Genomic DNA, 72,089 nt, shown 5'->3' with positions numbered 1-72,089 from the left:
AATTTATTTTCCCAAATCAAAACTATATTTTTCCTTGTTTTACTATACAAACTTGTTATACATTTTATTTATTTATTATCATAATTTTTTAAATATTAATTAAGATTAAAAGAATATATGGTATATTTACTCTTTTAACCTACCATTTATCTTTTAAATTTTGTAAAAAATTATATAAATTTTATGAATTTAAATTTAATAAAAAAATATATAAATTGAAAATAATAAAATAATATATTTTCTATGAATTTTTATATAAATATTTTCATTTGAATATTTGGAATTCAACTTGTTAAAAAATATCATAAGGACAATTTAGTAAAATATGCATTACAGTAATCTTTTTATTCCTTTAATCAAACAATATAATCATACATTCTTGTCAAACAAACCAAACACAATAATATAACATTCTCAGTAATGTGTAAAGTAATGTTACATTCCAGTAATCTTATTCCCGGAGGTAATGTTACATTCCATGAACCAAACGCCCCCTTTTTAAAGAAAGTCTAGGTTCGATTTCAAACTTCTTCATTTTATCAAAAAAATAATAAAAGAATAATTAAGTGAAAATTAAAAAAATAATTTAAAAATACTACATCAATATTGCGGTTAATTTTTTAATGATGGATAACTTAAAAAGAAACAAAATATAACGTTAAACATGATTTTTAAAAAATAATAATAATAAGATGATCGAAACAAAAATAAAAATAATAGGTGAGTGACTACATATATAATTTATCATTTTTTTAATCATATAATTTATACTTTTTGGCCCTAAACAAGTGCCCATCCTATCTAGTCTCAGCTACAGGCTGCACGTGTATTTGTCTCGTTTTGAATCGCTCAATAGATGTATGTTTAAGAAACTCAATGTTAAACATACAAATTTTTGAGTTGTCAAATACAATTTTTGAACTTAATTATACTATATTAATATTATAGTCAAAGATACATATTTACAAATACAAAATTAATAAAATTGACGACACGCGGGTATCAATCTCATCTCTAATTATCCAATAAGCATATGTTTAAAAAATTATATTTAAATACCTAAAAAACCTCATATCTACACAATACAATATTTGATAAATTCAAGTTTAAACATGTTGTCAACACACTTTTTGTCTGGGTACAACAAGCCTTCCTCACGCCGCACGCTTCTCACTCACTCGCGTAACCGTCGCTAGTTCTCTTGGCACCAAACAGTCATCCGAATTTTTCGATGCAAGCACACCAACAAACAATCACAACACAAGTTCAGTCCAAGTGGGACTCCAAACTCCCTAAAATAGGGCCTTATAATTGCTATAAATACAGGGGAAAATGGAGAAATATGGAGAGTATTCGGGGGCAAAAAAACATGGGGAAATCGAAGGGAAAATCAGTGAGAATTAGAAGAAACTCGAAATTATTTTGCACACATCAAGATCGGGAAAGGAGTACGAAGAAAGCTTGTTGTTCATCGCTGGCCACACCGCCAATTTTTTTGGAATCTTGGATTGAAGGAATCAAGAAGAAGAGAGGAAGAGCATAGAGGCGCAAAAAAGGAAAAGAAGGGAGGTAACTCTCAGAATTTCACACGTGAACTAAGGATTTTATGCTTTTGGGGAATTATGGGATTAATTGTTACATGGGTCATTGGAGAATAACTTGTTTACATATTTTGTCCTCATATTTGTTTTCTTTCATTTTTGTCCTTATCTTTAATTTGTTGTTTAGTGCTTCGGGTTTAATACTCATTTGATCATTTAAGTTTATGCAGTTACTGTGTTGAGACTTTAATTTTCTGTTTTTTCCATTTTAGTCCTTTAACCTTTTTTTATTATTTTGATCCTTGACATTTTTATTTATTTATTATATATATATATATATTATTTTTATTTGTTTTATTTTTCCTTATTTCTTTTAACATTATTTTATATATATATAGTGTGTTATTTACACTCTTTTATTTTCTTAAAGACTGAATATTTTATTTTTATTTTTACCTTATTTTTTATTTTCTCATTTTTTTTCTTTCTTCGATTTATTTAATATTTATTTTTCAATTTAACATTCTTTTGACATTTTAGAGGTAATTTCAATCGATCAAAGGTAATTATTCAAATCGAATATTTCAAATTTCAATTTAATTTTTTTAATTTTCGTAATTAAAGACAATCAGCAAATTAATTGGTACCAAAAGGGCGGTTCAAGGGTGCTAATCCTTCCTTTACCGTAACCGACTCCTGAACCCGACATATTTCTGGTAAATCGTAGATCAGGTAAGATGGTGTCCGATCCACCTAAATGTTTTTAAAGTGATCGGTGGCGACTCCAAGTCACTTAATTTAATTCGAAGCCCAATTCCGGGGCCCAACCGAAAGACGGTTCCGAAAGCTTGGAGACTCCGCTGGGGACAGGTAAGTGAGTCAGGCCGAAATTAATTTTCGGTTATCTTTTTTAGCGAAAGTTATAAATTTAAATTTAAATTTATTTATTCGATTCTAATTATTTACATTTGATTATTTCTCAAGTAAATAGTTGTACTGACGTTTTTTAATGATTTCAGATTTTTCAAAATTGTCATCTCTAGCTCTATACCCGAGCTCCGAACCCTTTTAAGTGGGGGTGAAAGCGACGCATTCGCGTGAATCTATTCTCCGTATGGGCATAAGAGAATGTTTCCTCTCGAGTTTAACTTAGTCCACATAAGCTTGTAATAGGCTTAGGACTAAGGGACTGGCAAGCCCATGGGGGCACCGACAAGGAGAACTCGAGTACCCTTTTTTTTAGAACCTAAACCGAGAGAGTACATGGAATTAGAGCCTACCCCAAAACCTCATTCCAAACCCTAGGCTATTTTGTTTCCTGCTTTATTTTATGTTCAAAGCATGCGAACTAGACAAATATGCGGTTAGGATTTTGTTTGAAGTTAGCATGCGGGATAGAAATCATATCCGGGTAGGAATATTAAGCATGTGGGGTAAATATCATGTGGGCTAGGATTTTTCATTTTTATTATTGTTTTGATTTACCTCACTAACTCTTTTTTTGTTTTCCTTTATTTTGTTTTCATCATTCGTATCATTTGAAACGAGGTGTTGATCCACCAAAAATGTGTTTGTTAAACATGAATAATCTGCATTAATGGACAAAGGGGTTGTAATACAAGAGATGAAAATGCAGAGGACAGTCTGCAAGGAGACTATGTGTCACATTTAATCCAGAGAAGACGTGGTGCCCACAATTGAAGAGTATGTCACTATACTTCATTATAAAGGACTCAATGAACTGAGTCTACATCAAGCACAATGAAAGTCTATATTTGAAGAACTGTCTGGCATAAGACGAGGAAAATGTTGCTGACCCAGGCGCTCCTTTTGAAAACTACGATAACAAGTGGCGAAACCCTAGCTAAGCTGAAGACCATTATTGACGAATTCCAGAAACAAGTCGATAAACTTCGGATAGAGGGCTCCAATGGCGCTTTCGTTTGGATCAAGCTCGACATAGAGTGAAAGCCAAAGTTGCAGTCATTCGAGACCCCTTTTAGGGCAAACAGCCCATCACCTGCACAAGTTTAGCCAAAGGAGCCGGAATGGTTCGACAGGATATTCAACCAGTGAAAAAGACGAATCAACTTGTCAGAAGCTGTGCGGGATCTATACCATCAAAAAAGTTTTCTGTCTCTTCAGACGTAACACTTTTGTCACCAATAAGGGTTATTCAGAATAACAGGCACATTTTTTTGGATCAATGCCCCGGACATTTCATGCATCATGCATCATGCATTTAGACATTTTGCATTTTGTTATTTTCTTTGCATTCACATTAACTAACATATACATGTCTCATCAAAAGGAGAAAAATACTGGATACACCACCTCAAGCATTGGACACACCCAATCTGCACAATACCCGCCTGAAAAAGAAGAAGATGGAAGCAAGAATAGAGAAAAACGAGGAGAACATGGCAAAATTGCAGAAAGAACTTGAAGACAAGATAAACTAGAGTAGTCTGAGTACTCTGAATGCAATCATGAAAAACCAAGAGTCCTTGGTTGATCAGATCATTGCCAAGTTAGTTGGCCTACAACCCTAAGAACAATCTGGGTTATTACCATGTACCGGATTTGGACGAAGAGGAAAAAGCAAGGAAGATGGAGGAAAAAATCAAACAATTGGAGGACCAAATGAAAGTAGTCAAAGGAGACCATGACTACCATGAAATCGATGCCGCAGAACTCAGTCTAGTCCCGGACTTGGTTCTTCATCCGAAATTTAAGTCCCCAGAATTCGAGAAGTTTGAAGGGAACAGTTGTCCATCCGCTCACATCAACATGTTCTGCCGAAAGATGACAGGATATGGAGGAAACGACCAACTCCTGATCCACTGCTTCCAGGAGAGTCATCGGGCTCAGCCATTCGGTGGTACAACCAGCTAAGCCAATCAAATATCAAGACCTGGAAGGACCTGGCCAAGTCATTTATGGAACAATACAAGCATATCAATGACATAAAGCCAGATCAAGTTATGTTACAAAGCATGGAAAATAAGCATAATGAAAGTTTCAGGCAATACACACAAAAATGGAGGGACTTGGCTGTGCAAGTTCATCCACCGTTTGATGAAAAGGAAACCCGAAAGCTCTTCGTACATACCCTGAAGGCTCCATACTTCGGGCACCTGGTTGCGATCATATCAGGAAGCTTTTCAGACTTGGTTATGGCCGGGGAAATGATTGAGTCGGCCATAAATCAAGGCAAAATTAAGGATGGGGAGGCCAGTAAGAAACCTCCTATGCGAGAGCGGGATGGAGAGATTAACAACATCAACCATGCCAATAAAGGTGTTACGATCTCCAAACCGAAATCAACTGCAACTGTACCGTCAGGTACTTCTAAACAAGATTCCAGAGAACCCATGAAGGAAAGTGAGCATTTCGACCCCATTTCGATGACCTACAAAGAGCTTTATCAGCAACTACTTGACACCCATGTAGTGTCACCATATCCGGTGGAACCCATGAAGCCCCCATACCCCAAGTGGTATGATGAGAATACACATTGTGAATATCACGGCGGTGTCCCAGGGAACACTATTGAGAACTGTTACGCATTCAAGAGAGTCGTACAGAAGATGGTAACCAGAACTGGATCGACTTCAACAACTTGAGGGCATCCAAGTGAGGAAGATCAATTCATCATTTGAGGCATTCTGTTTGAACTTTTTTTTTTCTTCACTTTTTCAAGTTTTTGTAAGAATATTTGAATAAATTTATGTTACTTTAATGATGACGAGCAATGAATCACATTTGTAAACTTACAATTCTTTGAATATCATTTGAATTAAGAAACTCTGTAAATAATTTAAGTTACAGATCTTTGACGAAGTAACATGATTTAAAACAAGGACTTTGACCTTACCCAAAACATACACTCAAACATCATACCCTGTTCTTGTAATTAACCAATATAACATTTTCCTTTCATAAGGTGCGGACAACATGGGGCATTATTTGCATATGACAATTACTATACTTTTCGTTTAAGACGTTCAGTAATGATCATGATCTTTACAGATGAAATAGTAGAGTAGGTGGATCTAGTTTAGGTCAGTTGCTTGAAAATTGAACTCTAAAGATGAATTTTTTTACTTTTAACAACACCTAGACTATAACAGGTTCTTCTTGAGCTATTCCACTAAGGCAATTGGTTATAGAGGAAACTTGAAATCCATAGCCTTATGAATAGATTACGTTCAAACCATGACATTGCTCGAACACTTGGTAATTCGGTGTTTGCTCCACTGCTATTGTCCGGTCGAAGACCCTGTGATGAGATAAACCCTTCAGTGAACTTGATAAAACTGATTATAATGTTAAGTTGTCCCTTTAAAGCAATTGGTTAAATGCCCCGGCTTTATGAATTTAGCTAACCAGATAACGGTAAATTAAATCAAATTTATCTAAGCAAGAAATTTTCGGTAGTAATGAGCTAAGAGAGTTAAGGAACACCTGTTATAGTCAACTACACACGAGCACTCAAGAATTTCATTTTTAGATCGATATTTTTGCACTACCTTTGTTAGAGGAGCCTACAAAGCTTAAACAAATGGAAGATTTCAGAGGACTGAAATAAAAGGTCTAGTAATTTATCATGCTAGTTGCGTTATTTTGTCCGCACCCAATTGAAATGCCAAGGCATATTGCGATATTTAAAAAAAATGACATTTTGGGTTACCGAAACCTTATAAAGGAGGCCAACCTAAAGCCGACTCATCCATTTGAACATTTGTCAAAGAGCTGTAACTCTGAAAGCATTAAAGGATCTCTTGATTCCTTTGAACTCACAATTTGATTCAATTGCGAATAATATTTTTCAGCATTTTTATCATTTTCTCTTTTAAAACAAGAAAAAGGAAAAAACGTTTTCAAACAAAACAGTCTCAAATATGAAAGGTCTATAAAGCCAAAGCTCGAGAAGCAAATGGGGCACATTCGATTCCAAGGACCAGACTGGCAGACAAAGCACGAGACTCCATCCAAGAGATAACACATAATTCATTCATGTTGCATGCATCTTAGACATACTTAAGTGCACCACATTCATCATTTTGGCATACATGATTTTTTGCAGCTTTTAGAATCAAGTTTTCAACTTCAAGATGAATGATACTCGATTAACAAGCGCTTTTGAAGAACGATGGTGGTTGCTTAACTCAGCAATGAGAAGCTACACCTCAACCGACTTGACATATCTATAGATCTCATAACCAAATTCAGATAGGTTCGAGAACCAATTCAGATCAAATCCAGTTCAGCTCAACTCAACAAAGAGCAGCATGTTTCCAGTTAACAGTTTCAAGCCAGATTTCAATTCCATGACGGAAGATTTCCAGCGGACAGAATTTATCAGTGGACTTTCCCGTGAAGATGAGTCATTCAAAAAATCATATTTCTTGGTTCAGACCCGTTAGGAGGAACCACCTGAAGAACTATGACCGGCTTAGACCTGTGAAGGGAAACCATTTTTTTAAGACAACATTTGCAATATAGCTCAAGACAAGAAGGGTTATTTGCCAACAAAAGACCTTCGAGTTCGACTACGCTCATCTCCAAGGCACATCATTTGCAGCATAGCTTAAGTCGAGAAGGGCTATCTGCCAAAGACCCCCAAGTTCGATTACACTCAGCTTCGAGGGCATATCATTTACAGTATAACTCAAGGCTAGAAGGGTTATCTATCACCAAAGACCTTCGAGTTCGACTACGCTCAGCTCTCAGGCATATCATTTGCAGCACAACTTAAGTCTAGAAAGGTTGTCTGCCAACAAAAGACCTTTGAGTTTGACTACGCTCAGCTCAACGACATATCATTTGCGATTACACTCAGCTTCGAGGGCATATCATTTACAGTATAACTCAAGGATAGAAGGGTTATCTGTCACCAAAGACCTTTGAGTTCGACTACGCTCAGCTCAACGGCACATCATTTGTAGCATAGCTTAAGTCGAGAAGGGTTATCTGCCAACCAAAGACCTTTGAGTTCGACTACGCTAAGCTCCAAGGCACATCATTTGCAACATAGATTAAGTCGAGAAGGGCTATATGCCAAAGACCTTTGAGTTCGACTACGCTCAGCTCAACGGCACATCATTTGCAGCATAGCTTAAGTCGAGAAGGGCTATCTGCCAAAGACCCCCGAGTTCGATTACACTCAGCTTCGAGGGCATATCATTTACAGCATAACTCAAGGCTAGAAGGGTTATCTGTCAACAAAGACCTTCGAGTTCGACTACGCTCAGCTCTAAGGCATATCATTTGCAGCACAACTTAAGTCTAGAAGGGTTATCTGCCAACAAAAGATCTTTGAGTTCGACTACGCTCAGCTCAACGACACATCATTTGCAGCATAGCTTAAGTCGAGAAGGGCTATCTGTCAAAGACCCCCGAGTTCAATTACACTCAGCTTCGAGGGCATATCATTTACAGCATGACTCAAGGCTAGAAGGGTTATCTGTCAACAAAGACCTTCGAGTTCGACTACGCTCAGCTCCAAGGCATATCATTTGCAGCACAACTTAAGTCTAGAAGGGTTGTATGCCAACAAAAGACCTTTGAGTTAGACTACGCTCAGCTCAATGGCACATCATTTGCAGCATAACTTAAGTCTAGAAGGGCTATCTGCCAAATACCCCCGAGTTCGATTACACTCAGCTTCGAGGGCATATCATTTACAGCATAACTCAAGGCTAGAAGGGTTATCTGTCACCAAAGACCTTCGAGTTCGACTACGCTCAGCTCCAAGGCATATCATTTGCAGCACAACTTAAGTCTAGAAGGGTTGTCTGCCAACAAAAGACCTTTGAGTTCAACTACGCTCAGCTCAACGTCACATCATTTGCAGCATAACTTAAGTCAAGAAGGGCTATCTGCCAAAGACCTTCGAGTTCGACTATGTTCAGCTCCAAGGCACATCATTTACAGCATAGCTTAAGTCGATAAGGGTTATCTGCCAACCAAAGACCTTCAAGTTCGATTACACTCATCTCCAAGCCATATCATTTACAGTATAGCCTAAGTCTAGAAGGGCTATCTGCCAACCGAAGACCTCCGAGTTCAATTACATTCACCTTAGAGGCAAACCAAATTTACAGCATAACTCAAAGTAAGAAGGGTTATCTGTCAATAAAATTGTCGAGTTCGGTTCCATGACACCTCAATCACACTACTGTTCGGCTGCAATTGAGGTTTTCAAGTCGATAAGAATACCTAGGTTAACTGTGCCTTAGTGACAAAAAACCGTTTTTCGACAGCATAGCGTAAGTTGAGAAAAACTATCTGTCAATGAAGGCCTTTTGAGTTCGATTTCATTCGGCTCAAGGGGCCTATCAATCACAGGGTGAAATTAAAGAATTATATTCCACTCGAATTTCCAACTAAGGTCTTTAAGCCGAGAAGAAGACTGAGGCTGACTATAGTTTGGAAACGAGAAGCCATATCCCGGTTTCGAATTTCGAACTATGGCTTCAATACCATGTCATTTCAAGATGCACTCGACTTCTCGACGGAGGAGCCATCCGCAACTCAATTCGACAGGGAGTTATTGAAACATCAAAGTCAATTTTCAACTCCACCGAACAAAAAGCGTGTCTTTTAATCTTTACCCTATCCTCGTTACACGACTATGGGCAAATAGGGGCAGCTGTCAACAAACTTTTTGTCCGGGTACAACAAGCCTTCCTCACGCCGCACGCTTCTCACCCACTCGCGTAACCGTCGCTAGTTCTCTCGGCACCAACCAGTCATCCAAATTTTTCGACGCAAGCACACCAACAAACAACCACAACACAAGTTCAGTCCAAGTGGGACTCTAAACTCCCTAAAATAGGGCCTTGTAATTGCTATAAATACAGGGGAAAATGGAGAGATATGGAGAGTATTCGGGGGCAAAAAAAACACGGGGAAATCGAAGGGAAAATCAGTGAGAATTAGAAGAAACTCGAAATTATTTTGCACACATCAAGATCGGGAAAGGAGTACGAAGAAAGCTTGTTGTTCACCGCTGGCCACACCGCCATTTTTTTTGGAATCTTGGATCGAAGAAATCAAGAAGAAGAGAGGAAGAGCATAGAGGCGTAAAAAAGGAAAAGAAGGGAGGTAACTCTCAGAATTTCACACGTGAACTAAGGATTTTATGCCTTTGGGGAATTATGGGGTTAATTGTTACATGGGTCATTGGAGAATAACTTGTTTACATATTTTATCCTCATATTTGTTTTCTTCTATTTTTGTCCTTATCTTTAATTTGTTGTTTAGTGCTTCGGGTTTAATACTCATTTGATCATTTAAGTTTCTGTAGTTACTGTGTTGAGACTTTAATTTTCTGTTTTTTCCATTTTAGTCCTTTAACCTTTTTTTATTATTTTGATCCTTGACATTTTTATTTATTTATTATATATATATATATTATTTTTATTTGTTTTATTTTTCCTTATTTCTTTTAACATTATTATTTTTATATATATAGTGTGTTATTTACACTCTTTTATTTTCTTAAAGACTGAATATTTTATTTTTATTTTTTTTCCTTATTTTTTATTTTCTCAATTTTTTTCTTTCTTCAATTTATTTAATATTTATTTTTTAATTTAACATTTTTGACATTTTAGAGGTAATTTCAATCGATCAAAGGTAATTATTCGAATCGAATATTTCAATTTTCAATTTTTTTTTTAATTTTCGCAATTAATGACAATCGATAAATTAATTAGTACCGAAAGGGCGGTTCAAGGGTGCTAATCATTCCTTGACCGTAACCGACTCTCGAACCCGACATATTTCTGGTAAATCGAAGATCAGGTAAGATGGTGTCCGATCCACCTAAATATTTTTAAAGTGATCGGTGGCGACTCCAATTCTCTTAATTTAAGTCGAAGCCCAATTCCGGAGCCCAACCGAAAGACGGTTCCGACACATGTTAATTTTTGAGTTGTCAAAGACAACTTCTAAATTTAATTAGATTCACACTAATATGACAGTCAAAGATAATTTTTGATGTTGTGGTCTCGAATATTTTAGATGACAATAACTAACAAAATTTTGGACATAATACGATCAATTTCAAAACATTTTTTTGATAGCTTAAAATTGACATGTTTGTCCACGTGCTTCTCAAATCGTACATTGTTTAGGTAGGTTTTTTTTTTTACAAGTATTTAAATATAACATTTTAAATATACACTAATTGTTTGATTAAAAATTGTGTTGTCATCGTCATGTTGGTACAAATACATGTCTTTGACATTTATCGTGCGTGTTTATGTTTTCTGAATATAATTTGTATAGTTTCCATTTTTTGACTAATCTTTTTATTTTCTCTCATTTTAAGTCGACTTTTAAAATTTATGTTCTACTTCTTTCATGTCAGCAAAAAAGTGTTTCTAAAAAGCGTTTTTTCACATAATCATTTATGACACAAAAGATGTCAATTCAAAATATAATTCGATAACGCATTTTGGAGTGATATTTGAATAAAAATACTGAATAATTTTATTTAATTAAATTAATCGATCTAATTAATTTGATTTAATTAATTAATCTATCATCGACAATTATTCCGGACTACTTCTTCATTGAACTTGGATTTTTCTTTCTTTCTTTTCTCAATCGTTGAACTTAAACAACCCTATAACCAGTAAATGAATCCTCAACCCTCTTTAGTTAATTTAGGGACTAACTTTGAAACCTCTATTTGAATCAAAAAGAAAAAAAAAGTTAAAATTTAAATTAATTTGAAAATTTATCGAATTAATATTTTAATTTAGGAGACTTTTTTTTGGCAACGATGGTGGTGAGTGGCAACCAATGGCAAGAGTCTGCGGTTGTATTAAGAGATTAAAATGATATTTCAATTTCAGAAATAAATTTAATATTCTATCTAAAGTCTAGGGGTCAAATTAAAAATTAGTTTCTTTTATTAACAAATCATGTCATCAAACTAACAATAATTAATGATACTGAGATCAAAATATAACAACCGATAATATAAATAAATAAAATGTAATAAATTGATAATAGAAATAGTCAAAACATAATTTTTCCAATTTAATAGAAAATGTACATTTTTAAAAGAATTACCAATCCGACAATTAACTCTAAATAAAATAAAGGTGGTTGAGTAATCTATAATCAAACTAATTAACCTAACTATGTAAAAAAACTAATTAACCTAAACTTTAAAAAATATTAAAGTGATTAAATAAGGCTTTAAGACAATAATAATGGTCAAGAAAGCCTTAATAATTAATTAGTGGATATTATATAATCTATTTTAAAAAATTGAAAGCTGAGGCAAAAACTTAGGGTTTAATTGATTTTTAGAATATATATATATGTAACTTTCATATTTATTAGTTTATTATTTTTTTACAAAAATAAATTTAAAACCAATTTTTTTAACAATTGATAAATTGATTTCATTAATAATAATAATAGAAATAATCATAATTACAACACACCCTAACGAGAAAAATAGAAAAAATAATCCCAAAAAGCCCATACAAAAATAAAAAATTAAACTAAAAATTACGAAGAAAAAGAAAATATTTCATTAATAACCTTTATAAAAGTTCGTTATCTCTGTTAAACGAAACATTTTAGTAAGTGATAAATGAGTGGTGAGTCAACCAAACCTTTATAAAGGAGAGCATTTGTACGAGTATCAAAGCTACCATAAACGTATGTAAAAATGAACCAAGATCCATAAAAATTATGCCACAAGAAGAGAAAGAGCACGTACCACTAGAGCATAAAAATATGTCACAAACACATAAATTTTTATTTAAAATTAAAAAATTTTAAAAAATAAAATAAATAGTATGAAAAAATAAGATAACTAATACTCAATAAATTAATAAAATTTTAAATTAAATATAAGTGATATAGAAAATATCAAAAAAAAAATTGAAAAAAATCTGAGATATTTTTACAGGGTGTGTCGCTCTCTTTTTGTTGGATATTTTGATCTGCAATGTCCCACCACAATAGGAAGAAAATATCTCAAACCCAGATTTTTTTTATCAACTCAAAACACAGAATCCAAGCTTAAAAGACTTGAAATTTATCGAATCTGCAAAGCCATCCGTCTTTCAGGAAAACCCAAAATGGAAAACGAAGCAGCAAGACGCAGAATCAGCAACATTGCAGCCCATTTTTCACCCAATGACGACATTTTATCTGTTGCTCACCTTCTCCCCATGGTAAAACTCTTTTTTCTTCTCCATCTCTTTCCCCCAGATAATATTGCAGAAAACTCATCGTCAGTTTCTCTTTGCTGATATTTACTGGAAAAAGCTTATTTGGGTTGTAGCTATTTACTGCTTTTCGCTCATTTTAGCTCTTCATATACAAGAAATTAACCTTGGTTGTATTTTTGTTCAACTATTCAAGTAATTATATAAAAGGGAAAACTACTCATAGCTTAACTATGGAGTTTGTATCGATATGATCATCGTAATTTCAATTTTATGACCACATAACTATTTAAGTGTAGGCGTAGCTGACGTGGCCCTTTGACTCGCCGTTAGTCAATAACATCCGTATTAGCTACTCCGCTTGTTTTGTATAGTTAGATGGCTACATTGAAATCATTTAAATAGTTTTGTGGTCGTATTGCTAAAATTGAAAGTATAATGGCCTCATAGTTAATTGGTCATTTGAGTAGTTTACTCTTATATAAATTGTTGAACTATTGATGGTAATGTCTGAGAGTGTTGCTGAATTACTAGTAAAATCACTCTTAAATGGTGAAATTCAGCATTAAGCATGTTGATTTCTTATTCATGTTTTCCTGGATTTTGCATCACAGAACTGCAGTGGGAGTTTGAACTATGTGGTCCGTAGATGTGATAATAGAATGCATTTTGCACGTCAAGGGTCAGCATATCAAGCTTGTTTCATGAGACAAGTTTCAAGAGCAGAGGTACTTACCTTCGTGGACGGATATGTTAGGGGATGAATTTATAAAATTTTAGGAACGAAAACAGATTATCAATATAAAATACAATCAAAATACCTCAATTATATGAGAATTTGAAATTTTCAGGGAGCGATCGTCCCGCCAGCCCCATCTGTCCATCCTTGCTTACCTTTGCAATCAGACATAAACTTTTGATTCTATAGTTTAGCAGTAACTGATTGAACAATTCTATGATGGTTTGCCCTAGAGAACTGCTCCTCAGCCTGCTGCACCCTCCAAATCCTCTTGCTCTCCGAGTTCCGGTGCTTCTGAAGGACCATTGTTTTCTAGACCTAAGATGATGGATCCGAACTTCTCGAATTTGGCTGCAAACCAACCTTTGAGTCTAGATTGGAGATTATCCATGCCTGACCCTCCTATGTTTGCTAGACCAAATAAAAGTACAAATGAAGAGATGCCGTTGCAATCTATGGAGAAAACATGTTGGCCCAGATCTAATGGTAACTAATTTTGGTCTCTGAACAGGATGATCTTGATGTAGTTGTTTGACTTGTTTCTATATATTTTCCCTTTAACTTGTTGATTTGAGTATATAATTCTTAATGCCAAGTTTTGCAGGGAGCCGATAATTCAATTTCACTTTTTGTATTTTCAATGGTGAATAAGAATCTGGTTTCGTTTTTATATTTGATGCAGGCACTGAATGGTCCCCCAGGATGGATGTTGCAGAATCCGGACGCGATTATGTGATCATGGTTGAAATTCCGGGTGTCGGCATCAGTGATATTAGAGTGGAGGTTGATGACCACAAGTAAGACTAATACGCTCTTAGACTATTCTGAGGTCTTTCAGTTTTATGTGACTGGTGAACGCTCTAGCCATTGTGATAAGAAACATTGTTTTCCTGACAGATTAACGGTGACCGGTGAACGCTCTAGCCGTTGTTGGAAAGTAGCATCTGATAGCTTGAATGACTCGACCGCTGAGTATCACAAGAGGGAGATATTGCAAGGGCCTTATAAGGTTGTGTGGCCACTTCCTGCTAACGCGAACAGGGACAGCGTCTCGGCTGAGTTTCTGTAAGTGCTAGGCATCGTATATCTTGATTGCTTCTCAAGTACAGGCTTCTTCTTCGAATGTACCATCTAACATTTCTTCCTACGAGTTATGGCATGTTTGAGTCTGCTGAAATTTTAATTCCGGAAGATACTGATGCGGATGGCTTCGTTGCTTCTTCTGATGCAGGGACGGAATCTTACGTGTCGTTATTCCTAAACTTTGAGATCAAACTGGTCACATACGTGGAGACGATCGAACACCTTACAGATTTTACACCAGTATATGTACTATATTGATATGAATGGAGCTAGCCATTAATGCTCGATGCCTACTTATATGATCCATCTGTTGTTATTAAATTGTTGGTAAGGATTTTGTTACTCAAAGATGTGCAGCAAGCAAGGTTTTACAGAATAAAGCATCAGCATTATGAGCTATCATTAACATCTAAATATTCTACGACTGTTATGTTCATCAGAATCTCTGTATATGCAGGGATGAATGTAATATTTTATGCTATGTAATATTTTATGCTATGGGGGCGAATTTATAAAATTTTAAGGGACGAAAATAAATTATCAATTAAAAATATATGGAAATAAAATTTTAATATATGATAATTTAAAATTTCAAGGGATGATTATTCTTATTGCTCTCTCAATCCACCCATATCTATATAAACGTGTTATGCATATGTATCTATGGTAAAAATACATTGGATTGTTTTACAATTATGCTGAATTGGTGGTTGGATGATGTATTATGGCAATATATACATCCCTCGAGATTATACGATCGAAAATACATGTATAAAATAGATTATGATAACTTATATAATTAAATTTTAACATGTTGAATTAGATATGATAGTCGTTTGAGACGATAAGATCAGATTTTATTATATCTTAATCAACATATTAATGTTCAACTCGGATTATCGTTAATTTTTTAACATAAAATGACGAGTTTTGAATACAATGAATAGTCAAACGATTATTTTGTAACTTTTAATAATTAAGAGATTCAACAAAATAACTTTTTATAATTAAGGAATTATTTTATAAATTTTAATTGTCAGATGATTCAACAAAACAATATCTTATAATCAGTGAATTATTTGTGTCATTCATCTAATAAATAACTCAACTCATAAAATAACTTTCCATCGAGTTCTATTTATAACATCTATGTAACGCTTCTTAGAGGATGATTTAATACAAAGTTGCAACATGCAAAGGTTGCATATAAGGATGTTTTTTTTTTTTTTTTGAACATACATATAAGGATGTTCGGACGTTTAATATAGTTAATTGACCGAATTCAATTGTTCAAAATCAAAATTCATTAATTGTTAATTGAATCAATTTCTTTTTAATTTTTTTAAATGAACCAAAGAAAATTCGGTTAACTTGGAATACGAGTAGCAGCACATCACATACGTAGCGCCTGAGGAATGTCCCATCGTCCTTCTTGCTAATCAAAATTCAAAAATTAAACTCAAAAGCGGGAAAAGGCACTCACGACCTTCAATTATTTTATATATAAGCTTACAATCTTCCCCCAAAATTGGGATTTTAGAGATACAATACCTTTTCATTTCCCAGAGAACCCAGAGAAGAAAATGGCGGATAAAGAGAACAGTACTCGAAAGGCAGTAAGCTTGAACGACAGACACTACCGTTTAATCCAAGACCTCTCTGCTCCTCCCAAACCCAGTACAATCTCTTCCTTTTTAGGTATTTGGTTTGGGGTTCAGTTCCTAAATAGGTTTTTTTTTTGGGGGGAGGTATGTATTGATTACCGATTCGATTGCTATGGCTTTTGCAGAAGAAGAGTCTGAAGAGGAGGCATTTCAGGTTCCACGTCGTCTTTGCAAGCAATCCCATAGAGACGAATCTATTCCTCACTTCTCTGGAATCACCGATTTTGATTCTCCTATTGGTATAAGAAATCTTTTATTTACAACTGCTTAGAGGCTATGTTTTTTTATTTTTAATTTTAGGGTTAATATATTTGGCGGGTTTTGGTTTCTTTATTAAAAAGCATGGCATGGTTTGATGTTTACATCTCTTCATTCTGTTAAATGGGTTCCATTGTCCATCAAATTCAAAAATTTTTGTACGGAGATTGGAACCCATCTCTTTGAGTAGGGATAAATTTACGTATGATTAAGATGGAGCGTGGGTTTTGATTTCTTTTCTACAATATAGTATTTTTCTTTTTTCAGGTTAAATGCTTTTGTTTTCTGCTTTATCCAATCAGTTCTGTTTTTGTTTATTTATTTACTGTGTTTTTGTCTGCTTTTTGTTTGGTAAGTTTTAATGTTCTTATCTGAAAGTTACTATCCTTTCTACATTTAGATGTTTTTCACTGCCCATTTTTTCTCATTTGTTTTTCCTTCTCAAAGGATGGTCTATTTGTTTCGTTTCCCCCCTGAAATTAATGACCTGTTCTTTTTCGTTTGAATGAATGGATTTTCAGAAGAGGAAGAAGCAAAGACTTTGAAGGTGAAGATAGAGGGTAGACGTCGTTTGTGTAAAGTTTCATCTCGGGATGCAGATAAAACATTGATTAGTAATGAACCTAATTTTTCTGGAATATGTGATTTTGGTTCACCTTTGCAAACAAAGAATGTTTGTGAGGATGGAGGTCAAATTATAGATATTTTACATGACTTGAGCTCCAAGCTTGAGCTTTTGTCTATACAGAAAAAGGCAGCCCCAAAAATGAAATCTCCAGAATATTCTAGTGCTGATTCTTCATTTTCTAATACATCTGATCCCTTATCAGGTTCAAATAAGAAAATTGGAGGAGGTGTTCAGGATGTAATTAATTTGTGTGAACAGAAGGTTTGTGAAGAAGAATCAAGAAAGATTAAGGAGAAATTGGTGTCAGTGTCTAGGGTACATGAACCTAAGAAAAATTTTCAAAGGCTAAAGAAGAATGAACCCAAAAATGCATATGAGCGGTTGTTGTCTGTGGGTGGGTCTTATGCATCGGAACACGAAGAAGAGGTTGATGATGATTGTTTAATATTAAGCAAGAAACAAGGAATTAAAAAAGCTGGTGGATATGGTAATAACATGAAGAAGTATGATCAGTCTGAGGAAGTCAATGAGCTTGATGATTATGATGATGATTCCTTATCAGAAAGTGATCAGCCTATTATTTTGAATGGACCAAATTCAACCTTTAATCTGCCAACAAAAGTTGCAAAAATGTTATATCTGCATCAGCGTGAAGGGTTGAAATGGCTTTGGTCTTTGCATTGCCAGGTTAAGGGTGGAATCTTAGGGGATGATATGGGCCTGGGAAAAACAATGCAGGTAAGTAAAGGTGTGTGTGTCTTATATATATTTATATATTTGTATATTTTCATGTGGAATCTTTCTTATCTGTTATTTTGGTAGATTTGTGGCTTTCTAGCAGGATTGTTTCATTCAAAGTTGATTAAAAGAGCTTTAATAGTTGCCCCCAAAACATTGCTCTCTCATTGGATCAAAGAACTCTCTGTTGTAGGGCTTTCTAGGAAGACTAGAGAGTGAGTCTACTTGACTTCAAAAGTTCACTGTATTTCTGATGTTAAAATTGATATTGAATTAGTATGAATAATCATTTATTTCTGCTATTTTACAGGTACTTTGCGACTTCTGCTAAAACTCGACAATATGAGCTTGATGATGTACTTCAGGTGATACTTGTTGATTTATTATCCATAATGATGCTATATATAAAAATACGTCAAATTTTTACAAGCAAATAAGAGACAATTATTGCAACTTTAGGATCCATTTGAATTTTCTGGAAGTTAGCTTTTGCTAGTTTTGAAGGTTTCAAGCTATTTCAACTTTGACTAACCTTAAATTCTAATTGATTTTACAAGATTTTGAATATTTGATGTTATTTATTCTATGGTGTTGCTTTCTGTTTAATTTGTGCGTATAGCATTCATACAATAATGGTTGTAGTTCCTCTTTTGTTTGTTACTTTGTTCAGTCTGTTCCATATTAGTGCTTTCATGTTTGGTGAATTTTCTTGTTTCTTGTAGAACCAAGGGATTCTTCTGACAACGTATGATATTGTACGGAACAACTCTAAAGCTTTGAAAGGAGAAAGCTACTACAGTGATGATGAGGATGATATCATATGGGACTATATGATTCTTGATGAGGTAGATGTTGTTGCAATATGGCTTGTAATTCAACGTTTTTTTGGCTTTGGTTACCTAATGAATTTATGCAATTTCTAATTTTATCTAATGGCATTTTCTTGTTTTATAATTTTTTGGGGTTCATATTCAAAAATTGTTGAATCTGCAGAATAGGATAAATCCAATGTATTTGCATAAAGTACGTTTTGTTTAGCTCCATCAAAGCATCCTATCACCAGATCTTAGAATGAATGGAAGGGTGCATATAGGATATAGTTTATATTTGTTGGCTATAATTTGCTACCCAACAATGTGCCAGATTAGCCATCTTGCTTGTTGAAAAGCCATAATATTGAGAGGTCCATTGTCTAGTGCTTGTTTAGAAAAGCTGTTATTGTTTAGATACAAACATATTGTTGTTATGACCTTTTAGTGATCCTTTTTCTTGTACATTGATTGGAGTTCATGTTTTAGTTGTAGACTTAGAATCTTGTCTTATGTAGATGGTTTACAAAATATTGATAAAAAGAGCAGTGGTATATAACATTTTCAATTTTTCTTGATCCTGCATTAGGTATATATATGTTTTTTTTTGCCTTTGTTTCTTCTAGATTCTTTTGGAATAGTAAAGTATTTTGTAAAGTTGGTACTCAAATGTTGTGAGGGACAAAAGATGGCCTAAGATTTAAGCTTTTAGCATAGTTATTTAGAGCAGAAATTTTAAATTTTTTGTTTTTGTTGGAAATGTTCAGATAGCTTCTAAATGATATTTTGTTGAAGCATGATGAACTTCAAAATTAAATTGGGGCCATTAAATAATTGAGTTTTAGGATTATCAAATGATATATGATTTACTATTGATGTATTTTCTTCAGCTAATGGTTGCCTGCTGATGTTGACAGCATTAGGATGCACTCACTCAACATATCTCTTTCAGTTTGCAGTTGCTTAAAATCTTGTTTCCTTTTGAATGTATTGTCTTTCCTGCAAGTGCTTAATGTTCCTTGATTTTCTTTCTGCTTACTGTTCCAGGGCCATCTCATAAAAAACCCTAGCACACAAAGGGCAAAAAGTTTGCTTGATATACCAAGTGCTCATCGGATAATCATAAGTGGCACGCCAATTCAGAACAATCTAAAGGTACATCTTTTACTTTATCTTCATTTTTCTTTGACTCCATAGATGTACTGTATTTTATTTTATGTTGAAAGTAACTTTATATTACCATGTTCTACTTAGTTTTTTCCTTATTGCTTTGTATTAGGAACTGTGGGCCTTATTCAACTTCTGTTGTCCTGAGCTACTTGGTGATAATAAATGGTAATTGTTTTGTTCTACTGGAGTCGTTATGTTTCTGTTTCATGTCTCCGAGTCTTTGATATTTTCTCAGGTTTAAGGAAAGATATGAGCATGCTATTTTACGTGGAAACGACAAAAATGCAACTGAGAGGGAAAAGCGTATCGGCTCAACAATTGCCAAGGTGTGGATAGCTTTGATGGCTCAATCTTGGGCATCCTTTTGTTATTCAGATGTTAAAGTCAAATTGCTTTCTGTGAATATCCAATGTTGCAGAAACTATTGTCATCTATCTTTATATTCCTTACCATTCATTGACATTGTTACCTGCTCATTTGCTTTGGTACTCAAATCTTTTTCACCTCCACTCTCACAGGATTACTCTGTAAATTTGATTTAAATCTCAAATCGCTTTTCATTGTTTTATAAAATATTCAATCTATATAATCTATATAGATAGATCATCACTATCCATGGCTATAGTTATTTTAATTTGTTTTAGACTTAGTACACTTCAATCTTTGCTGCATCCAGTTTCACATGACTGACTTTGTAAAAAGTTAATTTAAAAGGTACTATCATATGTCAATGTTTAATGCTCTGAACAAAAAGTATAGAGTCAGTATTCAAGTTCATCATGTAAGATCTTGGTAAAACCTGACAGCATATAAATGCCGAGGTTTTTGAAGTTACAAGTAAATGCATTCTGGTGAAATTTATTAGTGAAAAATTGCATTTTAGGGAAGCCTATTTTTTATATTTTAATGTTTAATTATATATGTTTTACTATCTATTCTAAATAATATTTTATTAATGTCCATGTTTTGAATCCATTATGTTGCTTATTCATTTTTTTCTTATCTCTGTTATGGCCATTGAAAGTTTTTTGAAATGAAAGAACACATTTTTAATCTTTTTGCCCTTGCCCTCTATGCAGGAGCTAAGAGAACGTATTCAACCTTACTTTTTACGCCGGTTAAAGAAAAGAGGTATTTGGTGAAGATAATGACTCGAGTGCCAAGCTTTCCAAGAAAAATGAGATCATTGTATGGCTAAAGTTGACTGGTTGCCAGGTGCAAATTCACGAACTTGGCATTATTTTTCGGAATGTTACTCTTTGTGGTGGATTATTATTATTATTACCACTTACGGTTATTCACATCTTCCATTTAGCGACGACTGTACGAGGCTTTTTTGAATAGCGAGATAGTTCTTTCAGCTTTTGATGGCTCGCCTCTAGCTGCTTTGACGGTACCATTTTTCTATTCATTTTTCCCATCTTTTTTTGTTCCAGTTTCTTTTAATGTTTATCATAATGTGCTGATGTGCATGCCTGTCAAATGTTTTTTAAGATTTTGAGGTTTTAGCTATAAGGAATATTTTCAGAGATTTTGGTTGTCAATCACTGCTAGAGTTGTAAGCTTCCAGTCTTTTTAGAAGTCTTAGGGATATTTGGCGAAAGAAAGCCCAAGGATGTCACCAGCTTTTTTTGTTGATATACTGAAAATTTAGTTTTGAGAACATGTTCAGGTGTCATTTGTGAAACCCAAAAGGAATTGTTTTTCTTCTCTGAATCTGTTTAAGATGTGCAAGAAAACTTAGAATCTCCTTTTTAACGAGTACGGTTCTTGTGCAATGCTTTCAATCGGAGGAATCATCTTTCAGTTGCTTGCCTAGAATATTTATATTAGGTTATGTAGGTGGTTAGAATTTATCAGCTCTCGGATTCTGACAAGATTAAAGTATCTTCTCTAGAGTAATTTGTCTCTTTCGTCTATCTGTAATATCTGAAATATTCTGCATATATTCAACTTATATAAGATTTGTTTTTCTTCATAATTAGCTGTTAATTTATGTGGTCTAGCTGAAACAGTTTGTGAGGTGGTGTGTACAGTTTTGATGTAGTTAGCTATTATTTCCTTTAATTCTTTAAAACTTTTTATAATGTAATACGAACATGTGGCCATTTATCGAACCAGATTCTTAAGAAAATATGTGATCATCCACTTCTCTTGACAAAGAGAGCTGCTGAGGATGTACTAGAAGGGATGGAATCGATGCTGAATCCAGAAGATGTTAGCGTCGCTGAAAAATTGGCCATGCATGTTGCTGATGTTGCTGAAACAAATGACTTTCAAGATAACCATGACAATCTCTCATGCAAAATATCCTTTATACTCTCACTTTTGGTAAGGGGCTCTGTTTATGTATAAACGTCAAGGTATAAATTATTTTCTTAAATCTAATACATTCGATGCTATTTTTTAGGACACTTTAATTCCAGAGGGTCATCATGTTCTTATCTTTTCTCAAACTCGCAAAATGCTTAATCTTATTCAGGTTTGTTTTAGACCTTGACTTTCTAGCTCATTTACCTTTCAAGGCAGCATGCTGTCTAATTTTTCAAGCTTCTGAATTCTTATAGGTCTAGTTAGTATGGGCAAATTGATAGGAATTTCTTGACTAAGTTTTACTTCAATGGATGAACTTTTCTTTTTCCATTTCTAGAATTTGACCCCTAGGTGCTACAGAGAATTGCTACTTTTATATTTGCTTGTTTATTGCTTATCCTTTTCCCTGCATCCTTTCCTTTCTCCTTTTCTACGGGGTACTACTTCATGCTTTTTGTTATGAGTGCATTAGCAGAATTATTGCTTAGACTGCGACATTGCTCCATGACATTTGCCAATTTGGTGAGGCAATTATACCATATATTTATATAATTTTATTCCAATAATTAAGCATTTAGAGCTTTATTTATCACTCATTATGCCGGAAGAGAAGAAAGTGAAGCTTCTTAATAGTGATAGGTGATAAATTGTGTAACATAGGGTCTTATTGGTTGCTAGATATTTGTAGTTAGCTAAAATCCTAGCTCCATCTGTAGTCACATCTTATAATTTGCTTTGCTAATTTTCCTGAACCCATTTTGACACGAGGTATGAAACAAATTTCTTTATCATACTATGTATCGTGGTACAGTGTGATTATCATAAAATATTACATCAAACTTTTTAATTATTATATGAATTCAAAACTTTAATTTTAAAGGGTTTCACTTTTTTGTTCATGCACAATTAAGAAAACATAAATCCTGTTTTTACCTTATATTCTCCTTGAATACATCAAAGGCCTGACATTTATTTCCTTTTAAATCCTTTTCTGTATGGTGAAACAATGTTCTTAACTTGTTTGCAATAATATTCTTGAACAGAATCATCTGTTTTGCAACATAATTGTCAAAGAATTTCAAATAGGGTGAATTTTCCATATTTGGTATTTAAAATACAATTGTCTTTGACTTGGTTTTAAATGCTTGAAATTGCAAACTTGAGAAATAAGTTGAAGATTTCTTTGAATGAGAAATTATCTAATGGATTACCATTGAAACGTTTTAGTTTCTGCAATCAAGGTTAAGAGGGTAACATATAGGTTTTAGGGTATAGCAAAAGGAAGGAAAGTTGAACGAAAAAAAGAAATAGGTGTGTGATAGTTTTTTAACTCTTGGAGTTTTAAAACCCTACCATCTATGTATCAAAGGCATTTTTCTTCGATTTGTTTTGTCCTTTTGATTTGGAATTTCTCATTCATTACACTTTTTATCCAATGCAATCTTTGATTATGTTTAGTTGTTCACAGGAGTCTCTAGCATCAAACAACTACAGGTTTTTACGTATTGATGGTACTACAAAAGCAACTGACAGAGTGAAGATTGTTAATGTAAGTTGAAAACTAGATTGATTTAAAATTTCTCTCTGTGTTCACATGATTTTTATCTCTTTTATTTTCAGGATTTTCAAGAAGGTATTGGGGCTCCTATATTTCTTCTGACATCCCAAGTTGGTGGTCTAGGCCTTACACTTACAAAAGCAGATCGAGTCATTGTGGTTGATCCTGCTTGGAACCCGAGGTATGTTTGTTTTTCCCCTCTTCAGTTTGTGAGTATACTTTGATTCATACATCCTTTTAAGAAATAAATAATTTGGTAAAATAGTTAGCTTTTCATTTATCTATTATCTAATATAATGTAAGGGTGAATTTTTCTCCTTCTCTAATTGAATACCCTAAACCACCCCCTGGAATTTTTAAATTTTCATATCATTTAGTTATTTTTTTTTATTTTTAAATGATCTAATTTCCTCCCTTCCCCCTAAAATTTTATAACCCCCCCCCCCCACAAAACATAAAATCACGCGTCTGTCCCTGGTTGAGAACAATTGTCAAAATGATGCAAAGTTCATCTGATTTTAATAAACTGGTTACCCCCCCCCCCCCAATTTCTGCCATTATATTTTCCTTCTATTTTTATGCTACGAACAAACTAGCTTCTATGCTTTTCCAAAGTGTGTTTTCTTCACCAAAACTAATTTTACTTTTTCTGTAAGGTTACATTGTGTTTAAGGGTTATAAACTAATTAATATGTTCACAGCACGGATAACCAAAGTGTTGATCGGGCATATCGAATTGGGCAAAAGAAGGATGTCGTGGTATACAGGTTGATGACCTGTGGAACTGTTGAAGAGAAGATTTACAGAAAGCAGGTTGAAGAAATATTGAAAATTTCTTGTTATTTACTGCCATGTTACATTAGTTTTATGTTAAGCTGATGGGACTCTCAGTTACCTGACATTGCATAATCATTGTAACTGTGCATCAAGCGATCGACAATAAATTTATCTGGCAACAATGACTATTTCCTGATAACATTTATAAGCTTAAGATTTTGGTTTACATGTAGGATTCCCATACTCCCAGCCTTATAGCTGTGGTTCCATTTTTCCTTATAGCTAGAAGTCTGATTATTTTCACTAATTTACTTGTTTGCCAAAAAAATTGTGATTTAGATATACAAGGGGGGATTATTTAAGACTGCAACTGAGCACAAAGAACAGATCCGCTACTTCAGTCAACAGGTACTCTTTTATTAAAACATCATGTCCTGTTTAATTTTAAGCATTTAGTATTTACTTTTTTTTTAATATCTTTCAGGATCTTCGAGAACTTTTTAGCCTTCCAAAACAGGGGTTTGACATTTCACTTACTCAAAAGCAATTACACGAAGAGCATGATAGACAACATAAAATGTACTGAACTTGTTCTATCTAGTAGTATGATTTACTTTTACCACATTGCTTATTTGCAGAAAATCTTTTCCTACTATTATAGCACTGTGCTCTTTGTATCATGTTTTAATGGCAGTGAAGTAAGTTGAAATTTAACTATTTCTTTGGGAGTATTAACAAAAACTAATATCTGCTTGAATTTGTTTATTTTCAAGTTCCTATAATATATTGTTCCTTTTTGCCTAAGTTCCTACTCTTTTTGTCTAGTTCTCTTCATTCTTTCTGTGATTGATGGGAATGGTCTGAGATCCACATCTACGAATTCAAAGGTCAACAGATAACCTTTGCAACCAGTTGTTAGTTAGAAACACCAAGTCTACAAATAATTTATTTGGAATAATTGAAACCTTTTATTTTTTACGAGTGTACTTCTCAAAAATTGAAATGGACTAGTAATATCACCATGTTTGTTCAATAGATGCATTCTTATGAAGCAACATAACACCTGCATGTTTGCAGGAGGGCATTGAAAGTTTTTGACTTTATCCAGATCAGTTTGTGACATTCATCTATTATGAATTCTTTTTTTCTTTTCCTTGTTTTGATATTTGCAATTGGGCCTACAGGGACGAATCATTGGAAAACCACATAAAATTCCTGGAAACATTGGGAATAGCTGGAGTTAGTCATCACAGTCTGCTTTTCTCTAAAGCAGCTCCGTTACAAGTTGTAGAGGAAGAAGATGAAGAAGACATAAGGTGAAAACTCTGCCTTTTTCTTGCTCCCTAATGTCTTTTAAATCAAGTCATGTACTTAGGATTCATGGACTTTTCGTTCTATCCATTTTGCACATGAATGGAAACAGGAGAAAAGGAAATATGGCCGTGAGATATTCATCTTCAAGTTCTGCAGTTGAACGGAGTCCTGATGGGTATTTCTTATGATAATCCTTTATTTTCATGATATAATCTTTTACACATCTGTGTGGAACTTGATAATTATATTTAACATATTTGACAGAGCTGAATATGCTTTCAAGCCAAAGGATGTAATGCTGAACAGGAAAAGCGCATCCCCTGAAGACATAGCCAAATTAACTGAGAGTGAAATTAAACTGAGAATCAATCGCTTGTCCCAAATATTTGCAAACAAGGTACGGTTTCAAATCAAACTTCGTCAATAATACAATATTGTGCACAACAATCGAGTGGACATTTGTTTATTGAAAGGCATATAGTCAAGTAATGAAATCAATTATGGTTCTTCCATTTTAGTGTCCTTTAGTTTTAAACCAAATTTCTCCAACAGCAATCTGTTTTAACATAACCTCAAGCTCTTTTTTAAGCATACTTGTTTGAATCTTCTGAATTTATCGGGGCAGGTTACGGTGTCGAGGTTGCCTGATAAGGGAGCAAAGATAGAAAAGCAGATTGCAGAACTGAATGCAGAGCTCCACAAGATGAAGACTGCAAAAGAAGCTCAAACTGAAACTGCAGATGGTGTAGATGATATAACTGGAAAACTGCAAAATGTGTTGAATGTATAGATGATGGGGTAAATGCCAATTGTTTTGTGAACTATCTAGCACTTGGAGTGGAATTTGTGGATATGTTTAGGACTGCCCTCTATATTTTTGTGGTGAAAATTTAGTTATATATGTTTTGTGTGGGTGGCTAAGCACATCTTTTTTGTACACAAGAAATCTAGAATATCTGAATTGTCTGTTGAATTATCAGAATATCAATTTTTTAGTCTTATTACGTTGAATTACTGATTTAATTCCTCTATATTAACTCGGTATAATTTGGCCGTTAACTTTTACTCCATCCATTAATTTTGTCTCATGTAGACTATGCATATAGTTTTAGGAGATAAATCGACTATATGCCAAGTTATATAAAATGAGGAAAATGATAAAATTATCTCTAAAAAGTGTTGATAAATTTATTTTGATAGATGTAAATGAATTGGATGTATAGAAGTAGGGGTGTACAAAAAATCCGAATATCCGATTTTGCGAAAAAAATATCCGAAACCGGATTTGGGAAAAACCGGTTTTTTTTAACCGGATCGGATTTTTTTTAACCGGTTATTTTAACCGGTTTGGAGAAAAAAACCTAGACCGGTTTTTTTACCGGATAAAAAACCGGTTTGAAAAAAGCCGGTTAAAAAATCGGTTTTTATCCTGAAAAAAAAACGGTATGGGTTTAAAAAACTAGCCGTTAATATAGCCGTTGGGGGGGTTTTGTGACCGTTTTTGACCGTTTTTTTCTTTAAAAAATTACCATTTTACCACCCTAAACATGTATATCGAAATATCAAAATATTTTCAACAAATTATCGTAAACATTGTTGCAATTGATGATGATGTAATTTTAATAATATTAAAATCGGTTTTTTTATAACCGGTTTTTTAAAAAAACCATTTTTTTTAAAACCGAAACCGGTTACACCGGTTAGGATATCCGGCCCTCCAAACCGGTTAGAAACCGAACCGGTTATTTTATAAACCGGTTTTTTTTTCTATGGGAAAAAACCGAATCGGATAAAAACCGATCCGGATCGGATTAAAATCCGACAAATGTGCAACCCTATATAGAAGGAATATTTTTAGTAGCCCAATCAATATTGTTAATTGGGGTTAAGTAAGCTATTTATTTTATTGTTATTTTATCACATAACCAATAGTTATGTTTAAGATTTTAAATGACATTTCATATCATCATTGTAGTGGCTGTAATACTGATTAATTTTAACCAATAATTAGTTAGTTTAACAAGATGAGATATTAGATTCCTCAAGTAAAGTAAGAGATTTGATTCATATTGTTGTGAATGAAGTAGATTGAATTGGAATGGTCATCCCTTTAATGTGCTTATGAAATATTTGGTTTAGATTAATCGATTAATAGATTGAATATTAATTGTTAAATAAAAGAAAATGAAGAGATTAAATATCAAATTTATGCATAGTAGAGGGACTAAAGTAGGAGTTAAGACTTATTTTAATGTTAAAATGTTAGATTTTGGTTATATATTTTGAATTTTAAGCTTTTATTACACGGGTATTATTTCAATGCCGTGTTTATAGTTAAACTTGTAAAATTTTATTTTGGTTTTACATTATTATATTTCTAAAAATCTAATTTTTTTTTAAATTTATGTATTTTTATTAAGTTAATCTTAATTATAAAAAATTTAACGATTTTATCCTTTAAATTTATAAATTATTGGATCTTAGTTATAAATATGCTAAAAAATAATAGTTTCATAATTTTAAATCTCTTCATTTTCTTAAAACAATCTAAAAGTAACAGTTTAAATTGAAAAAAATATGACAATAATGCAAAACCCTAATAGAATGATGTCGTGTGGCAGCTTTTAAAGCAGTGGCTAGACTCTACTAGAAGAATTAATAGAATGATTACAACGAGCTGCCATTGTCATCGTCATTATCAGCGGCGTTTGGAGCGACTACCAAGGAAGACATTAGCTAGAACAAGACTAGAAATTGCAGCATCTAAGTTTGATGTTAATGCATCAAGTTATGTAAAGGAGTTTCTATATTTTTCATGCGGCATACTGTTCATGTAATATTGTTGCTTCCTTTAATAATATTGATATTGTTTACTTCGAAGCATTATTTGATACCGATACCATTATTTAGTTTCAATACTAATAACTTAGTATCGATATTATTGAGAGAGTATTGATACTCCCAATACATGTACTCCACATGGAATACATATGCTACCTAATGAAGTATCCATACTCTCCAACATTAAAGGTTAGAAACATTTCTCGTTACACCCGAATATCTATAGATTATTGTGAAATGTGCAACTAAACTTGGAAAATGGTACTAATTTATGAAATGGCCAAAATACTCCTTAAGTGACATAAATTACCCAAGTACCCTTGATGGGTAAGGAACTCCAAAGCGCACCTAAATGAACCTGTAGTGAGCAAGTGTAAACGACAGATCGTTGTGAATGATACATATGCAAGTGGGATTATGTACAATGTGAATATCAATAGATCAATGGCGTACAAGGTGTCCTTTCCGTTCAAGAGTGAATTGAGGGAAAATGTAATAAGAGTGACTAGAGAGTCACTAACAAATAATTAACCCCAAGTCGATTATCAGACTTGCAAATAATATATAACATGAGTAGTGATGATATTAATTGCCTTAAGGACATTAAACACTAAAAAGACCCATTTAGAGGTGAAAATGACCAAAATGTCTTTATACATTAAAATGACTAGAATAGTACAGTCTATAGATTAAATAGATGTAAAAAGATTAATGAACTCTTGTATAACATTCTAGATGAGAGAACACGTGAGGGGACGAGCTCACCTGATTGTAATGAATTGTGATAGTGTGTAGTCGAGCTACCTTGCTTTGCTCTTGTGTGACATTGATTGATGTGTGTGGCCTATCGACACCTATGCATGTTGTAATTGTATTGATGATGATTGCTAGATATCCATGATGCTTGGCTTGACGGTTATAGTGACACCAAACCAATGATTTGTTATTGATTGGGAATTATACCGAGGCTATGTTTAGACCGAGTTTCCTCCATGATCTATACTTGTTGGCTATGTTGAGCTCGGGAGATCATCTTATTGATTGGTGAAAATTTCATCGAGGCATGTGTGACACCGGGTTCTTCCATTTGTGATCAATACCCGACGATTATGGTGACACCAGGTGCTATAATTGTGTTTGTGTGATGATTGTGTATTGCATATGATGATGCATAGTTGTATGTATCGTGGTTAGAGACCCAATATATTTATATTCATGGTGAGACTATATATGTCAAAGCTAAAATGAAAGTGGAAGCATGTTAACTTTAGTGATATGTTGATATATGTTAAATAGATATTTGATATGCGAAAGATATCATAAATTGAGCTAATTGATATTGTAACTCTTACAAATATAGTCGACATGCTATAAGATTGATTTAGCACTTGTGATACGAGTTAGATAGTGTTAGGGAGCCTTAGTATGATGTGATATTTCTTTGGTTGTGTTAAATTGATTCGGTGTTACCTTTCGAGGTGATGTAGTTCCGTTTATCCGTCTAAAGTATTTAATAACAAATGTGAACCACGTAATAATTAAGCATGAAATGTGTACATGGACCAAAGTGATGATCACATCTGTAGTTTGTTTCTCGTTATATATTAATTAAATGTATGGTTCTTTTATTGCATGTTTGATTACCTCAACGTGCTTCTCGAAGCTTACTTTGTATATTGTATTTCTTATGAGTTTGTTTGGAATCTCTCGATAGACTTGAAAAAAGATCAATTTCGATTTGTATTTCAAAAGTCAAAAGCCTATCTCCATCGATGTAGATTTTTTTCCCAAACTCCTAGGAAGGGGACCAACGTTTGAGGCCTTTGTCACTATTTGATAATGTGTTTTCATGTCTTTGTATGTTTATGGTATAATTTTTCATGTTTATGCTATATTGTGACGCAAAGTCTTGTAAATTTGATGAGTATTTTATGTGCATGTATTGACATATTTCATAGTCTTATGCTAGGTGAGAAGCATGGTACGGAGGATTCTAATGCTTGAAGCATGTTGAGAGTATGTCTATTGTGTGTAGGTGGTGATATGGATCAATTGTTTGATGTTTGAAAGTTTAACAATCTATACTAATAGGTAATAACATGCAAGCTTGGTAATTTTTTTTAAACTGATCTTTAATTTTAGGATTTATGTGATAAAAAGAATTTATTTTGTAAACTCATTTTGATGATTTGAAATGCCATAAAACCCTCATATTTGATATGATTAACAATTTAGTTCCGAAATAGATATTTGACAATTATCGAAATATCTCATTGTTTGATTTAATTCTTATTCGATTTTGAATTTCAATCAACTAAGGTGATATCTTCGACCATGTTTTCAACTAAGCCAAGTTAGGGGTGTTATAAAAGAGCAGAAGGATACTCGAGGAAGGCCGAAGTGGAAACTACGTCTCCAACCTTGCGGCTCCATCCATGTCAACATAACACTCCTCCGTTATGGCTTGACAACATAACTTGCAAACCATCATGGAACCGAGCTACCATGGTCGACTCTACCCTTTATCAGTTTCAACCAACCCGTATCGGATCAACTCCGATCTCTAGTTCTCTACTACCACCACAACTGTGTTCCGGTCCCGACCATCAAGAATCAAATATTCAGCCAAGATAGTCCTTAAGAAGCTAGACATCGTCTCTCCCGGTATGCAATCAAATATTGCAGATCATTCAATATTTGCATCATATCTGATAATCACAGTTTTGAATTTGATGGAGATCATTAATTTTGTATTTAAGTAAATGGTTGATGTAAACATGTATTAATGAAAGTAAAAGTTAAAAGTAACAAGGAATGCAGAAGAAAAGAAAAGCAACCGAACTGAGTCTGAATTCACAATGGAAACCAGTCATTGTCAAGAAGGCAGAAAGTGTGTGGTAAAGGTGAAGTGGGCTCGTGGGGGGTCCATGTCAGCTTACAGTGGAGCTTTTGTCTCCATCTGCTTCAGACCTCATGCATGCATGCATGCATGGGATATAATATATATACCATACATCATCACACACACTAAAACTTAAAAAAATTACTGGGTTTAATTGATTTACCGCACAAGCTGAACGAACTAGATTGTTAAGAGATTTACCGGTATCTCTTGTGATTCTAAATTCGAATATCACATACGTTAAAATTATAAACGTTTATTGTTAAAAATATAAAATATTTAAATAAATATTACATTTTATTTATCTCATATTTATCAAAATAAAAAATAAAAATGATTTACCATCGTTTAATTGATTTGTATAATGATGATTACCTTGGCGTTAATAGTCTCGTGTTTGAATTATGAGCAATAATTTTTAATTATTATTTTTAAAAATTATATAAAATTTTATAAAAAATAGTCTTATAATTATATTTATTCTCATTAAAAAAGTATTTTAATTATTTTCTATTAAATTTATATTTGATTAATTTACAATTATTTCTTAATTAAATTAATATTCAATTGAATAATATGTAACATCAACTCAATCAGAATAAGCGATGGCATATGTAAGAATTGTTCAGGGTGGGCACAAAAATTAATATTCGAGATCTTATATATATTAAAAATTCGTTGACAAACTCATCCATCAAAATTAGGTGTGTAACGCAGGTTGGTTTGTATTAATCAGGATGAAACCCTAAAATAAAAAAGATAATAAAAAATTTAAGTACCAAATGAAACAAAAATAATAATTTAAGTATTAAACGTATAATTTATCTTTTTATTTATGCTAAAAAATATTTCTAAATATTTAACAAATAATAATAATAATAATAATAATAATAATAATAATAATAAATATAGATAATATATATGTATGATTGATGCAAAAGGGTTAAGTGGTGGGTGTACCCCAAATGCAGGTAGAGGAATCAATGATAACTGTGAGTGAGTGGGTTCGAATTTACATTCACAAACATAATGTTCATCACCTACTTTTTCTTTCTAGTTTTTATTTATTATCTAAACTATTTATTTATTTTTCACGTACTCTCCTGGATCTTTTAGGGTTTTCCCCAGTAATAATATAATGGCATTGAGTTTGGCGCGTGAGTAACACGTGGTTGAAGTTATACCTTTCAACTTGGGATTTGTAATTTTGCAAGTACTTTTTCTTTTCTTTTATCCTGTGGCTTGCAGTTGCCAGTTGAAAATGACTTGTGTTTTGGTATCTTAGAATAGGTTATTAATGTTGATAGCGATACAATAAATTAAGACTTGTTGGATAAAAAATCAACAATTAATTCATCTTATGATAGGAGATATTAGTTTTTTTTAAGATATGTTAAAAGTTTAAATTTTAACGTTTAGGTATGTAAAATAAATTAGGTTAAGGTTTTATTGTCTTTGTAGTATTTAATTTATATTAGTCGATTAATAAATCAAATATTAATGATTATACTAATACAAATTGGATTTTGTAAAGGCTCATATGAGGGCAACCATCCACAATTCAATTTGCTCAATTCATAAATGTTAGGATTCGAACACTTGACGTTACTTAAAGAATCTAGTGCTTCATCCTATTAGATCAGCTAAATTTTAGTTATACATGAACCAACTTACATCAGTGGTTAAAAGAATAATTATTGTTCCAAGAGGTCACGGGTTTGGTGGACACCAATAACCGTAAGGGTAATTGAACATTTATTATCAAATGGTTGAGTGTACTTAGAACATATACTACTTTATAATCACCTTTAACTTAATAAAAAAACTAATTTTTGGTTATGAAAATATAATTATTTAATTGTAAAGAAAGTTATGTAACGAAAAATCTACTTATATTAAAATTTTTGTTTTTAATCATCGTTTAGTAGTAAAAATATAGTAAAATATTAATTCAAATTGTGCAGCAAAAGTCCATATTACGATAAATACAATGTAATATACATTAAAAGATTTTTAATTATTTAATATTGAATACTCATATCACATAGTGTTCAAACTCAATATCTCAAAAAATAATATTAATTATTTAACCACTAAAATCACTTTATTTATATACGAATTACATCTTAAACCATTTATATGGAATCAAGATGTAATTTGAATTACAAAATTCTACCGACCTGCTAAAGGGACAGAAAATAATAGAAGGAATTGAAGAACCTAGTCCACTTGTATATAAAGTATGTTTTCAGTCAATTCTTAGTTTGCATTGCATGATTATATATACAGCATTAGGAACATTAACCCGCATAAACTAATACAACTAGAACTACAGATACCATCATTCAACCTAAACTCATTTCAAACTCTCTTTTTATATAAAAATTGACCTTAAATTACGTATTTACTCATAGAAATTCTAAATTTATATAAAACTAAAATAGATTTACATTGTAATTGAATCCTGTCTATATATATAATAGTAAACCTATGTCCTATGGGTTTATGTCTGCTGAAAAAGGTGTTGGTATATGTATATCTTGCAAGAGATTTGTTAGGTTAAACCATATGATAATTTAGTGATATTATTGATCATACCCTAGTAGCTATTAAAGGCAAATTAGCCCTAACATCTTCACTTGCCAAAAACTAGAGCTTGTCGACAATCAGAGATGGACAAGGACAAGAACAACTACAAATGCATGCAATGCAAAGTTATTTCTTCACTCTAGCTAATTCGACATACATACATGCATGCATGTAATTTTCTTTAGTCTGGGTTGATTACAAAGTAGTATTTGTCTTAGTCTATTGATAATGCAAACACCTTACAAACGTAACTGCTCGAATCTGAATCGTCTTAAGAGAACAATAATTCTTTTATCACTAAGGTTATTCAATGAATTCCGGGCATACATTTAAGTATGGGCACGGTATGTCTATCACATGTGGGTTACAGTTACTTCGACTTTCAATCTCCTTCCGCTATATGCCATGCATGGATGCATAAACCATTCAGCCACTGCACAAACAACGATTTCTTCATTATAATTTTAGTGAGAGAATTCACGTTCGAATCTTAAAAATAAGATTGATGGGTAGAATAATCACTAATCTCGAATATAGACTATAAAACGAACATAAAATATATAAAAACACTCAAAACTTTTAGGTAAAGTAGTTTCTTTACAAGGTATGAACGAAAAGAAGGAAGTTGTGGAAGCAGAAGAAGGAAAGAGTTGGGACATATTGGGTACTCTGAAGGGGAACATCTGTAGGAGCAATTGAAGAATAGGGTGTCAATTTTTTCTCCCTTAGTAAGATTTTACTTTAATTAATTCATACTATCCGTATCGCACAATTTTAATAGATGAATCTCTCACTCGAAATTTAAGATCTATTTAAATGATATCAAAATGTTTACTAATTAAATTAGTTTAGTTGATACAATATGTCCATTTCTTTATAGGTTAGCAACAACCTAACCCAACAAATTTAATACTCGTTTAGCATTACAAATACCAACCCCACTTCATTATTTTCTTTTTTCCGAATGGAGGGAACCCACTCACAGTAAATAAGCGCGTACCGAGACCTTCTTTTTCTTACAGTGAATCTTTGTTCTTTATGCGTACACGATGGGGTGTTATAGGTAAAGAAATGTATAAAATAAAACAAGGTTTCATCTTTATTTGTATTTCAATATCTGTGTGTGGGTGTTGTATGTAAGGGTAAACCAAAGGTTGAGAGAGAAGCGAATAAAGAAAGGTGAAATTGGTTATTCTCTGAAACTTTTTGGCGTTGGCTTGCGGTCTCATACGTCGCTTTCAGTCATAAATTAGGGGAAAGGAGAGAGCTTTCAAGGCTAAGCAAAGCAAAGCATGAAATGGAAAACTCTTTCTTTCTTCTTCTCTCTCTCTCATCGAGCGGGAAAAAATGTGGAGCCTTTCTCTTTCTATAATTCATATATTCTCACCCTTGAGTGCACCATAGAAAGATAGATAGAGAGGTAGATACAACAAACCTTTACATATCTATCGTCAAACAATTTCTCATCTTTCTCTTTCTCCATCTGAGTCTGGGTATGGGTCTTCCTCTTTCTTTGTTTTCCTTTCCTTTTTAGTCTAATTTTAGCTACCCGGACTTTGCTTTCCTTGTTTTCTTCCTCTTCTTCTGGTTTAGACGCTGATTTCTCTTTCTGGGTACGTACTTGTTTCGAGAATTAGCATGGCGGTTGTGTTTGAAGGATTTTCCATCCGGTGAGTTGTTTCCTTTGGGTTTACTTTATGGATTTTAGAAAGGTTTTTCTTCTCCTCCTTTTTTTCTTCTTGTTGTTTGACTTCGTTAATCTGTTGTTTTTGTATAGAGAGTATGCTTCCAAAATGAGAAGCATCGACGTGGTGAAATGCTGGCCCTTCAGCGGAGACTCTTCTTCGGGTGATGATGATGATGATGGTAACAGTAAGATGAGCAAACAAAGCATGGAATCTCTTCTCCCTCCGATCACAGTCACCAAATTCCGCTGGTGGTCCGACGAGCTTGATCTTCTCAAATCAATTGAATTACAAAGCAGCAGCAGCCGCGGCATGGAAAAGAATAATCTTCAAGAAAAGGAAGTAAATCTTCACGTCGGGGAGAAATCCTATGAAAGGTCAGACATGTTGGAATGTCCAGTTTGTGGGGCATTTTCTGCTTCAACAGTGAATGCGTTGAATGCTCATGTTGATAGCTGCCTTGCTCAAGCATCTAGACAAGCGAGGCGCCAAATGAGGATGCTAATTAGGCCTACAAAATCAAGAACCCCCAAGAAACGTTCCATCACTGAGATTTTTGCTGTGGCTCCTCAGATCCAGAAGGTTGATGCTCTTGAGGAAGATGAAAATGGAGGCCTGGAAGAGTTGAATTGCAAGACTGAGAGGCCAAAGAAGAAGAAAGTGGCAATCGTGAAAAAGTTGATGAACAAAAGGACTAAGTTGAAAAAGAAGAATAACAAGCAAAATGGGCTGATGATTGTTAACAAGGTATGTGATTTACATCATAAAATATTGCTTATTATGTGCTTTATTATAATCTTGAGTAGTTTGATTTCATTTTATGTTCATATCATGATGAATAGCCATTAATTCTTTCTAATGTGGGCACATGATCTTGATGAATTGCAATTTGAGCTACTCCATGTACTGTGTAGTACAAATCTATGTTCTTCATTTGCGTTTTCTCTCTTTCCCTTTCTGATTTCTATAAAATTACTGCTGATAAAGCTGTTTAAAGACTGTCTTCATTTCGAAGACTGAGATCACTGAGCAACTACCTTGCAATTGTACTTGTTGTGTGCAATAATGTTCACCAGCAGCACAAAGAGAGGGGAAAAGGTAAAAAGAAAGAGATGAAGTTTTCATGTTTGGGAAGGTTTGAGCTGGTTATTAAGGGAGCTTAGGGGAGGTGTGGTGCTCCAGCTGTACAATAAGGGTTGGGGCAGAAAAATCTTCCATTTGCTAAAGGTTTCTTGTCCTAGATTTAGCATATCTATCCTAGATTACTCATGCTGTTGTTTTCTTTTGACTATTGTTGCAATATTTTTTTCCCTTCTTTCCTCTATCAAAGATAATCATTTAGCTATTGGGGCCAGTCTTGGTATTGATCTAATGGCTAGTGTTTCAACCTATTGTTGGAGTTTCTCATTATTGAGATTTATAGATTATGGACGCTGGGGAAGGGCTTGAATAATGATTTCAGGTGAACTGTTTAAGCTATAAGGTAGGATTGATGATAATGTGGACTGGAAAATTGCCAAGAATATGGAGAATTGTAAATTGTTGTCATGATCTTATGAGAGAAATGTGTACTGGCTATGGTAATTCTTTGTCATGATCTGGTTGAAAGTTGTTTGTTTGAGCAGATCATATATTTTTGGCTTACTGAATTGTTGAGGAGTCCTATATGTTGGTACTAGATCTACTGTGTGAAGCTTTTTCTGTTCTGGGATTATGTCGTCGATGCTTAGCCAGCTGCATAATGAGATAGCATCTGTTCATATTTTATGAGCCTCTTGTAGTTTTTTGTAACCCTTCTTTGTGTTAATGGCGGAAACGTTGGATTTGTACGGATTGTGGTTTTACTGATGGTTTATGGATGAAGTCATCCTTTTTCCATCGGGCATGGACTTTCGCACATTGTTTGGTCCTAGTAGGTGGAATTTGTAACTATCGTGAAAATGCTTTCGGCCTATTGATATGAGTTTTCCATTGGCTTGATGAGGAAGTGTTGATGGAAAGCACAGGAACATGGCTATATAACGTAATTTTGAGATGAAAATATTGACAGAATGTTCATTGTAGATGATGATGGTAGCTGAAAATATGAGCAGTCTTGTTTTATAAGTTACACTGGTTACTGATAGTCCATCTTGGTTAGAGCATGAGGAAATAATAATATTTTATTTATGCTGTTGCGCTTCCCAAAACACATATGAAAGATCTTCTGTTGGAAAGGGGCAAAAAGATATCAAAATGATGATGAAGATACTCTTGCATTATGCCAGTGTATGATGTTGTGCAGTCTTTATCTGTAAGTTTTGTGTCTTTGTGAAACATACTGTAGAAATGTAATTAATACGGCAAATAAGAATGTTCTTCCAAGTATAAAACGATTGGCAGCTGATTCCTTCCTAGGTACTTTGCTTACTATGTTTCCTTCTAGAACAAGTGTTGTGCAATGGGTTGTTTGAGAACATTCATGCATGCAGCATTACTTTGTTTTGCCTATGTTTCGCAGTTGAATTCAAAAACAGTTGAAATGACTTGAATTTTTCGAGAAACTTGGCGTGATGATGTTTCTGTTTTCGTGTCTCAGGAAAATGGTACCAAGCTGAAGCTGCAAACTCCTGTCAATTTCAGTAGAAAAGCTAATCATACACTGTGCAATAGGGGCTCGAATGCGATTGCTGTCCCTGGAGAGAAACCAAGTCTGAAATGCATGTCTGCAAAGAAGAAAAGGAAGGTGGTTCAAGCATCGCAACTAATTGTAGAGTGTGAAAAGCCATGTTCGCCTGTTCGTGGCATTCTCAAGAACCCGGTCAAAAGTATTTCTGGGAAAAATGCTGTAACATGCAATTTGAGGGTCACTACTCTAGCAAGCACCAGTGGCATTCAACATTCAGTCAGGCATGTCAGTTTCTCAGGTAAGGATGACATACTTGGTCCACATAAGAAACATGTTGCTTCATTCGAGGAAAATATCTGCCGTGTTGATTCCGATTCACTTGAGCTGTTGGAAAAAGGCCACGAGAATGATGACGATAAAGAATTTCCGACTGGAGAGAGAAACACAAGTGACGATGAGGATGTCTCTTTTAGCACAGAAAATGAGATTACGGTGCAAGATGCAAAGGAGAAGCAACTGTGGCCTGATATGCATTATAATGATTATATACCAAAATTTCTCGGACCACGTATCTCGGCGCAAGAAAAAGAAAATCAATTTTCAAATCGATCTTTGCGTCCAGGTCAAGTCGTATTAGGGTCTGGTAATTTGCATATGTCTAACCAAGGTAATCAAACTGCATTTCATAGCCCTCCGTATGCTGTGGCTCCTAGACACTTCTCTGCAGTGGAAGGGATCCAGAATCCTTTTTCCAACTCTCAAGTAGGTGGGGGTGTTTCAACAATTTTGAAATGCAGTTCCCAATTTGTTGATTATTTTGGAGATCGCACCCAGGAAGTCGCTATAAGTTCTAAGGCAAGTCCGAGGGCATCTTTGCATCCTTCATCATCTGGTTTTTCTTCGAGTAAAAACGCAAATGGAAATTCCCCGTTTACATCACAATTCGCATCACAAAATGTTTCTGGTCATGCTTTGTCTCATCAGCTATTGTATCGGCCGACTCCTAGTGAACTGAGGGGGAGGTTGTGTCCCTTCCTGGACCGTGAATGGAAGGAAGTTGCCTTAAGAGAAAAGTTCCGGGACGAGGAATTTTTGGGCTTGCCTCTTAATTCACTAGGTGAACTAGTGCAGACCAATGCAAATGGAAAAGGAGGACTCAACCAGCAAAAGAAACCGAATCCAACACCAGGTTCTTCCAATAGCATTAAAAATCTCCGCTTGCCACGGGGCGTGGATGATCATTCAGTCATGAAAGGGAAGCATTTTATTGAAAGAGCACTTCCAAACTACTTATTTCCTGCTCAGAATCAAATGAACATACATTCATCGGCTAGAGTAGGGGCTGCAGATTTACAAGACCATAGAAAAGATGGCTACTTTACAAATTCTGATAGGAGATGCAGCCGCTTTGATTGTTTGATGGATTCAGACATAAATCTGATGAACATCTCTTTCAGTGGATGCGAACAATATGACCAGTTTCAGAACCCAAAGGAAAAAGACATGAGCCATGCAACGGAAACTGCAGAGATGTTGCTGAATAGTGCCACTGCAACAATAAGGTTGATGGGAAAAGATGTTACAATTCGTCAAAGCAGCGATGAAAGACAAGGATTTGCAGATGCTCCTAAAAGTACTGCCCTTCAGAATTCCTGTGTTAATAAACATTTTCAGCAAGACTGGCATCTGGATCGAGCATCAGGAATGCGTAGTGAAGCAACTGTTCGACAATTTGAAATAGCGAGAAATCAGGCCTTTCCCAGCAATGTACTCATGAAGCCTCTTGAATCTAATTTCTTTCAACCAAGCCTTAACTGGCAAGCAAATCCGGAATTCCAAAATAGCAGCAGCATTACATTTGCTCAAGATCCTAGTCCAAGCTCACACCATTTTGCTCATCCACATACATCCCATGCTACATTTGAAAATGGAGCTGACTTTCATCAGTCTTTCTTATCAGGAACAGAAGCATTAAGAGTTACTTCCCGACAACCGGCTGTATCTGCTTCACGCCGAAAGTATCAGAATATAAAGGGGTATTCTGTTGAACTCGAAAACAACCAGAATCTACAGAATGCTGGAAAGTCATCTTTCAACTTTCCCTTTTTGCACCCAGATCATGTTGAACAAGTCCAACCATATTGGTGTCCAGAATCCTCAAAGAGCCTGATCCCACGGTTATTACAAGCAACACAGCAAGTGCAGGCACCTAGTACACCTTCTCAACTGTTTCCTGATGTGGGTGGTAGACATTGTCCGCATTCTGCTCATACTAGTTTTCTTATTAACCGCTCGGTTCCTCGTTTTCCAATAGTTTCTTATGATCGCAATCCGATGATCTCTTACTCACAAAAGAAAATTTCAGCTGGGAAACCATCTTTAGTTCACTCCCCATTCACCTCATCGCTCCCGGTAGTTAAACCAACATCTGTTAACCTAAGCCAGAGGAATGGAATCAAGTTCAAAGACAGAATGAAGTCAAAAATTGTCAGCAGTAAGGATTCTGATATTTGCCAGAAGACAAGGAAGGGGCCTGCGCTTAAAGCAGATTATCCAATGAATCCCATGAAGGTAAAAAATCTAGGAATTCGAGATGAATCAAGAGCTGCAACTCGGTTGACAAGAGAAAACTTCACTGATGACATTCAACGTAACATGGAATCACTTGAAATCGAACCTGAAAGGAATGAAGCAAGCTTTGGAGGATGGATTCCAAACCAGTCTCAATGCATTGAGTTTGGACTTTCAGCTGGAATCGGTTCTTCCAATGTTGATTCATATGGTGTGACAAGATTGAGTCCAATTAAACTGAGTCCTGGAGTGAAGCACATCCTGCAACCCAACCAAAATGCGGATCAGGATAACTCAAGGTTGATCCATTCAACCATCCCTTTTGCATCCCTGACCAAGAGCGGCAACATGTCGGATACTCGGAAGAAATCAACAAAGATTTACAGGTTTTAGTAAGTCTTCTCGTCCTGCTGATAATTTTCCTTTTCAATGTTTGTCACCCAGTTTTATAAATCATTCATGTGATGATGGTACAGGACTGTCTACTAGCCTAGCGGGATACGAGGCCGAATTTCAATGCTCCTTGCTTTCAAGTTCCGTGGAATCAATTAAAGAATGAAGCTCAGGTTTCATGATTTGCTGCCATCATCAACCAGTGAGGTTGTATATTTATATACATATGTTGTATTGACGGACATAAAGAGCAAAAAAACCCCCCCAAAAAAAATCACTTGCATCAGTTAAATTATTACATCATGAATGAAGCTCTAGGCCAAGTGTTCCAACAAAAAGTTGTGTTCTTAATTTAAGGTTTGTGTACTGGGAATTTGGAACCCAAAGTAGTAAAAGTGGATTTATGCTTTCACAGACCATTTTCTTATTAAAATTGTACGATTGTCCTTTATGTTTTCGGTTCGTCCGATTTTAGTTACCGGTTCAAAAAAAATCTTTTAAAAATTTAAAAATCCCATCATCAAGACGTTACAACATTGTTCATTAATGATTACTCCTGATTAACTTATGTCTACTTGATTGAACAAAGGACAAATCTTTTAGAAATTTCAAGAATTCAAGTCATTGGTTGAAAATAATATTAAGATTCTTCGAAATGATAGAGGTGATGAATATTTTCTAGAATCGTTCCCCATGTTTTACGAAGATTGTGGAATATTCATCAAAGAATAACATCACATGCACCCAATAAAATGCTGTAGCTGAAAGAAATAATAGAACCTTAGTAAATATGATTACTAGTATGTTCTTAGGGTTATTATTGGCAGACCACCAATAGAAAACAATAATAATTTTACAAGCGGTCTTAAGATGATAACAAATATTATTTTTATTTACTTTATAAATATTTCATAAGATTTAAGGACACTTGTAGAATCACCCCCCACACTCATAATATACCAAATAATAACTCATGTTGTTAAATGTCAAATTACATAATTATCTTTGGAGTGATGAACTATTAACATTTTGCCTATGAATTATGGAATGAGGGAATAAGCCTATTAATTTTTTTGGGTAAAAGTTTGAGAATTTCAGATATCATTAAGTCAAAAAATTCTTATTAGAAGGATTTGAACAGTGTAATTTAAGTTAAAAATTTAGATAACGTGTATTTTTATTTTTTAAATTTCCAAAACATTTTTAATGAAAACATTGAAAATATTTTTTTTATATTTTTATTTGCTTTTGTTTCATTTTTGGTCTTCAATATTTTTTATTTTTTAAAAAATAAAAGTAATCTTTAATGAAGCAATACAACCAAAGTGTTATACAAGACCCCAATACTTTTAACTATAGAAGATCCTAAAACCTTTAATGAAGCAATGGCTTCAACAGATGTAACTTTTTTGGGGGAAGAATCCCAAAATTATGTTTTGCTGGTATTTTGTTAGCAAAAATCTTCTTATTTTTTACCATTAATTTTAATTATTGGTTTTTTATGGTACGATACAAAATGTTTGTGAAGCTTTTAAATTTTTATAGTGAGTTGAGACCTGAATGAATTACTTATTTGATCCATAAATCCTTGATTCATACACATTCCATATCCAGAAATTGAACATACATTTCTCCTTTGATTCAAACAAGTTTTTCACTTCTCTCATTTTTTGAGAGATACATAACCACAATTACACTTGAAGCATTCCTCGACAGTCAGTGATGGCCGTAAAGATTTTAATGTTTCTTTGCTTCTTTCTCAGCCTGAAAAGCCAGTTTACAAAGGCCAAAAACATTAGCAATAAAGGAGAAACATGAACCAGTTAGAACCAGGGATGGACCTACTGGGCGGGTGGGGGAGGGTGATCACCAGCTAGAACCAGGGATGGACCTACGGGCTACAGGTTGGGTTGGGGGGTGATTACTCCTTATAAAAATTTCAAATTTCTATATATATATATATATTAATTTTCTTTTGTATTTTCTATTTGAAAACCTGTTTTCGCATCTTAAATTTTTATGAATTCGTCTTCTAATATAAAATCCTGCATCCATCCCTAACTAGAATATATATATAAATAGTTACCTCGTTGATAATTCGTTCAAAGACAGGCCAGCCATGCTTGTCAACGTACTCGGCAACATATTTCCTAGCGTCTAAGCTAATCATCTGGAGGATCTTCTTTTGATCTTCTGTATAATTTGATCCCCCAAATCCTCCAAGCTTTATGTATTTCCTTATATAGTTTTCATACACATAAGCTGCCCCATTGAATATCGGCAGCACCAACCACATGCACAGCAACAGCTTCATGTATGCCCATAATGGCACCCTGCATGTTTCTTTATTAAACCCATGATGAAGATGATGATGATTATGATGGCGACGATGATGATGATGATGATGAGAAAGAGGGTGATTACCAAGCGAGAATTCTCCAAAACGAGAGCTCAAATAGGGTGATGAAAGAATATATAATCCAATAGGTTAACCATTGCTGGTCATCTACCACTGATGGACTTTCTATTGCTCGGATTGATGCATATCTGTTCATCTTCACAAGTCATTTTAAACCCTAAATCTAGGATGAAAAAAACTCGACTCAAAAAATTTATTTTTTCCACTCGTTTTGACCCGTAATTTTATAAATTTGTGTCAACCAAAAAAATCAATTTCAAGTTGAGTTATAAAATAGAACTTGAATAACTCGAAATTTTTAATAATTAGTGGATTAGTTTTCAAGTTTGAGTCGAGTTCTCCAACTCTGTATGATATATGTATATCATATATATGAAAAAATATGAAGAAATATATATGTATTGTAAATGGTTATAGGAAACCGTTTAAATTAGAATTAAATAATATTATAATATTATAAGTATTTACAATTGAATTTAAACATAAACTAAAAAATTCAACTAAAAAAATTCAAATAATGTTTGAGTTATAAAATATGACTTATCAATTTAAATAACTTGAATTTTTTTGACTTGACTTAACTTGATCGAGCGCCCACCCCTAACTAAAACAATAAGAAGAAGAACCCTAATTAATTTTGAATTTACTTACAATGGGTAAAGGAGCATTACTCCAGGCCTGGGACACAGAAAAGCAATTTCTTAATGTTAACTTTCCGACATGTAAATAAATAATAAAGGAGGAAAACAAAATCAGTACCCGACGATTGCATCTAGACGTTTGGCAATGACTGCAAGAACACCCATTTTAGCAGAAAGCTTTAGCTCTTAATTTGATGATGATGATGATGAATAATGGATGAATGAAACCATGGATGCACTACTTAAAACCTATGTGAAGATGATGATGATGATGATGATGATGAAAGCAAGTAAAGAATGTGTGCTGGATTTGCCAAAAACTCTTCCTTTTCACTGCTAACAAGAAAAGCATTGGAACAGCAAACATTGAAATAAAGAAATTAGAAAAACACAAGCTTGATTCAGATGGAATAAATGGTAATATACCTTTCTTTGACCACCAATATCGATCCTTTTCCCCAACTTTAAGACAAATTTTGCAGAAAAATATTAGCCTTTCTAGGAATCTTTAAAGTCACCGTAAAGCTGGCCTGTCCTGTTTACATTTTACATGCACGGTTACCCTTGGGTCAAATTTTATCACGAGTCCAACGTATCAAAGGAAAACAAAAACACATCACATTAAATTTATCACCGTAACACTGTTACAAACTATAACCATCCAAGACGATAAAAAAAACTTTATTAAATAATCAAAAAATAGTATAAAAATAAATATTAAATTATAAATGAGTTGATGTTTATAGCTACGCAATTTCTTTAAAATATATTTTCAGCAACTCCTAGATGCTTGAGATCGTTGTCGTCTGTTTATTATAATACAACAACTAGATAGTCAATTACAGTTACACTACTAAATAGAAGTTACGAAATATTCCTTTACCTTTGTCTATCATTGAAAAACTAGAGAATAAAAAAAATTTGATTTTTGAGTTGTGTTTTAACTTAGTAGGTTTACATAGTATTGATGGCAAAATGGTTGAGATAGACCTTTTGGGAAAAAGAATTTCCAAAATAATCCAACATCAGAATTATTTCTTAAGATAGGGTGATTGCTACAGTAACTAGGCAAAGACGTATGGTGTTCCACGCGACTTTAGAAGACCCCAGGAGTGTAGTGCGTATTCACCATTTTTTTAGCTTTACAAATAAAAGACGTATAGTAATATATGACAATCTTGACGTCTTTCCATTGACACTGTAGTAATGACCCTAGTTCAAAAAATAATATAGTAGATGTCTTGTATGAGAAAATAATTTTTTTTCACAACCTTATATGAGTGAGGAAGCCCGATATTGATAGGGACTTCACATAGTGAATTATTCAAATTTTTTGACTAGCATTAATAATTGAGAATAAAGTAATTTTCAAAATTACTTTATTGATTAAAGGAACCTTTTAATATTTATCATTTTAATTTCAAAAATATAATTTTAAAAAGGAAAAATATTTCAAATTTGGATTAAAATATCCGCAAGCACACGGAAGACCCGACCGATTTGAACATTCACATTATCTATTTAGTGCATGTTTGCACATTTACAAACCAACAATTGATTCCATGTTTTCCTCAACAACAATTGGTTCAATTTCTCATCTAAAACTACAAAAATATTGAATTTTTCCAACAAACACAAATAAAGTCGAAGTTTTAAGAATTCCTCTTTCTTTTTTGTTGCCCTCCTAGTTTTAATGTTTCTTTAGTTAATTTGGACTGATTCGCATCGCAAATCTAATTTTAGTGGGTAAGTCTTCCAACATAAATTTTTTGTTTAAACAAGAACTCGAACTTAATATCTTACTTAAGTGATATTAAACTGCTTACTAGTTGAACCAACCACTATAGGTTAAAAAAAGTATTTTTCTTCTATCAAATAAAATATACTTTTCTCCTATTAGCTGTCATAGTTACATGAGAGAAAAAGAAAGAAATAACCCAAAAAATTATAAACAATATAATAAAATGTACTTTTCTCCCATCAATAGTCTCAGTACTACTGATTTCTTGTCACCCATGCATGTAACATGTAATAACATGATACATATCATATGGGTCATGCAGATTAGGATAAAAAAAGTTAATCAGGATAAAAGTGCAAACCATAATAAAAAAAATTCTTATTAAGTATAATTCAACATGAATGTAAAGTAATAAAATGTTATCTTTTTCCAAAATTCGGTGATAACAATAAAATATATTAAAGATACGTAAAAAATAATATAAAAATTAAAAAGAAAACAAAAATAATTCCTTTGTCAAAATAGTCAGATTGACAGAAAATAATTCAATATTAAAACTATTTCAAACAAAAATTAAATTTTACTAGTTTTTGTACCGCTTATATCACTTTTTTAAATTAATTATTAGTACTTAATCTATTGAATGATTAATCTAAATCAAATTTTATAGAATTTTATTATGAGAGTGACCATTTTAATCTAATTTACTTTATTTACAATCATTAAAATTTAAATCTAGTTTATTTAATGAATTTAGTACCTCATCTCGTCATACTAAGTAGTTGTTGGTTATGTCACAATTTATTTTAATTAGTACTTCGGTCAATATGAAACTTCTTGACAGTTATACTACTCTAATTATAAATTGTAACTTTTAAAGTTTTAGAACATTTTATGTTTATATTTAAATTATAAATAAATTTAATTATTTAAAATAAAAATAAACTCGTGTATCTACGAAGACTGCACTTGTGAACAAAGAATGAAAATCCAATATAGGATATTTAGCCACATATATATATATATTTAAATTATAAATAAATATAATTATTTAAAATTTAAAATTATCATATATTTTCAAATTTTATTATATTTTTTTTTGAATTTTTTTTCTTCTCTTCTTAAAATTTTAGAAGTTCATTCCCTTAACATAAAATTATGTCTATATTTACGTGAGATATCATATAATTCAAATAGAAGGACATTTGCCAGATAATGCTTAGAATTAGTCTTCTACAATGATACCTTATCTTTTGCATTGTCACCTATTTTCTACAAGACATTAGCATGGTAGTTTTCGACATAAAGAATTTCCCCTAGTTTTTTCTAAGGACGAACTCAAAATTTTTATGTTAAAGAAGTAAATTTTTAAAATTTTAAGTGGAAGAGAACTTATAACAAGAGTGAAAACAAATTTTAAATTCTCAGGGTGACTGTCCCCGCCCCGTTTAGTTCATTCCTGGCTTTCTCCTACAATGAGTTTGTTCTGTATGACCTATAACTTGAAATCAAAATGCTGAGAAATCTGTACCCAATAATGAAACTCAACATGACAACAACATTACTCCATTTCTGCCACTATTTAAGACCTTGCTACTTCAAGAATCCTTCACCATTCAAATAGCACTCCCCTTCCACAACCTTAAAGCATCCATTCTCTCTTCTATACTCATTCAGCATGAAACACTCAAAGGGATACTTGAACAAACTCAAGTAGTGCATGGAAATCCAATACCTAGGTATCTCCTCTTTCGATATAAAGTAGCCCGAAAATAGAAAAAAGGATATGACGAGGCCGGCGATCTGAGACGTTCCTGTTATGAAATCCGGAACGAGTTCACTCAAACATGCCACGAATGAATTCGACATCAGAACCACCATCCAAACCACCAAGGTGAAATAGACAAACGCATTGGTTTCTCTCCTTAGTCCTACTAGCCAGTGTACAGGGATAGTGTACAACAGAGCCACATATAAGAGAAATGGAATGAACACCATGGTGTTTGCTATGACATAAGAAGAGATTCTATAAGCTCCCCTTGAGGTTTTTTCCATCAAAATCATTCTCTCTCGCAGATAAATCGGTAGGCATTCGGTTGTTGATGAGAGTAGGAAAGTGAGGCTGAAGCCAAAAAGGCGATCCGGGTTTTTAGCTTCGATGTCGTTAAATCACTAGTTGTATTCGTAAATATAGTGCCGAGCATAATCCCATCAAGTAGTGCTTGTACAGTTCTTGCTACGAAAAGCTACTTTGTTCTATAGATGTTATTAGAAAATCTCTTCCCCAATATCAGAACCTCCCTGAACTGATGGTTGGTATAACAAATATTGTTTTCTTGGACATTATCTTCAAAAACTTGTTCTTCATCATCTTCTTCGCTTTCTTCGTCATCTATGATCAAGGATTCTGTCACATCGATGGCAAACTCGAGAACATTAACATAGAATGCAATGTAATGGAATGACCTGTAAATCGGAGATGCTGCTCGAGGAGATGCAGGGGTCCATGATGGATAACAGTTCCATTTGATAACAGTAACGTTCGATCGAACAGGTCGAGAATTCGGAAGCCAGGTTGATGCACAGTTAAAAAAATTGTCTTGCCTTGTTTCGTACTCATAGATTTCAGTAACGGTGCTACATGAAGAGCAGATGCCGAATCTAATCCCGATATTGGTTCATCAACCAAGAGAACATCCGAAGCGAACTAAATCAACCCCGATCAATACTCTACGTTTCTCTCCTCCTGAAATCCCACGATTCAATTCGTCACTGATTCTAACACCGACAACATGCTCTAATCCAAGTTCATGGAGTAACTCTTTCACTCTGATTGCAGCCTTGTTGCGACCATCGTACAACCTCAAATGAGCGCTATACATGAGCGTTTCTTCGACAGTTAGAAGCGGGAAGAGAAATTCATCTTGTGTAACGTAACCTGATATCTGTTGTGGAAGACGGCTATCGAATAAAGCAAAATCACAACTGATAATTTGAGAAAATAAAAATGAAGATAAAAGAGACACAAAATTTACGTGGAAAACCCCTAAATAATATAGGGTAAAAACCACGGGCAACAGTAGAAGAATTTCACTATGAGAAACTAGGAATTACAACTTCTCTCGATCTACCAAGGAGAAAACAATGATAATTCTCTCTTGATAAAAAGAGAAAACAACTCTCAATAAACTCTCTAAATTCTCTAGTACTGGAAGAAAGCTAGAATGCTTTGGGTTGATATTGAAGCTAAATGAGCTAGGGTATTTATAGTTGAAGCTTAAGGACTAATTTGTAAATACCCTAAATTATAATGACTAAAATTGAGATTTTACCATTCAACTTTTTCAACCAAACTTTCGGTGGAATTAATTTGTTTTGTTTTTTCCTTCAATTCTCCACTGAAAGTGGCCATCAATTTGGCCACTTGATGTATTTTCAACAATCTCTCACTTGAAGATTTGATTGGAATAATCATATCTTCACACCATTTTTTCTACCTTGTACCTTCATGTTGTTTACGTTTCTGTCAGGCCACAAGAGGATCGACACTAAGTAAATTTATCACCATTGATCGCTTTTGTCATGAAATCTGCTATGTTATCTTTGGTATGTATTTTCTGCATATCCACCGTCCATTCTTCCACCTTTTCACGAATGAAATGGTATTGAACTCGTATGTGCTTTGTCCTTGAATGAAATGCTAGATTCCTTGGTAAATGCAAGACACTTTGATTGTCACAAAACAGAGAGACATACTCTTGATTGTGCCCAAGCTCCTTCAATAGCATCTTCAACCAAATTACTTCTTTACTGGCTTGTGTAGCTGCTACATATTCTGCTTCTGTTGTGGATGTAGCCACAACTGACTGTAATTTTGAAACCCAGCTTACAGTTCTACCAGCAACTTTGAACACATATCCTGTAGTATATTTGCTTTTATCCAAATCCCTTGCATAGTCAGAATCGACATACCATTGATAAGTAAGTTTGATCTTTCGTAACATAATACAATATTTGAGGTCCCTTTGATGTATCTCAGGATCCTCTTTACCGTATTCTAATGCTCTTTGCTTGGATTTGTCATGTACCGACTAACCACTCCCACTGCTTGTGCAATGTATGGTCTTGTGCATATTATAACAAACATTAAACTTTCCACTGCCAATGCATACGACACTCGAGACATCTCCATCCTCTCTTCTTCACTGCTAGGACTCATACTAGAGGATAATTTGAAGTTAAAAGGGAGAGGGGTAGAAATTGGCTTACAATCTTGCATGTTGAATCGTGACAATATATTCTTCAAGTAATTCTTTTGTGAAAGCCAAATCTTCCTATTACTTCTGTCTCGGTGAATTTGCATCCCTAGAATTTTATTTGCTGATCCCAAGTCCTTCATTTCAAATTCCCTAGTCAGTTGTACCTTCAATTCTTCAATATGATCTTTATTGGGTCCTTTAACCATCATGTCATCCACATACAACAACAATATAACAAAATCGTTATCATCAGGCTTCTTGAAATAAGCACAAGGGTCTGCATTAAGTCTGTTATATCCAAGGCACATAATGAAGGAATCAAATCTCTTATACCAACACCTCGACGCCTGCTTTAGACCGTACGGAGATTTGTTCAACTTGCAAACCAAGTTCTTCTTTTCTTCTTCTTCAAAACCTTCAGGCTGGAACAAATAAATCTCTTCTTCAAGATTTCCATGAAGAAAAGCTGTTTTAACATCTAGCTGCTCTAGATGTAAGTTCAATGTAGCACACATTGCCAAAACTACTCGAACTGTTGTTAGTCGAACCATAGGAGAAAATATTTCATTGAAATCAATACCTTCTTTTTGAGTATATCCTTTGACTACCAGTCTTGCACGATACCTCTCAACTTGATCGTCACCATTTCATTTGATTTTGAAGACCCATTTGTTAGCAATTAGATTCCTTCCTTGTGGTAGTGGCACAAGGTCCCATGTGTTATTTTTATGAAGGGCTTCGATTTCTTCTTGCATCGCCATCATCCACAGCAAATCATCTGAGCTGTTTATTACCTCTTGGAATGTTGATAGCTCACCGTCCTCTGTTAAAATACAGTATGCAATATTTCCTTCTATAACATAATCTGAGTGCCAATTGGGACGTCTTCTCACATGATCTTGTTGGAGCTTCAGAACTCTCTGGTTCTTGTTCATCATGTATTGGTTCTGCTTTTGAAGAATTTCAACCTCTTTTCCACATGTATCTGTGTAGTCTCTGACTTTTCAGCGCTATCATCGTCTTATTTTCTTTGTATTTTATCTTCTACAAAGATAACATCCCTGCTGATGATCACTTTGCGGGCAGTGGGATCCCACAAGCGATACCCCTTTACACCATCAGCATACCCCAAGAATTTGCATTTCTTGGATTTTGGATCCAACTTTGAAATTTCTTGGGAGTTGTACATCACATACACAATACTTCCAAATACATGGAGGTTTGAATAATTAGTTGATTTACCAGTCCACATCTTCATTGGTGTCTTTAGCTCTATTGCAGTTGATAGAGCTCGATTCACTAAATAACAGGCGGTATTGACTGCTTCTGCCCAGAATGATTTTTCTAGGCATGCATCCCTCAACATTGCTTTTGTTCTTTCTAACAAGGTTCTGTTCACCCGCTCTGTCACTCTATTTTTTTGAAGAGTGTTCGCCACTGTGAACTGTCTTTTGATGCCTTCTTTCCTGTAAAAGTCATCAAATTCTTCACTTATGTATTCTCCTCCATTATCTGTTCTGAAACACTTGATATTATTTCCAGAATCAAGTTCCACCCGCGCTTTGAAGTTTTTGAAAGTTGAAAACATGTCTGACTTCTTCTTAATAGGGTACACCCAACATCTTCTGGAGTAGTCATCAATAAATAAGACAAAGTATTTTGCTCCGCCTAGGGATGTAACTAGTACTTGCCATACGTCAGAATGAACCAAATCTAGAACACTTTTGCCTCTAGAATTTAACGTTTTGAATTTCAACCGGTGTTGCTTACTTGTTATGCAATGCTCACACAAAGTAAGTGATACCTTTGTTAAGCCTGGAAGTAGCTTTTACTCCACAAGAACTTTCATTCCTTGTTCTGACATGTGTCCAAGTTTCTGATGTCATAGCATTGCAGAATCTGAACTACATAAGGCAACAGAGGCTTCTCATTCTATCAAAGTTTCTCCTTTCAACATGTACAAGTTTGCATATATCTTTTCACCTTTCAGTACCACAAGCGCTCCACGAAACACCTTCATGATTCCTTTATGTGTTTTAATCTTGCTCGCATTATTATCCGACAATCCATAGGATAATAAGTTTTTCTTCAAGCCTTTCACGTACCGCACATCTCGAACAACTTTAATTGTTCCATCATACATCTTCAATTTGATGGTTCCCACGCCAATGATCTCTAAGGCATGATCATTGCAACTATACACAGATCTTCCTAAGACATGTTCATAATGATGAAACCATTCTCTTCTTGAGGTCATGTGATTATTGCTCCCAAATCAATGAGCCATATATCTGTAAATCTTTTTCTTTCTTCCACGGTGGTTGACGCTTCACAACATAGAGCATCTCCATCATCTGAAGTGTTTGCGGTATTGTCTTATAGATTGGAGTTTTTATTTAGACTCCAATAATCCTTCTTCAAGTGACCATTCTTTCCATAGTTGTATCACTTTAAATTCTTCTTGCTTCTCGACTTTAATCTACCATGTTTGTGACTGCTGCTTTGGTCACGTTCTGTTGATCTCCCTCTCATCGTTGTCAACGCTTCTGCTTGTTGCAGATTTATTTGTTTGTCTTCCTTATTCTTGTGCCAATTTTCTTCTTGTAGAACAGCAACTGCAATGTCATCGAAGACTAGACTGGTGACATTACTGTTTGTCAAGTTGAAGATGAGTTGATCATACGAATCATGTAGACTTTGAAGTAGAAGTTCAACACGTTCTTGTTCTCCTATTATACATCTTAAGGATGTAAACTGAGAAAATAAAGTGTTCAGCATGTTTAAGTGCTCCGTCACTGAAGTAGATTCTGACATACAGAGAGTGTACAATTTCCTCTTAAGGAAAATTTTGTTGTGTAACGATGTGGCCTCGTACAGTTCAGTGGATGATCTCATATCTCCTTAGATGTCTTCTTCTCCTCGATGCTTGACAATACTTCATCTGCTAATGCTAGATAAAAGTTTGCGATAACATTCTCGTCCATTTCGATCCATTTGTTGTCATCTGTGAAATCTACTAGCCTTTCACTGATAGCTGCTAGACAACCGTCTTTCCTTAGGATGGCCTTTATCTTCAATTTCCACAATGAGAAATTTCTCCCATTGAATTTATCAATATCAAATTTTATTGCCATAGCTTCTATTACGGATAGCTCCTACTATTTCACTATCGTGAATAGTTATCTGGAACCTTCAAAGAATGTGTAATATATTCTTAATTTCTTATGTTGGAGGATCCACCTTTGGGTGGCAACCACAAAGACAATAAACATATATTACACACTCAAATCTGGCTTTAATACCAATTGTTGTGGAAGACGGCTATTGAATAGAGCAAAATCATAACTGATAATTTGAGAAAATAAAAATGAAGATAAAAGAGACACAAAATTTACGTGAAAACCCCCTAAATAATATAGGGTAAAAACCACAGGCAACAACTTCTCTCGATCTACCAAGGAGAAAACAATGATAATTCTCTCTTGATAAAAAGGAGAAAACAACTCTCAAGAAACTCTCTAAATTCTCTAGTATTGGAAGAAAGCTAGAATGCTTTGGGATGATATTGAAGCTAAATGAGCTAGGGTACTTATAGTTGAAGCTTAAGGACTAATTTATAAATACCCTAAATTATAATGACTAAAATTGAGATTTTACCATTCAACTTTTTCAACCAAAATTTCGGTGGAATTAATTTGTTTTGTTTTTTCCTTTAATTCTCTACCGAAAGTGGCCATCAATTTGGCCACTTGATGTATTTCAACAATCTCCCACTTGAAGATTTGATTGGAACAATCATATCTTCACACAATTTTTTCTACCTTGTACCTTCATGTTGCGTACGTTTCTGTCAGGCCACAAGAGGATCGACACCAAGTAAATTTATCACCATTGATCGCTTTTGTCATGAAATCTGCTATGTTGTCTTTAGTATGGATTTTCTGCAATATCCTCCGAAAGTGTATAGGATCCATTGCTTTGTTATTCACAAGAACATTACCTGAAAGTCTAGCCAATGGGATCATTCTGGCTAGAATTCCAACAATGTTGTCTTGCCAGCCCCACTGGGATCAGCAATTGCCAAAACTTCACCTGGCCTAGCTTCACAATTCACATTTTTCAAAACATATTTACTCGAATAAGATAACCAGTAGGATTTTAGGAAAGTTTCTTGGCCTTTATTAAGTATTGGATTTTCATGTCTCTACAAGAATCCGATGCCTTCATGGGTAGCTCCATTGCAGTATGCAGACACGAAGGAAGAGACAAAGGCAACTTGTGAGATAAAGACAGAGATGAGAAGATGAGCCAAGACACACACAAGCTACATGCAAAGTTGATATATCTTTAGGAACCAGGTTGGTTCAAGTGTTAAGCAACTTGATATCGTTTAAGTAGCTCTCGATTTTGAGTCTTTGTGTATGCAGAAAATTTTCGTTGGAAGACTCACCTACCAAGACCAAGTGTATGATTCGGATCGGTATGAATTAATCAGAACAAAACCTTGAGAATCAGGAGTAAAAAAAAGCTTATATATCTTTGCATGCAAGTTCTTTTCGAGGCTTGACAAATTAATCTATACTTCAACACTTTATAGACTGGGACACACTAGAAAAGTAGATGGTGTACAAAAGAGACCACTTTATAATGTTAACAGGGTTGAATTTTATTTTCTTCACACGAATTAAGCAGTTAGCACAATATTTATAAAAATGTTTAAGTTTTTGTTGTTAAATAATTAAATCATTCAAATAAATATTATCTTATAATCATCTTAAATTAATAAAAAAAACTATGAAATTTCAAAATTGTGAGTGAAACCACTATTTAGGCAGGTGAAGTTTTAGTTGACGAGTCACCGAGGCAGCTTTACCCATGTGACTGGAAATGTACAGTTACGATCCCTTTAAGAGGTGTTAAGTGGAATTTTGGTTATTCCAAGGGATGCAGATTAGATTGGATGATCAGATTTTCATACCAAAGAAAGGCATAAATATTTAAATGATATTATATATTTAAAAATAATCTTTTAATAACTAATTTATTTTTATTAATATTATATTTACAATATTTTTAAAGTTATATGGTGGGATTACATGTTTTTTATAGTTTAGAGTAATTACAATATAGTATTTGTTTATATTTATTTTAATCATTGACAAGGTCACTACAACAATAAAGGTTTTTGTGACCAATTGGTAGTAATTATAGGTAATTTTGTCACAAATATTAAACTTATGTGACAAAATTTGTATATAACACAAATGCTAAAAGTAATTGTGATGTATTTTATTTTATCTCTGTTATAATAATAATTGTGACGATTAAAATTTTCACAATTAAATTATCATTATAAGTATAAAATATTGATACGTACAAATTCATTGTCACTAAAACTTTGTCATTATTATAATACGCATATTGACGCCAATGATTTTTTTGGCGGAAATGATATGATAGTGACGATATGCAAAGTGATCACTATTAATTAATATTTGTTATGATCATAAAGTTTCTTATCATTTAAAATTTTACAAAATAATATCGACTAAAATAATAATAAATCAAGAAAATCATATTTGATTTGTTAGATTTGAATTTTAAAAAATTTAGGGTGTTACAAGGACCCCAACACTATGACTGAGCAGAGATGTCTCTGTTATGTCCTGGTGTTGAGGCTTTTCTATGCAAAGGTTCTCAACGTTGACTGTAGTGTTATCATGTAAATATAGTTACTCACACTTGAAAAAGTGTTTTTTACTGGGGAAATATTTGAAGAATCTCGACGATTGAGGCGTAGATTTCATCATAGGTGTTTTATTACTTGGGTATAAATGTAATCGAAGGTCTCTTTAGTCTGTGTTACTTAACTGAGGATATCGACTCTATGATAAAGCGAATGCATATTTATCATGTCTTGGTATGGAGGCTTCTCCGTGCCATTCTTGACGCTAAATGCAAGGCTACTAATTATATTATGAGATAAATGTTATAGAGGAAGGTAGATTTTTCTTCGCCTTTTTATCGATGTTTCATGCGGAGATCGCAGGAGAACATCATGGAGGTAGCTTAATGCTTATAGTTAAAAGGAGAGGCATCTCCACCATTGCAGCACATTGGAAGTATCCCAACATCATGGCAACATGACAAAGGTCATAAATATTCCTGAGTAACTAATAGTGAGAATAGTGGAAGACATACCTTTTGGGCGATTTTGATTATTCAGCAGGGGAAGAAGAACACTGATGTCGTTTGATTGAAGGTGCTGCTTACCACATCATTGGGTATGATATAAATAAAAATTTCTTCACATACCTGTATGTAGATTTACACAGGTAGTTGTCGAGGACATGACTTTGGAGAATTCCAATACTCAAGCGAATAAAGTATAACTCTGATGCTTGTCCTTTAAAGGTGTTGCAACAATAATGTGTACTAAGAGAGAATTTTCCAAAGAAAACTTGTTCTCTGGATCGAGCTTTTGATATGGAAATTTAAATTGATGAATCTTTTTTCATAAAAAATTCACTCTTGGATCTAATTGAAGTCCGAGAATATCATCACACATGTACATATTATAGAGGATGTTTGAGTATGATATGAGAGGTTTCATCTTGATTATCGGGAGTTTTTTCATGCTCATCGTACCAATTGTTAATGGGAATAAATTGATCGCGTCAACAATTATTGGCTTATCCCTTCTGGTTCAGGCAGAGAGTTGTGACTGGTGAGATAACGATCATTGGTCGATATTTCTTTGTCAAAGAGGTGAAGACATAAGGAGAATATAGGAGTCTATATAGAGAAGATGGTGGAGAGAATCCCTCTCTTTGTCGTGGTTGAGGGGTATTCATAGTGGTTCTAGTTGGTTGTATCAAACATATGGTAATTACAACTACTTATCGGTCAATAGGGTATATAGATTTGATCGGTAAGTATTAAATTTCGTTATGATAGATCACATAGACCTATCAAAGATCTTATTTATGCATTATATCTATTTGGAGACTGATATTCTTGTGATCGAAGGACATAAAAATCTTTAGAAATTCTGATCAGTAAGAGAGTCTTTTTGGAGGTCTTAACTGACGGAGGATTGATAATTTCTCCGAAAATATAACAATTTATTATAAAGTATTAAATAATACTAAATATATATGCAGTACACGACAACATTAAAAGGTTAAAATAGAGTTTGACTTCAATTAACAATGGTAATAAAAAAATTTGATAGTACATATCGATGCAAGTGCATCTAATAAGAAAAGTAAAACCTCATTGGATAATATTAACGCCAAAAAGTACAAAGGGTCGACTGGTGGGGATTGTTCAAGGTTAGATAAGAAGTAGGCAAATTTGATAATAACCTAAGTCCTTTGCTATTACATAATGAATAGGTCAAAAATGATGCTGTGGATCTGGACCGCCCGGTGAGACTCTATCGGAACGTGTTGCCGAGTTCTGATAACGTTTAAGTTGATGGAGATCAAAACCTAACTCACGTAAAAGATGCTGGCTGTCGCTAACACTTTTCTTGTCGCTCTCCGTTCGATGGAGAATTCGTGCTTGGGAACTCATGGGGAGGAGCAGCAGGAACAGGATGAGAAACACCGTCAACGGCGACGCAACAGTCGAATATTTAGCCATATTGTGTGGTAGCAGAGGAAGAAGCAATATAGGTGGCTGAGGAATTGGAAACTGTGTATGAATGTTTTTAGATGGTTGCATGAATGCGAGCATCTCCTATTTATAAGCTAAGATTTTAGTAGGAAAAAATTGGTGTCACGTTGGCTTCAATATTTAGGCCGACAAACCCTTCGGCTACAATTGTCTTCTTGGTCTAAACAAACCATAAAGAGGCCATTTCTTGGCTTTAATTAACTTTAATGTCTCTTTCATCCCTCATATCTGCTTTGCTTAGTCATTCTCTTGTTGTTTTGTGTCAACACATATGCCAAAAGCTTTACTGCAGTCCATCAAAATTTAAATGAAATTTTTTAATATCTATTGTTAGTGTTGTATTTTTTTTCTATTAATAGTCTAATATGATTACAATGTATTATTTGTTCATTTTTTTTAATCATTGACAATGCATATATCTTGTGTAGACGCAACTACTCAAACCTGAGACCTATAAAGAGAGTAATACTCCCTTTTATCATTGAGGTCACTTGATTATAAGATAATATTTATTGTTAATGTTATATTTTATATGTACTTAATGCCATGTCATTAGACATAATGTTATGATATAGTTACATAATTAAAGTGTTGACATAACAATTAAGCACACATATCAATAATTTCTAGAGTAGGTGATTAAAAATTTTCAATTGACACCTTTATTTTCATCTAGGTTGTGGGTTCAATATTCATTATGAACAAAATTCCTCTTCCTTCTTCCCTAGGTGGAAATTATTCAAAAAAAAAAAACAATTAAACATACATAAAAGATATTATTTAATTACTATACAATTACAAGTTTTATCTAAAAAATATTTTAATTAAAAATAAAATAAAAGGAAAATTATATTCTAATAAAATAATTAAAAAATTAGAGTAAAAAATTTACATTATGACTTTATAAAATATAAAACTTTCAAGGCATACTTTAAAGACCCATTGTCATTTATTCTTTTGTTTTTTTCTTGTTGATATTCTAATTCCTTTTATCATTTCCATTTCGGCCAAATGATTATTGATGCTCACATGGGATACATTTTGGGTGAGAGTCAGTCCACATGGGTTTAAGATAAAACAAGTAATCTCCTAACAGTAGCGCCTTATTATTTATTTATATATATATTTTTTTGTAAAGATAAACCTTTTGTTGCATTCCATGTTTTTGTTATATATCCTAAACTTTTAGAAAGATGGTTGGACCGTGCCACGTTATACGTCTATATATATATAAATATAGTATAAAATAATATATGTTTAAAAATTTACAAGATTGCTTAGCTAATACTTATAATATTAATATTTAACTACTAAGATTGCTTAGCTCATACTTATATATTAATATTTAACTAATCAAATATGAATTATGCTACCTTAATAGTTTAAAGATAATTGTTATATCTAGAGATCCTGAGTTTGAACACTACGTTTATATAAATATTTAAACATTATATTTTAAATAATTTAATCTTTTAAACAAATATTATTTTACAATCATATGAACTAATTAAAAAATATAATATTCAAGTATTTCCGTTGCTTTTCGGTTAGGCATACCACTTCGATCTTAGGTAGATCCCATCTTAAATAAATTGCTGGCTTTCCTAACTGTCGGTCCATGATAACTGTCAAAACTCCAATATTTGTCTCATTATTAAGTGGACTGTGAAAGATAATGGATTTCGAATATATCTTGAATAATGAATTATTATGTAGTTTAGTTGGATACTATACTATCAGAGTCGTCTCGAACATTCTGAATAGTTAAGCGAAAATTTAAAGTAAAACTTATAGAACGAAAGCATAAATAATTAATTTAATATTTTATTAATAAATCATATAAAATAATTAAACTTTGTCAAATACAATATTTTTATTATTTTATTAAAAAATAAAACTAAAATAATAAGGGACATTCACTAACTTACAAGATTATTACTTGAAAATTCTCACACTTCGAGCATTCTTTGAAGTAAATTTATCAATCAAATACTCATAAGCAATTTTATCTAATATTGTATTCTCCATTGCCATCAAAACTAATCCATTATATTTTTCTTATGACATAGAACTATACAAGTAAAATTTGAAAATTTTAACTTTGAAAGCCTTAAGTTACCAATAAAGACATGGAGGACCTTTTCCCTAGTTTCCACATGTGGTGGAGCTATCAATACAAGCAACACTATTGATTTTATTTATTTGGAACAAGCTCAGTTTGCTTTGGATTATGAAGAGGAAAATGGCTCACCCACATTCTCAAAACTCTTAAGGCAATGTCCCTAAGCTTGTCAAAAATTTGAAGGGTTAAATAAAATCCAGCATGACACAATTATCTCAATATTTATACAAATAATTACTTTATCATTTATTCTTTTTTTACCTCCTAATATTTAATTTTTTTATCAAAACAATCTATGTTGGATGAGAACCGTTAGTTAATAATGATCAACATATGTTGTTAACGTGACATTTTCACATGTGCTCAGTAATCGATGTCAAACATGTTGTCATTAGGGTGACATAACCCATGTCATGTCATCATTTTAAGTGATGTGACATGTATCATATTAACAATTGATCATATGTGAATATGTCATGTTAGTAACATGTGTTGGCTGATAATCAACTAATAATTTTCATTTAATAGGGTCTGACAAAAAATTGAAACATTAAGGGTAAAATATTAAAAATATAAATAACAAAGTGATTATTCATACAAAAATCGAGAGTAATTGTGTCACTGCACTGATGAGTGTTTAGAATCGTCAATCTTTGCTCGTTATTTCTTCGGTTTTGTGAAATTATTGCTGCTAAATTGATTGTGTTATGTTTGTTTTCGTGCAAATCCTTACTTTCTAGATTTAGTGACAAAACGGGCGCATTCTTTATTTTTTTTATTATTTGGTCACGGCTAGAGACATGGGCACGACGCGGTCTGACGTGGCAGTTTCTAGAAGGTCTAGTCAGCGACGGTTTCTAGAAGACTTCCTCCGTACGCTTTCTGAAATATGGACGAGCAGAGTTGCATTAGGAGACTAGTTTTAAGTTTGAATTTAAATTAGAAAAACAATTATCTTAGGATTATTTAATTTATTTTCTTTGTTTATCCTTTAGGCTTTGAGAGGCTATAAATACCCACTTGGGGTAAGCCTAAACTTATCACTCAAATTACATTATTCTTTTCTCTCTAGTTTTTATAAAAGCTTTCTCTTTTTACTTTTTTGTTTTTCTTTATTTTCAAGTTTTGTTTTTAATATGCTAAGTATGACTTTTGTCATGCTTAGCTAAATTTTTCATAAGCCGAGAGTTGACGCGATGACTCAATTCCAACGGGATAATTGAAACAGACCTTTAATATCTTCGAAATATCTCTCTCAATCTCTGCGCTTATTTTTCAAAATCAAAACAATTTTCAAAATCAAATATCAACTTTGGTCAAGAGGTTGTTGCGATTAAATGTGTGGGAGGAAGATTCATCTTATAGAAAGCAAATTCGACTTCCTGGGAACACACTTGGCGAGATGGTTTGCCAAGAGGGAATTGAGATTGGAATTGACGTTTATTAAAGCAACAATCCGAGTCGGTCACCACGAACTTAAATGGTAATTGATCTACGACAATTGATGTTGATAGAATCAATTCTCGAAGCCGGAATCAAAGGTTACCTTGGGTATTCGGTATACAAGATAAAGTCATGAGGATAGCCCTTGTAGACAAAGTAACCGACGTGAATCCCGAAGAGAAAACCTTATTCGATCATCTAAAGGAAATTGAGTCAAAGCGAAGCTTGAGGCTATTTTTATCGTATTTATTCACAAACTTTATTCTCTTATTTTTTATTTAAATTGATTTTATTTATTTTTACCATTTTAACTTCATTTTACCAAATCCCCCATTTTACTATGTTTCGTATGGTTAAAACCATTCAAACATTAATTTGTGATTTTCTAAGTCCATGTGGATTCGACCCTTACTTCTCTTTACTACGAATTTCATTATTTATTAACCGAGAAGAAGGAATTTATTTTGATATCGAAAACGACAGTTGTCAATTTGGCACCGTTACCGGGGACTTTGCCAAAGTTACTAATTTTTGTTTATTTTTTATTTATGACAAGGACTAATCCGAGAGCATTAGTGGAGTACGACCCAGAAATCGAAGCCAGAGCTAAGAGACTCCACACACAGACACTTCGGGAAAGAAGGAGACAACAAAGAAATCCAGAAGAAGAATCAAATTCAGGTGATACAATTTCGATGGTCGATCATACTATCCGGGAGTTAGCCGCAGCACCCACTGAACAAATGCCTTTGTGCATTGATTTTCCCCAAGGCGAAACTTCGTACCAGGTGAAAACTGGCCTTATTCATCTCCTCCATACAATCTGTGGATTGCTGAACGAAGATCCACATAAACATCTCAAGGAATTTCACGTGGTCTGCTCCAGCATGAGACCACAAGGAGTAATCGAGGACCAAATCAAACTTAGAGCTTTTCCTTTTTCCTTAGTCGATTCGGCTAAGGAGTGGTTATTTTATCTTCCTCCTAATTCTATTACTACATAGGCTTAAATGACTCGTTGTTTTCTTGACAGCTTTTTCCCTGCTGTGAAAGTAAGTGAACTACGAAGGAGAATACTTGGAATCAAGCAGCTTGATGGAGAGTCACTCTACGACTACTAGGAGCGGTTTAAGAAGTTATGTTCTAGTTGCCCACAACATGGGTTAACCGAACAAACACTCATTCAATACTTTTATGAATGATTATCTCCCCTAGAAATGAAGATGATTGATGCTGCCAACGGTGGAGCCTTGGTGAATATGACTCCTACTGAGGCAAGGGACTTAATATCCACTATGGCCGCAAATTCCCAACAGTTCTGACCAAATAATGAACCTTCTCGAAGGGTTTATGAGATAATTTCATCTTCCTTGGAAAATAAAATAGATAAGTTAACAGAAATAGTAAACTCTCTTGTTGCGGGAAAGACATGAAAAAACCGATTATGTGGAATATGTGCATTACCTGATCATCTGACAGACGGTTGTCCACTGATTCAAGATGACGCAGCAGCTCAAGTCAATACAGTCGAATATTTTTTGGGACCTCTCCAAAGAGCTTATAATCCTTACGGCAATACATACAACCCAGGATGGAGGGATCATCCGAACTTCAGTTATGCTCAGAACTCAAGACCAAATCAAGGCTATCAAGTGAGACCACCTCCACCACCACAACAGCCGCAAAAGACATCATTAGAGTCGATTGTTGAGAGGTTAGCACTTTCCCAGGAAAAATTCCCATATTCGTACCGAAGCCCATCTACAAGAGATAGACAAGAAGATAAGCCAACTGACTCAAACCGTGGGGAGATTAGAGTCACAAAGGAGGCTATCATCACAAAATGAGCCAAATCATATAGAGAATGTTAGTTCCATCATCCTCTAAAGTGGTACAATTGTTGAACAACCAGACCCAAAGAAAGTAAGCACAAGATCCCGGAAGAAAGAAGAAAATTCGAACTCCCAGAGGGAAGAAAAAGCAGTTGACGCAGAATCCCGAGAAAAGAATAAAGATGAATCGAAAATTAATTTTGCGCCATCTTCCTATGACATTCCGCCTCCGTTTCCTGAAAGATTCATTAAAAGAGACAAGCAATCAGAAGAGAGAGAAATCTTGGATGTATTATGGAAAGTGGAAATAAATATTCTGCTTCTTGATATAATCCCGGAGAGTACCGATGTATGCCATATATCTTAAAGATCTCTGCACTAATAAAAGGCGACTGACCGGAAACAAGAAGGTAAATTTGGGAGAGCATGTCTCAGCTATTTTCCAACAAAAGTTACCACCGAAACTGAAAGACCAAGGTATGTTCGCAATACCCTGTAAAATTGGTAAAGTTAGGATTAAGCGAGCCATGTGCGATCTAGGTGCCTCTATCAATGTAATGCCTCTCTCCGTCTATAATTTAGTTTCCACCGAGCCTTTGAATGAGACGAGAGTTACACTTCAGCTTGCCGACAAATCAATTATTTATCCTGAAAGACTCATAGAAAATGTTCTAGTAGAGGTAGAAGACTTAATTTTCCCTGCTGATTTTTATGTGATTGATACGAAAAATGATCGTAGCCACATTGGTTCTGAAATCCTCCTCGGTTGTCCCTTTCTGAGCACGACAAATACAAAAATTGACGTTCGAAGCGGTATTCTTACTATAGAGTTCGATGGTGAGATCGTAAAATTTAATGTTTATAAAGCAATGAGATATCGGATAACGTGCATAGTATTAATTTTGTTGGCGTTACTGAGCTTGTTGATGATGAATCTAACTTTGTTGATGATTTATATAAGAAATCGAATGATAAAAAAGATGACATAAGTGAGTTAAAATATTTCAGTTGTTGATTCAGATTTGATCTTAACTCCTTTAAACACTAAAGATTTACCTTCCCTTTTGCAGACACCAAAAATTAAGTCGAAACCATCGAGGAATCGTTTGAAGAAATTATTCTTTGGTAAAAAATATGTTTTGACAGCCATTCTTTTCGACAGGATTTTTAATTTGAGAAATATTCGAAGAAATCTTTATGAGAATTTTTGAATTTCTCATAAGAAATTTCATAGTTGGAAAAAGCGAATGAAGTGGAAGTGTCTATCACGGAACCTGTAGTCTGAATCAGGTCGTCGAGCTAATGACGTTAAACAAAAGCGCTTCATGAGAGGTAACCTATTGTTTTCAATTCCGTTATATTTTTATTTATTTATTTATTTTGTTTGTTTGTTTATTTATTTTATTTTATTTCATTTTATTTCAATGAAGCATGTTTAATTTAATTTTTATTTTTATTTTATAGGAACCAAATATTTTTATTCAAACTTAAACGGCGAGAAATTACGAAATTATGATTTGAATAGTGCTAATTTCGGAACCTACAGTGTAGTACACAATCGAACAAAGCAGAAAAAGGAGAGGCCCAACTGTATGCACCATTTCATTAACGGCGCACATTAACAGAAGCCAAAGGGGGGCTTGGCGCACATTAGGCAAATCCAAAAAAATATTTCCCCCCAATTTGATTCCTCTGCCGCCTCACCTCTCAATCCCTTATCCCCTTCCTCTTTTCACTATGCTATGAACCCCACCATTCATCCACCTTTTTCAATTTTCAACACACTTTATCATTAAAAAACAAAACCCATTTGACTCATATTCAAACTCTCTTCCCCTTCCACGCACAACAGTACCAAATTAAATCTAATTCAAGCAAAATTCTTTCATTCATCTTCTCTATAACAAAACTCTCATCTCCTCCCGAAACATGAACCCATCACCCATTCTTCTCCTCATAGTCGGTGGCATCACAGAACCCTTACACCTTCGCTAACGAGTTTCCATACCATCCGCTCCTCTCTTCTCCACGATAATGCGCACACGAAACCGACCCGACAACGCCAACACTCCTCTACCCTGGACTGAGCACTGTTTGATGTTCCTGTTCGCTGCTCTCGTCATCTCCGTCATTCTAGTCCATGTCAATTGTGGCCACATCTTCCTCTCGATCACACCTATTGGGCTTTCCATCATGTTCGATGCATTCGGCAGCATCCGAAAATACTCATGAGGTAAATTCGATTCTATTTTCGTTAATCCATTACTAATGTACTATCCCGTTAATGGTTTTATAGGAGATTTAGATGATGGTTTTCCACCGATGACACCACTTGATAATGTTTCCAGTTCACGGCATCAAACCGGGCAGCCCACTTCACCGTCTTAGCGCCTTTCACCACGACAAAGGCTGTGACCGTGGTCGACATTAAAGCCGGGGAGTACTATATTCCTTCTCTAGTACTTTAATTTTACGTTTTGAGACAAAACACTTTAAGTGAGGGGGAGTAGAGTGTAGATGAAATTTCCCTTTTGTTTATCTTTATGTCTCGATTCTAGTATGTGTTGGTTGAATTTGCAGAAATTTAATTGAATTTCTTTGTCTTGTTGAATATTTTTGGAATGTTATGCTTGTTTGGGAACACATGATTGTTTAGGTTAGGATGTTCTTGATAACAAATAGCATGAATTGTGATCAAGTTGGTACTTTTGTGATGTTCCATGATTTTGTTAGTTGAAATGTAATTAGCTCAATGCATGAAACAAATTGGTGAGATTTGAGCCTTTACTAACATATCATTTTCGCTCTCATTTTGTTGGACTGAGTGTGTCGAACTTGGCATTGGTATTCTAGAACCTGCATGTTAAATACTATCGAGATTTCACATGATCATGATGCTTAAAAATGATTTGGGCACCTTAGGATTAACCATTCCGTTTCTCCAATAAATTGCCTACCCATGTATTTTTCCCCTAATTAACCACTTTTGAGCTTATTCTCACTTTTTTGTTTTCACCACGTTTATAAACCCAAGCTTTTATTTTATCCCTCTTTTCTACCTATTTCAGGGCAAGTGAATAGTTAATCCATTGTATGCTCCATCAGAAAAAAAGGGAAAAAAACAGCAGTTCGAAAAAGAAAAAAATGTTGTTCGAAAAAAAAGAAAAAATACATGAAAAAAAATTCAAAACAAAACAACAAAAGTGTGAAAAAGAAAAAAAATCAAGTGCATTTCGAAAATAATTTTGTTGTTTGACAATTTGTTTTTTTATCTTGTTGTGCTTAATGTTTTGATGGAGTTGAAATTATTATTTGTTAGTTCCTTGCCTTGAATATTTAGCCGTATATTTAGCCTTTTCCCCACCTTTACCTAAGCCCCGTTACAACCAATAGAATGCCCTTTGATTTATGCATCTTGTTCTTATTAGTAGTGAAGATTTGATTTACATGTTGGCCTACGGCAATATCGTGTCAATTCTGACATTGAGCGTTTCTTTACCCCAAACACATTGAGTGATTTGAGTGAATCTCGGTAAGGTGTTGAGTTATGAACATTGAGATTAATTAATGAATGGATATTACAATTTCACTTGACTTGTTCCAATTGGTGATGTTCAATTGATTGATTTCTTAACTTGAATAGTTATTGTGGTCTCTACCTTGTTTCATTGAATGTGAAACTTGACAAAAGAACGTTTAATGAAGTTTTTGACTTATTTAATTATATCATACTTGAGGACAAGCATGAGATAAGCGATTATATCATACTTGAGGACAAGCATGAGATAAGCGAGGGGGAATTTGATGAGTGTTCAGAATCGTCAATCTTTGCTCGTTATTTCTTTGGTTTTGTGGAATTATTGCTGCTAAATTGGTCGTGTTATGTTTGTTTTCGTGCATGTCATTACTTTCCAGAATTAGTGACAAAACGGGCGCATTCTGCATTTTTATTATTATTTAGTCAGCGACGGTTTCTAGAAGACTTCCTCCGCATACCTTCTGGAAGATGGACGAGCAGAGCTGCATTAGGAGACTAGTTTTAAGTTTGAATTTAAATTAGAAAAATAATTATCTTAGGATTATTTTATTTATTTTCTTTTTTTATCCTTTAGGCTTTGAGAGGCTATAAATACCCACTTGGGGTAAGCCTAAACTCATCACTCAAATTACTTTCTTTTTTCTCTCTAGTTTTTATTAAAGCTTTCTCTTTTTACTTTTTTTATTTTTCTTTATTTTCAAGTTTTATTTTTAATATGCTAAGTATTAATTTTGTCATGCTTAGTTAAATTTTTCATAAGCCGAGAGCTGACGCGATAACTCAATTCCAACGGGAGAATTGAAACAGACCCTTAATATCTTCGGAATATCTCTTTCAATCTCTGCGCTTATTTTTCAAAATCAAAACAGTTTTCAAAATTAAAGATAGACTTTGGTCAAGAGGTTGTTGCGATTAAATGTGTGGGAGGAAGATTCGACTTATAGAAAGAAAATTCGACTTCCTGGGAACACACTTGGCGAGATGGCTTCGCCAAGAGGGAATTGAGATTGGAATTGACGTTTATTGAAGCAACAATTTGAGTCGGTCACCACAGACTTAAACGGTAATTGATCTACGACAATTGATGTTGATAGAATCAATTCCCGAAGCCGGAATCAAATCTTACATTGGGTATTATGTATACAAGATAGAGTCACGGGGATAACCCTTGTAGACAAAGTAACCGACGTGAATCCCAAATAGAAAATTTTATTTGATGATCTAAAAGAAATTGAGTCAAAGCAAAGCTTGAGGATATTTTTACTATATTTATTCACAAACTTTATTCTCTTATTTTTTTATTTAAATTGATTTGATTTATTTTTACCATTTTAATTTTATTTTACCAAATCCCCCATTTTATTATTTTTCGTCTGGTTAAAATCATTCAAACATTAATTTGTAATTTTCTAAGTCCTTGTAGAGTCGACCCTTACTTCTCTTTACTACGAATTTCCTTATTTATTAACCGAGAAGAATAAATTTATTTTGAGATCAAAAACGACATTTGTCATGCACCTAAATAAAAGTACATATTAAGAAAACGGAAACTAAGAACCAATGAAAGTTGCTAGAAATGTGGTTCATAAATTTATGTAAAAAAGAAAAGAAAAGAAAATAAATTCTACTTTCCTGGAAACTGGAATATCCTTTATTTAACGTGAATGGACACCATCATCCTAACTTGTGGCCTCCACTATATCTTTTATTTTTATATTTAACAATTAATGATAAATTAACATGATATTCTATCTTGCATCGGCAGCTGCTAATTTTAAATTAAGATGAATCTATAAAGGATATACTTACGAGTTTATATTAGAAGGGATAAATTTATAAATTTAAAGAAAAAATAAATTTATAAAATTTTAGAAAATAAAAATAAATTTTCAACAAAAAAATAAAAAAATAAATTTAAAATATATAAAAATTTAAAGTTTTTAGAAGGAGACGCCGCATCTTGTCGATCTTTAAATCCATGGACTAACCTTGTTCCATTGCAATTGCCTAAGCTTTTACAATAAAAATGTCGTGGCTCCACTTAAGGGTTGATTGTATTAGGGTTGATGTAGTACATTTGATATATAATGACCATCATGTGAGAAAACATCCACATAAGCATTTCAGAATTGCCATAAAATGCCGAAAATAACCTCTCAACGTTTATTAAAATAATTATTTTAATCATTATTCTTCTTTTAGAGTACTTTAAGCCTCAATATTTCACTTTAGAACAAAAAACTCTCTCTATAAATGAAAATTATTAGTTAACACACAATTAACGCTTCAAAATAAGAGCTTTTTTAACTTAAAATGAAATATTGAGGGCTACAATGTCACAAAAAAAAAATAAGAGAAAAATTGATTATTATGTCAAATATTAGGAGTTTTTTTCCTAAAATAAAACGTTAGAGTCCAAAATGATTCAAAAAATATAATAAGAAGCAAAAGAATCATTTTAATATTAATTGATGATTAATTTTAACATTATGCCTTAAGAATTAAACAATGTGTGTCGATGACTCTTGCATTGAAATTGGGGTTATCAACTCGGTTTATATTTGAGATGGATTGGTTCATTCTGATTGATTATCATATAAACAAGTAATCATGAATAGGATATATATATATATATAATTTGAAAATCATTTATTAAATGTCCCGGGTAAGATCTGATTGTTATCCGCTAGTGATGTTTAGTTTTGACTGCGGGAAGATGAACTCTCCAAAAATGCTTATTTGGTTGGGAAAGATATAATTATAAAAATATTGTTTTTATAAAAATATTTCAAGAGCATATTTTAATTTGATATTATAAATATATTTTTATAATATATAAAATATATCGATTATAATATAGTCATAAAATATGATTTTCACGACTCTAATGCGTTTGCTTGTTTTGGATTGTGGACTTTGTCCATAATATGAATAAAATTTGGCAGTGATGTGTAAAAAAAATAATGTTATAAATTTATTCTTATAATTTATGTTATAATTAATATATTTTTATAAATATAATTATTTTCAACTAAAACATAACCTAAAAATTATTTTCGAAAAAATATACTAATTTCTTAACTCGACTCAATGGTTAAGTTTTAAACTCTTTTACAGATACCTCAAGTTCAAATCTCATCCCACTTAAAGTCATTCTTCAAATATTATTTTATGAAAAATATATATCAAGTTAAGAACTTAAATTAGTAGTTAAGATTTACACCTCTTAAACTCATTCATGGCCTGAGTAGTTAAAGAGAGCGTTATTATTTCTTGAGATCATGGGTTCGAACAGTTGCGTCTGCATGATGTGTGTTTATTGTCAATGATGAAGAGAAATTATAAATATATACTACTTTATAATCGCTCGAGACTATTAAAAAGAAGGTTTAGACCCCTTTACAAGGGATCTTAGGTTCTAATCCCACCCACACTTGAGATCATTCTTTCAAATTTTTAATATTTTATTATCAATAAAACAATGATATGTTATTATATATATATATATATGGACTAAATTGAAAGCACACTAAAACTTCAATAACTATAAGTGCAGATTATCCTACAAGTAATTATCTTAAACATATAAAATTATTAAATTTTATATTCTAAAATTAAGGAGCACTTATATATGTAGAATGAAATTAATGAATATTGCAACGATGATTTGAAGGGAAAATATCACTTAAGATTATTTCAAATTTAGTTATTTTTACTAAGTCCTTTTAAACAAGATTTTCTGAGTTTAATAATCCGAATTTATCATTAGAACTATTATTATTTTTGGATAAATATATTTTTTGATTTTTAAATTTAATTTCAAGATTTAATTTGATATTTAAGTTTTTTTATTTAATTATGTATTTAAATTTGATTTTAGAATTAAAGTTTAGTATTTAAATATTTTTTGATCCAAATAGATACATAAACTTAAATTTTAATTTCAATTTTTAATTCAAATTGACACTTTCAATTTTTAAGAAACTATACCTCGTATATGAAGCTCGGCTTAATTCAATATTCTTGTCGTCCCTCTACACCCATTACAGTGTGGACATAAATAGGGATAGACTAAGTAAGAATGGGAAGGTAAGTTCATTATCTCTTAAAATTTTATGAATTTGTCATTCTAACATAAAATCATATGTCATTCCCTGAACATAAATAGAGAGTCTTTGCACCTTGTGAACCAATAATTTTTCTATTATTTTAATATTTAATCATATATATTTATGAAGAAATAAAAAAATAGAACCAATTAGTAGTAATTAGGGTCTCAATTCTTGGAGGCTAAGTAATCATCTGCTAGGGTATTAAAATACCTATGCAACACGCTTTAGTATGTTGGACAGCATGCCCTCTGTATTTGGGTCATGTGGTCTGGGCCTTAACTTGTAGTTTCAGTAAAGTCTCCAAGCCTAAACCTTCTAATTAAAATATCTAAAATATTAAATATATCTAAATTTATTTTAATATATAATTAAATTAATTAGTTATCTTAAAATTACTTTTTACTATTAAATATTTTTATATTCTTTAATTATAGTTCTATTTAAATCCTAACAATTTTATTATATTAAGATTTTTGCAAAGATTGTTTAGTTATCATTTTATTTTTTTAACTTCTTAATTTTAATGATGATGATTTATTAATTTAATTTTTTTAGTTCGTACACAATTATTTATTTTTTTTAATTAATTAATAAATCAAATTAATTTTAAAATTGTTCATCCTTTTAATAAGAAAATTTTGAAAAATCATTGATTTTTAAAAAAAATATCACATAAAAAGTTTTGTTATTTTTTTAATAATGGAGGACTAAAATGAAATCAAAACGTATCGTTAGGCATATTGAAAAATATAATAGTTGAGTAGCCAAAACAAAACAAAAGTGATAGTTGGAGTACTAAATGTGTAGTTTACCCAAACTAAATTTAGCTTAAAAAACTAGGGTAAATTACACGTTCAGGACCTAAATTACTTTTACCTCATTTTGGTACCTAAACTTTCATTTTTTTAAATCAT

At 33.4% G+C, this 72,089-nt stretch overlaps 4 protein-coding genes and 1 pseudogene across 5 annotated transcripts; 3 read left to right on the top strand and 2 right to left on the bottom strand.

Moving 5' to 3' along the window:
• The first annotated feature begins 12,535 nt into the window (after nucleotides 1-12,535).
• LOC120140182 lies at nucleotides 12,536-14,921 on the top strand. The gene is made up of 6 exons (XM_039155197.1): nucleotides 12,536-12,754; nucleotides 13,363-13,476; nucleotides 13,721-13,973; nucleotides 14,170-14,284; nucleotides 14,385-14,552; nucleotides 14,719-14,921. Exons 1-6 carry the CDS (start codon nucleotides 12,659-12,661, stop codon nucleotides 14,753-14,755), a joined length of 783 nt encoding a protein of 260 aa, XP_039011128.1. The 5' UTR covers nucleotides 12,536-12,658; the 3' UTR covers nucleotides 14,756-14,921.
• A 1,232-nt stretch (nucleotides 14,922-16,153) lies between these two features.
• On the top strand, nucleotides 16,154-26,668 carry LOC120140187 (protein CHROMATIN REMODELING 24-like). Its single transcript, XM_039155202.1, is given in 23 exon segments — nucleotides 16,154-16,247; nucleotides 16,360-16,473; nucleotides 17,014-17,858; nucleotides 17,943-18,073; nucleotides 18,169-18,223; nucleotides 18,581-18,703; nucleotides 19,715-19,822; nucleotides 19,947-20,002; nucleotides 20,073-20,163; nucleotides 20,917-20,961; nucleotides 20,963-21,052; nucleotides 21,153-21,230; nucleotides 21,959-22,168; nucleotides 22,248-22,319; nucleotides 23,619-23,699; nucleotides 23,771-23,889; nucleotides 24,410-24,521; nucleotides 24,825-24,893; nucleotides 24,970-25,064; nucleotides 25,670-25,801; nucleotides 25,909-25,974; nucleotides 26,064-26,196; nucleotides 26,425-26,668. Coding segments are annotated over 23 exon segments (3,084 nt in total). The 3' UTR covers nucleotides 26,590-26,668.
• Nucleotides 26,669-34,730: 8,062 nt separating this feature from the next.
• On the top strand, nucleotides 34,731-41,820 carry LOC120140345. Of its 2 annotated transcripts, none has more exons than XM_039155327.1 (5): nucleotides 34,731-34,735; nucleotides 36,160-36,563; nucleotides 38,395-40,755; nucleotides 40,798-41,381; nucleotides 41,472-41,820. In XM_039155327.1, exons 2-5 carry the CDS (start codon nucleotides 36,201-36,203, stop codon nucleotides 41,482-41,484), a joined length of 3,321 nt encoding a protein of 1,106 aa, XP_039011258.1. In that variant the 5' UTR covers nucleotides 34,731-34,735; nucleotides 36,160-36,200; the 3' UTR covers nucleotides 41,485-41,820. The 2 variants fall into 2 exon arrangements, with proteins under 2 accessions (XP_039011258.1, XP_039011259.1); XM_039155328.1 differs by having other exon boundaries at nucleotides 40,798-41,387.
• A 1,295-nt stretch (nucleotides 41,821-43,115) lies between these two features.
• LOC120140221 (HVA22-like protein f) lies at nucleotides 43,116-44,502 on the bottom strand. Its single transcript, XM_039155233.1, has 4 exons — nucleotides 44,459-44,502; nucleotides 43,813-43,935; nucleotides 43,475-43,721; nucleotides 43,116-43,152 (listed from the first exon to the last, which is right to left on the bottom strand). Exons 1-4 carry the CDS (start codon nucleotides 44,473-44,475, stop codon nucleotides 43,126-43,128), a joined length of 414 nt encoding a protein of 137 aa, XP_039011164.1. The 5' UTR covers nucleotides 44,476-44,502; the 3' UTR covers nucleotides 43,116-43,125.
• Nucleotides 44,503-47,659: 3,157 nt separating this feature from the next.
• On the bottom strand, nucleotides 47,660-54,687 carry LOC120140319 (annotated as a pseudogene).
• Between the last annotated feature and the right edge of the window lie 17,402 nt (nucleotides 54,688-72,089).

Source organism: Hibiscus syriacus, unplaced genomic scaffold (genome assembly GCF_006381635.1).
Source record: "Hibiscus syriacus cultivar Baekdansim isolate YM2019G1 unplaced genomic scaffold, ASM638163v2 tig00110783_pilon, whole genome shotgun sequence".
NCBI classification, from domain to species: domain Eukaryota; kingdom Viridiplantae; phylum Streptophyta; class Magnoliopsida; order Malvales; family Malvaceae; genus Hibiscus; species Hibiscus syriacus.
The sequence above is the reverse complement of the archived record's forward strand: the minus strand, read 5'-3'. Positions and strand labels throughout refer to the sequence as shown.

Bases quoted from the DNA above. Each gene is read 5' to 3' on its own strand.
- LOC120140345 (XM_039155327.1), top strand. From the start codon at position 36,201: ATGTTGGAATGTCCAGTTTGTGGGGCATTTTCTGCTTCAACAGTGAAT. The intron at 36,564-38,394 runs GTATGTGATTTA...TTCGTGTCTCAG, and splicing joins GGCTGATGATTGTTAACAAG to GAAAATGGTACCAAGCTGAA. The intron at 40,756-40,797 runs CCGATGATCTCT...TCAGCTGGGAAA, and splicing joins TAGTTTCTTATGATCGCAAT to CCATCTTTAGTTCACTCCCC.
- LOC120140182 (XM_039155197.1), top strand. From the start codon at position 12,659: ATGGAAAACGAAGCAGCAAGACGCAGAATCAGCAACATTGCAGCCCAT. The intron at 14,285-14,384 runs GTAAGACTAATA...TTTTCCTGACAG, and splicing joins GTGGAGGTTGATGACCACAA to ATTAACGGTGACCGGTGAAC. The intron at 14,553-14,718 runs GTAAGTGCTAGG...CTTCTGATGCAG, and splicing joins AGCGTCTCGGCTGAGTTTCT to GGACGGAATCTTACGTGTCG.
- LOC120140221 (XM_039155233.1), bottom strand. The intron at 43,722-43,812 runs GTAATCACCCTC...AGAAACATGCAG, and splicing joins TTTTGGAGAATTCTCGCTTG to GGTGCCATTATGGGCATACA. The intron at 43,153-43,474 runs GTAACTATTTAT...CTGGCTTTTCAG, and splicing joins TTGAACGAATTATCAACGAG to GCTGAGAAAGAAGCAAAGAA.